Here is a 72,089-nt window from a genome sequence, read left to right on the forward strand (position 1 = left end):
CGCTCTTCCTGTTCTGTCCCCATCCCTGCCCACCACACATAAAAATACACACCTTAGTTTTTATGTGGAAGGGAGGAAACTAATGTTTATTGACCACTGACCACATGCGAAGTTGTATTAAAAGCCTTTCATGTGTTCCTTCATTTAGAGAAACGAATCAGGCAAGGGGCTGTTTTGGAAGATGAAGGTATTAGGAAAAGGGAGAGTAACATAGACTTCAATGTAGCAGTCAGAATGATGGAAGAGGATGCCTCTGATGGGACTGGATCACTCCCTAGCTACTGGGAGGGATGGAGAGAGAAGACACATTTTGCTCCCGAAGCCTCTCTTTTCAGGAGCTCCCACCTGGTACACATCCCACGGTGTAGTAATGATGTCTACTCTTTATTGACTGCACTATGCTGGGATTTATCAGGAACTTCACTGTAAAAGGGACAGAGTGTGACAGTGGGAAGAGTAGGAGCTTCAGAGTCAGTCCAGTGAAACTTCTTCACTCTGGTTTTGCATGTGACTAGCTGTGTGACATTAGGCAAGCATCTTAAACTCTTGAAGCCTTAACGTCCTTATCTGTAAAATGGATACAATAATAGCTACCTCGTAGGTTTCTATGACACTATTTACAAAATACCTAGCACCCAGAAATGCTCAATAAGCCTTCCTTTTCTATCTTCTTATGCACAACCTGTTGGACCTGAAGAATTTGAAAGTCCCAGACATGATGAACACAGAGAAAGTACTTTTCTTTGTAACATCGTATAGTATAAAAATTTTGTTCCTTCAAATGTCAACTCTTGCGGATGTCATAGTGTTAGCTGTTCAACATATCCTTGGAAGATTAACATTGTTTACAGATGCTTCAAGTTGCAAATTAAAAAAAAAAATCCAGATAGAGAAATTGTCACACAATTCCTAAAGTTCAGAACTCCCTTGTTTCTATTCTCTCACATGTCACTAGACTGATTTTTCTTCAATGCAGAAAATGAGGCATTTTGTACAGACTGAAATAACTATTCTTTCTCAGTTTCAGCAAGAAGTTCAGCATTTATCATTTGTTCAACAAAGTCGTATTCACTTTTTCCAACTGAGAAATATTTAAAGGATTTCATTATATGTGGGGAAATTTTCATCAATCAGAGATTTAGTAGCTACCAAAAAAGGCCTCCACAATTAATCTTTTATAACATGAATGTGACTTGTAATCTCTACACTAAGAATAAAAATTACTAAATATAAGGGGGAAATGATTCATAAACTATTATATTTCTTGGCAAAGAAAAACTGCTTTATGATTTTTAAGATGTTTGAAAATTGAAATGAAACTTACATGTTTGAAATTATTGCCAGATGCAACACAATTCGAACACAATTCACTAGCTGCATCACATGCACTGTGATTTAGTAAAAGATATTCAATAATTCTATGTTCCATAGAAATCTCACAAGCACAAGTATTTCATTCACAAAATGCATGGTTTGGCAAGTTTCCAGGGCAGGAATTTGCTGGAGGGGAGGTAAATTTATTGATTAAAATAAATCAAATGACGGACATTTCCTCCAGAAAACCGGCAAAATAATAATAGTCAGAGACTGAAAGCCTTACAACCAAAACCAGAAGAAAAGTCTGAGCTATTTACATTTATTACAGGAATCCAACAATATCATAGAGCAAACAATCAGATATTTGAGAATTCTCAAATTAACATTGAGAAAATTTTAAAATACATATTTTTAGGGTAGGGCTTTCCAAAAAACTATGATGTGAAATCTGGTGTTTGTTAAGGCTTTGGAGTACTTATAACTATATTCTCCCTCTGGCCTTTGCATGTTTATATGCACTAAACAATGAGTATTCTTTGATGGAACATATGTAGAAACAGTCCAGATAGTTCTTAAACAGGCCAGCAATATTTCCTTCCTACCCCACATCTCAGTTCCCTCTTGGTGCTCTCTTTCCTCATTTTGGTTACACCTCCACCATCAGCATTTGTTATGGACAGGATGTTTATGTACCCCTAAAATTCATATTTTGAAATCCTAACCCCCAGGTGGCTGTATTTAAAGATGGGGTCTTTAAGGAATTGATTAAGGTTAAATGAGGTCATAAGGGTAGGGCCCTGATCCAATAGGATTAGTATCCTCTTAAGAAAAAACACCAGATAGCCCTTTCTCTCTCTCTCTCCCTCTTCTTACACAAGTGCACAGCAATATGGCTGCTGCCTACAAGCCTAGAGGCCTCAGAATGAAACCTGCAGACTAAGATGGCAATTAAGAGGCTCAATGTAATAGCCACAATAGCATTTTCATACACATCCTTTCTTTAACTGCTTAACTTTGTGCAGATTTGGATTCAGGGAAAACACCATTGAGATGCTGGACACACTTGGTCAGGAGAGTTTCATACAGATCCTTAAATCACTCAGCCCTGCTTCTATTCTAGAATCAGAGAATGTGAGTGTGAAAAAGGACCTCAGTGACCTAACCCTGTCAACCTAACCCTGGTTTTGCTATGATTCTGGGGTCATAGAAAACTGCTCCATACACTGGGCACACCTCCTGGGAGACAGATGGGGGTGAAGTGGTGGATAGTTAAGTAATACACTTAAACATCTGTTTATACTAAATCATGATGTATTATTGAGTGCAATACACATTTTTTAAACACATTTTTAGAATGCATCAAAGAAAGGCATTATTGATAAAACTGACAATAACAACAAAGAGCTGAAAGATTGAAAATTACTGTGGGACAGACAACGCCTTAAAGAGTTTATGTATATTTTGTTAAATAATTGTGGAAAATAGGGTTGTATTCTTATTATTACAAAACGCTATTTCAGAAAACGGAAGCATTTCTAAAATAGCCCTCCTCTCATCACGGTCATATTATTCTGTTTCATTTTCCTCATAGAGATTTTATTTTTTTTCCTTGCTTATTTTTTATGTTCCCTGAAGCCCATTCTCAGAGCCTAAACCAGTGGCTGCTACGGAAAAGGAACTCAATGAGCTTTTGGCGAAGGCCACACAGCTGGTCACTGAAGCAGACGCCACCATCACCAGATGGTAAGCACCCCGAGAGCAGGAGTCCGGACCATTTTGTTCTAAACAGAGGCTGGCAGGGTGCCTGCTCCATAAATATGTCCAGAAAGAAAGAAGGAAAAAAACAAACAAACAAACAAACAAACAAACAAAAAAACCAAAAAACAAGTAAGGAAGGGGACGAGGGGGAAAGGATGGATGAATGGAAAGGTTCCCAGAAGGGTCTAGAGAGCTTCTGCAAGGATTCTCCCTTCTTGGGGGAATGAACTCAGTTCAAGGTCTAAGTGAGCACTTTCCTTAACAGGGGCACCGGGGTACGACAGGGGATGGAGAAAGAACAAAGTCTTAAAAAACGTCTAGAAGAAAGGGGGAAACGGCGAAAGAAAAGCAGGAAGAAAAGAAATAGAGACGGATCACCCCCTTTAAATCAATTTGAAAACAGAGCTAAGCGCGGCCGGTTGCCATGGCGACCACAGGCCAGAACAGCCCCACCCCATTGGCTGAGATGCCGGAGCCAATGAGAAAGCGCGATGTTGGCGGGTCTTAAAATGGCTGCCGAGCGGCCGGCTCCCGACGGGTAAGTAGGGCTGGTTGCGGGGCTGGTTGCGGGGCTGGTTGCGGGGCTGGTTGCGGGGCTGGTTCCTGGCCGGCCCGGGCTCAGGCGTGACAGAGCTGGGAAGGCCGGGTGCGGGGAGCGAGGGAGCCGGCGTGGGCGGCCTCACAGCCTCTCGGCCGAGCCCGCAGCGCCTTCGGTCGGGCCCGCGGGAGTGTCGGCGGAGCTGGCGTCCTCTTTGCTCGGACAGGGCGTCGCAGAGCCTTCCCCAGCCTCTTGGTGGGCGAGGGGTTCTCCGTCTCACCCCAGCCAGACTGACAGGGGTTGAGGAGGCTTTCGAGCCGGGAAACAGACTCCTGTTTACAGTTGCTGTACCCGGAAAAGAGCTGCAATTGATGGGAGTGTCAGCAAGCTCGACATCCTACATCAGAACCTGCGGCGCTTAGTTCCGTGCCGGGAGGGGATTCTTCCCGTTTGGGGATCGGAGTGTGACCCTGCTTCCAGAGAGCCTGCGGAGTGCCGGGTTGTGCACCCAAGCAGGAAAACGTGTACCTTTCTAGAGCCACGCTCCTGCAGTCTTGAACCCTGTAAGTATTCTCACCGCGGCGTACTATTGAAAATGAGCCTCCAAATGTTATTGGCTACCTGTGACGCTTTCCATGCAGGGTCTTGAGTCTGGGGAAGTGTTTTCTAGCCCTTGACTAAACAAAACACTCTCTTTAATTAAAACACATGCATACGTGCAAAATCCTGCCAAATTGCTGATTTATGTGGGTAAACGGATTGGTAACTTAAATCCGAAGTCAGGCCTGTGATTTAGTTGTCCTTTCTCTACCTTTTTGAGAAAAGGGAGCACATTTATTTTATAAAAGTGAATAGGACATTTACACTAATGTTGATGATAACAAACTTAAAAGTATTTAAGTTAAATAACTAATTCCCAGCCATAGAAACTGATTATTGTGTGAATTATTTAACACGGTCTTCAGATTGATGGATGGTGGTTTATGATTGTCATACAAGTAAGATTAAATTCAGGTCAGACAAGGTTCAGATTTCTGTGATTATTTCTAATTGAATACAAAATTTAGGAAGTCAGACAGCTTCATTTAGTAAAAATGGAATCGAAATTTTGGAATATTAGAGGCAGGGGACATTTACCCGCTAAACCGCTCAGATTAGGTTTTGGATGTAAACAGTTGCCTGGACTTCTAGAAAATGTGACATTATTACCTAAGTATAAATACCCGAGAACCTCTGAAAGTGAGTTTGATGTATGCAATTTAGTATAGTATTTTACATAGCTTTCTGCCCTTAAAAAAAAAAAAAGAGAAAAAAATTCTATTGAGTCAAATTTTAAACAGAATTGCAGGTTGGAGACATTCTTCAGACCCACTATCAAATCTTTGTCTCCAGGAATATATTAATACTTAAACTCTGCCCTCCAAAAGTTATAATTTGAAGCTATAGAGTTCTGTTTTTGTAATTTAAGTGGCTCACAATGCATTAGGTGAGTCAATTCCCTCATCTGTAAAGGGAGTTTAGATAATATTGCCTAGTGGAAGGGTGGTTTGAGGATTAAGGGTAAAACAGTGCCTGTCACATTGTATGTCACATACAGCTATGACCCGCTTTGTTTTTCTTTCTGGTTTTGTTTTTTTTTTGTCATAATTGGAATTTCCTTCCCTTTCTCTTGAGCATCTTTTAGGTGTCCTCTCTGAAATTCAGTCTTGCTGAAAACTAGCAATCATGGCTGTGGTGGCGAGGTTAGGAGAGAAACTTTATCTTCTGGGGTATTGGGGTTTAATCAGTGTTGTGTCTGAGAGGGTGGAGTGTTACAGCAGAGAATGAGGTGATTCTGGGCATTTGAGCACATATAATATTGAGATCCATAAAGAAAAATTTTAGAGCCGCAAGACATCTCAGCTATCTGGTCAAACCCTTCATGTTATAGCGTAAGATTGATGCAGTGGTTTACCCACAATTAGGTTGTTCAGGACTAGAAACCTATCTTTTGACTTTCAAAACAGTGTTTTTTTGTTTGTTTGTTTTCCTACTATACCATCTGGTTCCCAATCCTTCCACAACCTAGAACCCCTTTTATTATAATTTGATACCTTCATGGATGCTGTATTTTGAAAGATTGTGTCTACTAAACTATATTCATTAGCTTTTGTTTTTGTTTTTGAATGAAAATCAAGTCTATAGCAACCAGTTAGAGCCTCTGATGAATGACTATGTGGTGAAGAAGAATGTTTCATTGATTTAAGTCTCCTGACTTAAAGGTGGACGGTATTGTTTGAGGGCAAATAAAATATATTGGGCTTTTTGAATATTGAAATTAGCTTAGAGACCTCCATTACTGTCCTCATAAAACTTTTGAAAACCCTTAGATGAGGGACTGCTGAGCTGTGTCATGTTCTAGATGCCTTGCCCAGGTGTGCTGAGTGGTGACTGTGTGTGGTTTCCAAGGGCAGAAAAAAACCCAGCCATTCAGACTAAAATGATACAGAAATATTTTTTGTTCATTGTAAATTGTATCAGCCCTGTACTAAAGAAGTGCTCTGTGTAGTATACACAGAATTTTATTTTGTAGAATAATAGTGGAATGGAAAAAAAACTTCACTCCAGAGGCAGAGAGTATATGAAATGAAGAAGCTGACATTCAAAACCATAGAGAAAAAAGAGATTCTGAATTACGCTTTCTTCAGGGCTAAAATGATTAAATTAAAAAATTTGACTTACAGGCTAAAGACATGAAAGCTTACATATTAATATGTACTGTAGACTTGGCTATAATCTACACTAAAAACTTAAGTTTCTTGTTCTCAGGTATAGCACGTCTCTTGAGAGTTGCTGAGTAATTTTTGCATTTGAAGGGTAATTTGAAGTGATCTGCTTTAAAATGAATACACTCTGAAAAGCAAAGAATTAGAGACATTTCAAAGAACTAGAGAATCATAATCCAGAGCAACCAAAACAGAAGTAGCAGGAGGCCTAACATAGGACCAGTTGGTACCGTAGTACAGTTGGAAATGCACGAAGGACATGTACATGCTGTGAACAGAAAGGCAGTGTTGTCAAATGTAAGCCCAAAGCAAGTCACAGAGCAGCCACTGCATATTGGCTTATAGGTGATTTATAGGTGAGCTGCTGCTCAGGTGGGCAGGTTCACTTTGCAGGGTCCTCAGTGGCCACCAAATTGCCCTAGTGTTTGTGTGTGTGTGTGTGTGCGCGTGCGTATGTTATGGTCACAGGAGACTGGCATATCACTTTAAAGATGTTTAGGAGTTAAGTTCAGAAACACACCTGATTTCAACTTTGCCTTGTTTTATGGGTTTGGACATAGAGTCCACTTTTTAAAAGTTGGTTTAGTTTTTTTCTCCCTGTGGGTGCACACAAGAAATGATAATACCATCCAGTGACATCCTGAGGATAGTTCTTAATGCCACATCAGCAAGAACTAAAAATAGATAATTTTGAGAGGCACATCCCCTTTGAGCACCCACAGCTGAAGTCTAGGCTGAATGGTACTTGGCTCCTAATGGACAGAAGCTTGCCGTTTGTGTAACATGTTGGTTCTATGAGGTTAGGCATTTTTGCCTGTTGTGTATACTGCTGTATGTCTTGAAGAGGGCCAGGCACACAGGGGGCATGTCAAAGATGCAATGGACAGGGGAAAGAAACAGTGGGTTCAAACATAGAACCCCAATTATGCTAAGAAAGCTAACTCTGAAATTTGTTACTGTCCCTAAGTCCTGAAATGGAGGGTGAGACTAAGGTGTGTTATATGCCAGTGGCAGAGTCATGATGAAACTTACTATCACTCCCCCGACCCCCGCTTCTTAGAACAGTATTTTTTTACTAGCTCAACATCTGTTTTTCAATATTGGCATATTTTATACGATGTCCTTTGTGCTCGCAGAGTATCGCGAGATTACCTCCATTCCTACTTTTTAAATCCTCAGGCCAGATTTAGGGATGTGTCCAGGTTTTATGGGGCTTGGAGTTTATGTAATTTGAAAGAAAGAAATACAGATTCTAAATAGACAATTAGGTATAGCACTTTGAAAGGACCTGTGCAAAAAAAAGCCTTGAAGCTTAGGTTCCATTATCTTTCTGGTAATTTGCTTCTGATTTTATTGTTCCATTCAGAAACAATCAACATTTTTATAGAAACTTCATGTCAGACTGTGGAAATCGGGGAAGTAAATGATTTGTATCAGTTGCTAAGTGAATGAACCTCAAACACTAGAAACCTCAAAACGACCTTTTGAATGCTGCCACCCATAATAGAAATGATAAAAATGCAGTACGTGGCTGCAGAAATAATAGGCAAGAAAAACTTGGTGTTGATTGGGTCTGCAGAACCTCCTAAACACTGTTGAGTGTTTTGGTGGCTTATCTCATTGCATCCTCAGAATAACCCTGTGTGCAGTGTAATTATCCCAGTATTACAGATGTAAAAACTGAGGGTCAGAGGTGTTAAAGTGCTTCCCTCATAGCACTAGAATATAGTGGGGTCAGAATTACAATTGGAGCAGTTAGATGTCAGAGCCCTTCCTCTTAAAAAGCCAAGAGAGTGTTTTGGTGAGGATGTTTCAGAGAGCTAGCAGCCGATAAGCTGGACCAAAACTGTGAAGAGTAAGCGCCAGTTTCTTTCGACCTGGGAGGACGGTCTTAAAAGTTGTCAGGAATCTTTTTCAGAGTGATGCGGAATCCGGCGGAGACAATGCCGGTGGCTTTCTTACTAGGTTAACACAATAGGGGGCAGAAAACTCAGCAAGAAAGACTTCCAGCCTTCCATTTTATTCCTTCAAGTTGGTAGTAAATCATGCACAGTACAACCACCTTCTCTATCCTAGGCATCTTTTGAATCATAATTACAACCTCAATTTTTAAAAGTCATTTTTATTAGACTTAACAATAGTTAATGGTTCTCTCTACCAGTGGGCTGTATAACTAACAACAAAAATTATCCTGAACTTTAACTTGTTTCCCAAATACAATATTGTTATATTAAAAAGCTGTACATTTAAATTAAATTGTTAGGATTACACTGCATTTAGTATTATGTTAGCAAGCAGTATAGAATGTAAAACTAGGACGTCCTTATTATCACCATACTTTTCTCAAACTGCTTGCACAGCTTAAAAATTTTCTTTTGAATAATTGTCTATTCCTTAGACAATTAGTTAAGTCCCCTAAAGTTTTATACATTCAAATACAGGTGGAACATTCAATTTTATTTTCTTCTGTGATTGTTATGTCTTGAAATATAGTATAATAATTATTAAATTACCTGCAGCCTAAAATTGTTAGGCTCTTAATATTCTTGAGCAATGAATGCTTTTACTGAATTTCTTTTTTGGGGACAAAATTATCCATATATTAGAGAATCAACATATATTAGAGAATCAAGGTTCTGTTGCCTTGAAGTCGTTCATCTGTAAGTGTGTCTTATAACAAACTTGTTTAAACTGCTTTACACTTTTTAAAAAATTTATACACGCAAAAGATTTAAGTTATTTTAATATGGAGGGTACATTCTACTTTATACCAATAAAAAAAAATTTAGACTGTTCCCAAACCATTGGTATAAATTACTAGATTCCTGGGGTATCTTTTAATGGCTTTAAACTTCTTTCCATGTCTACTTTATATGTCTTAATTCATCTTTTTCCCTTTAGAAGAAAAGATGTGGAGTGGGCTGCTACCTCCTGGCCTAAATGAAAGTGATGTTGAGTTGGATTCTGATGATGAAGCCGCAGCAGAGAGCTCTGGCCATAACTTACAGGAAGATAGAGAAGATGGGACCGTTACAGAAACGGAGACCTCAGATACCCCTACCGATGGACCGAAAGCTGAAGCAGAGGCAAATGTGAATGCATATGAAGAGTGTCCCTCTGGAATTCCCCTAAATATGTGGAATGTAGGTTTTCTCTGATGTGTTCTTATTTATTCATTTTTCTTTTTCAAATGGAGGTTCTGGGAATTGAACCAAGTACCGAGTGCATGCTCAGTATGTGCTCCACCAGCTGAGCTATACCCCTACCCCCTGGTGTGTTCTTATTAACGCCTGCACTTGTGTGTGTGTGTGCCTAGTCCTGTGTGTGTGTGTCTCTGCCATGGGCAGAATGTTTGTGATTTGGGGAGGTGATAGGTAGGGAGGATTGACTCACAATACCTTTATTACTCTGTGGGTCTGTGGCGCTCAGATACTTCCTTTCATTTTTGTTTTGTTTTTTATAGAAAAAAGAGGAAGGAAAAAAAAACTTAGTAGGATTAGCTACTTGGCCTAACATAATACAAGAAGAGTTTCTGTCTTAATCTCTTTGTTGTCTATATGAGTTATTGAATTTTACTCTTATATTATGAGATTGACTTATTTAGAAATAAATGAAGCTAAAAACTCAGGTTGTGAGTCTCAGACAATAGGGTATTTCAAGAAGAACTGAACTACTTTAATTAAATTTTTATTTTTATAAATATTAGAATATAATTTTTATTACATTGTGTTATTTTTTGAATGTATGCTTTGTTTCAAAACATATATACTTCTCTTTTTCTTTTTCTTTTTTTTTTTTTTTTTACTTTTATATAGAAATTTCAAGAATTGCATAAAAAACGTTCTGAACAGAAAATCTCAACCTCGGGATCCAGAAGGAAAAAAAGAAAACGCTCCAGAAAAGGTGTTTTGTTTTAATTCAGGTTAATTGTCATTATTGCTAATGTTAAGTTGCGACCAGTTGAGCTCAACAGTTTTTAATAAATGGAATTTTGAAATACCCAAATACTTAGGTATTGACAATTTGTGGTTTTCTTTTCAGGTAAATTGAATGAAGAAGAATCTCGTAGGTAAGTGGAATTTAAAATCTCTTTCTGTTTTAGACAGTGTTGTAGAACTTGTACAAATAGGTGAACTTCTTACCTCTGAAATTTGAAACTAGTTGTTATGATGCAATTGTAGTAACCAATTAAAAACAAAAACAGTAAAAGTAAAAATAAGTACTTTTTGTGTAAAACGTAAGTTATTATCTGTCTTCCTTCAGTGAACAGTCCTCAAGTGAAACCCAGTTGAAGGAGCTTACTCAGTATTTTGGAGTCAATGATAGGTTTGACCCCCCTGTGAAAAAGAAAAAAATCGAAAAGGTAAGGTCTTGTTTTGGTTGTTTTAAAATTCTTTTATTATTATTTTTTAAATTGAAGTACAGTCAGTTACAGTGTGTCAATTTCTGGTGCACAGCACAATGTTCCAGCCGTATATATGTATATATATATGTGTATATATGTATATATATGTGCACACACACATTTGATTTCATACTCTTTTTCATTAAAGGTTATTACAAGATATTGAATATACTTCCATGTGCTATATAGAATAGATTTGTTTTTTATCTGTTTTTAAAATGTATAGTAGTTAATATCTGGAAGATCTTTTTTGCATCTTATATTAGCCAGTAGGAAGTGTTTGTAGTTAGCCTTGCCTAAGATATATCTCCTCATTAGTTTGTTTGGTGAAAAAGTTAATGTGTGCAAGATGCTACGTAAACTAATAGATATAGTTACAAATCATTAAGAAAATTGTTAAGAAGCAAATGAACAAGGAAGGTACTGTGAAGAAATTAAAATGGAGGCCCCGCTTTAGCTGGGAAGGCCTCCCTTAGAAGATGCCATCTCACAGGGACCTGAAGGATAGGAGGGAGCTGTCTATCTAAAGAATGCCAGTGTAGAGGTAATAACCGTCGTGGGCCATTTGAGTAACTGTAAGAATGTCAGCCCGGCTGGAATGGAGTCAGCGAGGAGGAGGGTGTGTGGCCTAAGGTCAGATTGGAGAGGCAGGCAGGCAGCAAGGGACCAAACTTTGTAGGACCTTAAAAGGACACAGTAAGGAACTGGGTTTTAGTCACAATGCAGTTGAGTCATTCAAGAGTCTTAAGGGAGTGACATGATCTAAGTTATGTTTTAAAAGATTGCATCTTATGTGGAGAATGGACCTTGGGGCAGCAAAAGTAGAGGAGAAGAGAACAGTTAAGAGCAGAGACTCTTCTAGGCCTGAGATGATGGTGGCTTGAACGAGAATGGTGCTGCTGAGGGTATAAAGCGGATGGATCTGAGGCATGCTGCAGGAGTGGAATCTCCAGTATTTGCCTCTGGATTGCTTGTGAGGTGGCGGGGAGGTGTGGGAGCATGAGGAGGGGAGGGAGCCATTCACAGTTTACCTTAAGCAGCAGTGTGAATAGTCACAGACGGGAAAGCTTTGGAGAAGCAAAGATTTGGAGTGGGCCTGTGCAAAGTTCGTTCAGGGGCACGGGCAGTAGCAGGCAGGAATAAACAGACTTGGTAAAATGAGGCCGGGGCTTGGATTGGAGTCTGAGCTTGAGATGTATGTTTGGGAGTTGTCAGTCTGTAGATGAAGTGAATGAATACTTAGTAGCAGCTTGAATAAATGAGTCACTTAGAGATACACAAAGGGGAATATTGACAGAATTCAAGGGCATGAAGCCTGAGCTCTGGGTGTAGGGACAGAGGCACAGAGGCCTGCTGGTTGAAGCCCAAGAATACTGTATCCTGCATGTGTGACAGGATCATTGCTGTACACTACTGAGTGCGTAGGAATCGTTACCATTTTCTGATTAATTGTTCTTGTGAAAAACCTCCGATTTTAAACCCATCGTTGGGTGGTATTGTGTCATTGAGGGCACATGCATTAAAGAGCTGCCACAACAGAATTTTGCGTGTGAACCTTTGGATTCCAATTTTGCCAAGAATTCTTGTCACCTAGTCCCTAGAACACTGGAGAATTGGAACCAGGATCACTCTCTGCTGCAACTGATTACAGCTGCTGAGCAATCTCCTTTTTACAGATGTTCAAGCAGGTGCAGAAATGCTCAGTTTCTTACAAAGGAAGATCCCTGGTAGAGGTTGAAACTAAAACCCGGGCTTTATTACACCATTCTCAGTCCCCAGCTTCACTGCCACAGGGGCTGGTGAGCATTTTAAAATGGGAGCACCGTGCTCTTGCCCCTTGTGAACCTGGTGGGCTGGGAGGAGGCTCTTGCGAGAAGGATGCTCTTGACTGCAGCACACCTGTTCTGAAGCCTGAGGGAGGAGGCTCATGCTGACAGCAGGGGTCCACAGGCCATCTCTGGCCTGCTTTGGAGTTCCAACCGCTGGCTAGATTATTCTTCTGAGGAAAGGAATGGTTAAATATTGGTTCTCATAGGAAATATTTTTTACAGTTTTACCTGTGAATTAAGTGGTCTTTGATTTTCAATTATTGATAATATTTGTAATGTTTTCTCATAACTATGTTGGCTTTGGAATGTCTAAATTATTTCCTAGGGAAGTTAAAGCCGTGAAATTCAATTTTTAGCCTTTCCAAAAGGTAGAAATGTAGGGAGTATTTTTTTACAGTCTATTTATTTTAGAACATTATTATTACCCTACATATGTGAAATTGTACCTTCCTGATCCTGGCAAGATATGGCTAACCTATCATTATCTAAGATGTGGAATTTGTGAAGGATACTAGGATTCCTTGTGCAGGATCTTTTAAAGAACTGTTTTAGGAACTAGTGTTCTGTTTCACATTGTACATTTGATGTACTCTAGAAAAAAATTTTAAGTCAACACCTTTTAAAAAAAGAGGGAAGACCACTATAAATGCTTTTGTAATCACCCATTGATCTGTTTTATGAGTTTGAATTTCCTTAACGGTAGGCATTCCTCTCAATGAATGACATTTGACTTAGAAAGTCATGGCATCCTCTAAACAAGACAGGCTTGTGTCTGCTCAGGATGTTCCCAACATTTACTATTCTGTAAGTAAGTGTACGCACAAGAGGAAAGGAAGGATTTGGTGACACACCAGATTATTTCATATTCTCTTGGTAGTTCAGCACAATTGCAGCCAGCAGGTTCACACTCGTTCTTTGGTTTGGGACACTGTTTTACATACACCTCTGCTGCTGTCATGTTGAAAATTTCTACTGTGAATCCGACAGAGTAAACAGACATTGAAGAATGTCCACATTGGAGGCACCAAGGTAAAAGCTAAGAATAAGTTGAAGTCCAGCAGATAATAGCTACTGCTCAAGAAATCTAGAAAGGATCCTGAAAATCCGTGATGCAGTTTGGACAAAACTAGCATGGATTTCTGGTCTGTTATTTTATTTCTCTGGAGCAGAGGCTGATCTGTTACCAAACCTCAGGGACACTTTTTTAGTCCATATTTACTCAATCACTCAAATCTCAAGATCGGTAAAACAGAACAAACTTCTTAATCTTGTGTGTATCATGTGGTCCTTTTCCTTTTTTGTTCTTTTTCTTTTTTTTTTCTTTCTTCTCCCCCCATCCACACCCCTGCCTTGGAACACAGCCAAGCTAAAACTGTTGCTCAAAACAAGGATGTGTGTTTCCAGCACTGCTGTCACCTGCTTCCCTGACAATGCAGAGAGGCTTATATTTTTAAAATGTAATCTTCCTCATATCTAAAGCTGTTTTAAAGTGTTCTTTGTATTAAATACAGCTCTAATTGTGTTTCTGGCAGCAGTTCTGGGACTTACCAATAATTCTGTAATCATAATTATTTTGAATCTGTGTGGGAATTTTTCTGGAATAAATTTTACTCATTAATTTCATTATAAATGTTTCAGGTGTTCTTTAGTTGAATCAATTTGATTAGTCAGCAGTCACTTTTGGAAGTAGTTTTATGTGTACTTAATGGATACTTCCTGGCAAGAAAAACCAGAGATTCTTCTAATAATTTTTAGAGTAATCGTACAATGTCTTTGATAATCTTTTTTTAGTTATTTATGAGAAGAAACTGCTGTTGTAAAGTGTGGCTTTTTTCAAACTTATTTTTTTAGCAGAATACATTTTCTTACTAGAATCTTACATGGAGCACCAATACACAGACCACAGGCTGGCTGCCTTGAGTGGGAGGGAGCAGGGTGGGTGGTGGGGGGAGAGTTGTAGAGGTGCCCCAATGTTCCCCTGGTATCAGTTTGCAAAGCTTCCTCTCTTGATCCTTATGTGATCCCCAATACTAGTCTCATAATACAGGTGAAGGACTGAAACCCAGCATGACTTAGCTAAGAAAACAGAGCAGGTGAAAAGTAAAATGAGATTTTAACCCAAGCCATTTTGGTCCCAAATCTAGATTTTTCTGAGGTAATAGCCCAACTTAGTTTTTACTTACCTGATTCAAATAATTTAAGTTGGCGTGATTTATATGTAAAGATCACAACACTTAATGCTTAATTCTTTTTTTCTTCCTCCTTTATGGAGAAATTACCTATTTTTTTTCCCCTGCGGTCCAATGTAAGACTTTTAAAAAGCTTTAAAACTCAAATCTTATTTCATGAGATAACTTACTGACTCAACATTGAATTCTGGGGTCATATACTTGGGTCTGAGCCCTTGACAAATGATATGGGGTCTGTAGTTAAATAGAGCTGAACCTTCTCTTTGTCTTAATGTTATCCTGATAAGTTTAATAATATGAGTAATTTATTTACTGAATGACTAATGACGTTCTAAGAACTTTACTAGGCATGTTACTTGTTTTTTTTTTTTTCCAACCTTTACCATAACCTAGCAAAGAATGTGGCAGTATTTTCATTTTACAGGTGAGATAGCCGTAGCCTGTAGAGGTTTGGGATCTCACTCAGGTTCTTGACCAGTCAGTAGAGGAGCTGGAATTTGAACCCAGGTCTGACCTCAACAACCATGTTCTTTTGTAAACTGTTATTAACTTTTGGTCTTAAAGTGATGGAAGTGTTTTACTTAAGGATATTTTTTTAAATACTAATGTAAACATTTTGAAAGTATTTGGAATGTTAATATCTTTTCATGGAAGCAGAGAGTTTGGATGTGCATATGGGTGAGAGGAAGATTATAGAAAAGGCATACCTACTCTTGCTTATTCTCTTTCCTTCCTTCCTTCCCCTGCCTCAGCCTCCTATGAAGCAGGAAGAAGAGTTAGAATCTGCTGAAAAGGAAGGAGGTAGGGCTGAGGGTATATGAGAAAATGGAAAAGACATGGAACAACTTCTTAAAGGAATATGGGAACTTTCAAGGGCAGAATTGAGAGCCCACCCAGCTGAGTTTGAAAACAGCGTTTAGTAAAGCTGATGAATTGAGTCATTCAGTTTTCTCTGACTTTGCTGGGACACCTGGATGTTAAAAGCGGTGGAAACGAATGGCTGGGAACAGCCAAAACGAGATGTGATGCTGGAGGAAGCTGAAGGTACTGCTTAGGTCCATGCTTCTCAAACTTTAGCCTGTTTAGGATCACTGGGTTGCTGGGTCCCACTCCCAGAGTTTCTGATTCAGTTTCGCATCTCTAACAAGTTCCCAGGTAGTGCAGGTGCTACTGGTCCAGACCCAGACTTTGAGAACTTTTAGCCTAGAGTCTAATTTGAAAAGATTAATCATGGGTTGCAGGCAAGAGAGGGAGGATAGAGGAATCCAGAAAGGGGCTGAAAGGACTGTAAGAATAAATATGGTGGTGCTGGAGCAGGGTATTCCACGTGAAGACAGGGCAGGATCACTGGCTTCGAAGACTTGGGGTAAGTGGAAGGGGCAGAATCTTGTGTTTAGAGAGAATTCTAGATTGTAAAGCTGTTACATGGCCTAAAGCAAGCCTATTCAAGGTATTGGTCTCCCAAGAGATAAAAGACTTGTACCTGAATGTGACGCAGTGTACTGCTTCCTTCTTTGAGACGGTCTTGTCCTCTTCCCTTACTCCTCCTCCCCTGAGAGAAGGCAGCTAGACAAACCTGTGCATGTACTTGATTTGCATTCTGGCATGAGCTCAGTTTGTAGACTGACTTCATTTGCAGACCTGAGCTTTTACACAGAGCACAGACATGGACAGTCCCTGCCTAGAGTATAGATTCTGGATGGGTGTTAGAGGTTGCTGAAGATGTAGGATGTTGGGAGAGTGGGTCCAGGGTGTTGACTGGACCATCAGGAGAAGAATTCTGCAGAAATACAAGACACATTTCTGGAAATGGGTGGATGATGACAGGACCAGTATGGGAAAAGGACAGAAGAGCAGTGCGGCCTGGGTCAGAGCCTCTGGGGGGCTGTTGAGTGATCATCTCAGTTACAGTTGGGGGCAAGGAAAAGTAGCCTAGTCATCCTCTCAGGCCCTTGGGTGGGACGAGGGATGTGAGAAGGAACAGTCTTCTCCACACAGACATCAGGGACAGCCTCTTTGTTTCTGTAATCTTTTTAGGCAAATTACGTGTGGGCATTTTTAAAGTCTTGTTTCAACAAGGGCTACATGGGAGCAAAATTTATCTCAGTTGACTATATTATCAATCAGTACAATGATGGAAGAGACATTCCCGGGGCTGCTTTTATTAGGTTAAGGAGGGCTAAGTTGGTCAATGTGGAAGATACACTGGATAAGCCATTGTTAGGATAAAAGAAGCATGTAACAGACTATTTTTTAAAAATTTTTATTGCCTGTAAAAGCTATTTCCACAAACTAAAACTCAGTTTAAGTTTAGTAAGCATCTTTCCATAGTGTGTGATGTATCCTACCTGGTCTGTTTGGTGATCGTCAAGTTGTTGTAAGGATTTAGTGAGCTTCCTTACAGTACTAAGCCCAGGATGAACTGCGTAATGAGCATACCGTAATGTCTCCCTTTCATCATTAACATTGTATCATTATGAAGGGAAAGCCTAGTCCTTAGAGTCACAAAAATCTGGGTTTGGGTCTCTTTTTTATTAGTTCAAGAACGGATCTGACCTTGAATAAACCATTTAATTTCTCTGGCCGCCTTCTCATCAGTAAATGACAGTGGTACCAACCACCAGGTGCGGTCATCGTGAGAATTAAGTGGTCTAAGTATGTAATGTGTTCGGTGTGGTCCCTGATGTAGTCTTTGCTAGCAAATGTTTGCCTTTCTTTCCTGCCTCTAACTTTTAGGTTTCTCTTGTTTTAGTCTGGCCTTGAAAAGAGCATAGACCAAGCTGTGGACGAGTGGAACATTGAGAAGGCTGAGGAACTCAGCAACCAGCTGGCTACTCGAGAGGTGAGTCAGTCAAACTGATGACACATTTGTGTTTCCAGATTTTCTAAAATGTACATTCTTTTTATGATCACAAGTAAGTTCAGTATTCAGATATTTGATACAAGATTTTCCTTCTTGTCCATTTTCTTCTCTCTTATTCTGCCATTTATTTCAGAATGCTGGGTTTTATTTTTGTCTTTAATGTCATTAAATTATCCTGGTGTGAATCTTATGATGGAAATAATCCATGACTGGTATTCAACCCTGGATTTCCTCTGGTTCAGAGAGCTTTTTGCCAGTTATGATTAAAAGGCTAACTTTCTTTTTCCATTTGTATCTTTAACTCAGTTCAGCTCTCCCTGAGGGCAGCCGTGTGTTCTAATGTCAGATCTCTCAGGGTTTTCCTAACCCTTGCTCCCCAGAGTGCTTTCTTACTGCATATTCTAAGCAACTCCCTCAGCCCTAAAGAGTTTTCAGCCCTTTTTTAGCCTGTAGTCTATAATATATAACTAATAGGTATATTGAATATTCTTTTCCCAAGTGCACAAGGCATCCGGAAGATTCTCACATGCACCTTCTGGGAGGGATATTCCTTCAGTTGAGAATCACTGCCAGGTGTCACTAGGCAGAGTCACACATAAAGAGCTCACGGTGGCGTATGTTTTACTGTTGTTGTTTTGTAATTCCTTTTTGTCCTATTTTTTAGAAGGAAAGCTCTCTCATAGCTTTCATTTTTAGTGTATCCCTACCTTCTCCGCCTTATTCTTAAACTGAAACTCCTCCATGATGTTTAGTTACATAGAAGACATCAGTCATCTGTGTAAGCTGTTGGCTGGGAGCACTATTCTTTCTTACTCAACTGCAGGTGAACATTTTTTTCTAAACAGATTAGTGATGAAATTGGTATTTCAGTAAATTCTTCTGTGGAAGCCCCAGTCCACTCTTCCACCCTCAGACGTCAGAAAATCGACCGCTGATGGCTGGTGGCGTGTTTGTTTTCTCTTTTTGGCTGTTGGCCATAAGTATCTTGTGGGGTTTATATTTTTATGTGGGGGAGAAAACAAGTTCAGAAGTGAGGCTTAGGAATTCACAAATTATCCTTTTCTCCCCTTAAGCCTTTTGAAACAATTGTCACATTAAATACTGCTGTTTATAATGGGTATGTTTATGTATGTGCGTTTATTAATGGCTTATCTAAAGGAAGTTATGAAGCTATGAGCTTGAGTTTGGGATGTAGGCAAGAAACAACATAAATGACAGTTATGTGGCCTTTCAAAAAGTGAGATTTTAAAAAACTTTCTAATGTTGGCTTTTTTGGGCGGAGGAGAGTGGTGTTGAGATTCACTTTTCCCTTCCAAGCTTATGATGTTCTTGTGTTTTCAATTTGACAGTTTGCTCTATTTCATCTTTAAAGTAGCCTATTTTGATTTCACTAATACAGCATTCCTCAAGTATAATAGCATTTTATTACTCTTTCCAAATAGGAAGATCCAGGTACTACATTTTAATAAGGTGAATTTGGTAGTGTTGAATGGTTCCACAAACTCAGTAGGATTTCAGTGTTAGCTTTTGGTTATTATAGTAGCTTCTTCAGGTTGAGAGGTGTCTGGGCCCTTATCCCTACGAGTCAGTTATGTGCGAAAGATCATCTTTAAAATTCTATTCAACAAACTCAGCATGTACTACATTGTGTTAGTAAGTGGGCATTTTTGGCACTTGGGACTTACTTTTCCAGGAAGTGCTGTTAGACGTGGTGGTCAAGTTTCTTGGCCAGCTGGCAGGTACACATAGTGTAGTAAATTGTGCCAGTGGTATATGTGCTCTTTAGATTTTGAGGAGTTGACCATGAAATATCAGAGCATGGTGAGGCATGCTTGTGGGACCGAGAGAGGCTTCCGGGGGTCGATACGGCTGCAAGGATGGGGAAACGTAGGCGCAGTTGGACATGATGACGGGGGAGTGAGAGTGGGTCAGGGTGCTTTCAGGGGCTGAAAGGAACAGAAGGCAGCAACAGTGATCACCACTCTAGGTCACACCTAAACAGGGAGTGTGGAAGCTTTTGGTGGCCTTCTCTGAATATCCACCTCATTTGGGTCAGAAGCAAACATTTTTAGAGAACTGATTCTTGAGTACTCCACTTAAATGCATGTTGTGCCATATGTTTGAGCACGTGTCTTGAATCCCTTTAAAAATTGTGGGTATTATTATTTTCTCTCCAGCAAACGTTGGTAGCACCAGCACATGGCTGGTCTCTGAGTTGACTAGATAGTTCCAAGAAAGCTAAAGATAGACATGTAATAAAACCAGCAGGGCCTTAGGGCATAGCTGCCTGATTGTTTTCAGAAACACTTCTGGCTTCTGTGTCTTCACTATTCTTTCAAGGATCATAGGAGTCCACAAACTGATGTCCTGTTGTCATTGCTTTGTCCAGAAGACCTAAGAGTTGTGTATTCTGTGATCTCTTCCAAATAACAGGGTGGCTGTGACTCAGCCAGAGGCCCTAGGTCAATAAGTTTCCTCAGATCTTTGCCTTGTACTGCAAGCCCTGGTCTGTGGCATGAAAATGTGGGCTCCACATGATCCACCAGTGGCCGGCTGTTTTTCCTTCTGTCTTTTTTCTATTTATTAGCACTGCCTCCCCCCCCCCCACCCCAGAGGCCAGGGGAATTCAGAAAGAAGCATTTGCTTTACTGTGGGCTCTGTGTTCCTTTTAGGTAAAGTTAGTAATGCTAAAATTTTAAGAGTTGAACATACTTGACAAAAAAAAATTTTTTATTTTGAAATAATTTCAGACTTCCAGAAAATTGTAAAATTTGTAAAAAGATTTTCTATTTCTCCCAGATATTTGGAATGTTAACAGGTAACATTTACTTTGCCATTCTTTCTAGTTTATATACCTTATTTAGATTTGCCAAGTGTCTCACTGATTTCCCTTATAGCAAAAGAAAAATTTCTTTTTCCTGGTCCTAGTGCATTTTGCTGTCATGCCTTTTTAGTCTTCTTTAACCTGGAATGTTTCTTCAGTCTTCGTTCTCAGGATCTTAGTATTTTTGAGGAGTAGGGGCCAGTTATTTTGTAGGATGTCCCTCAATTTTGGTTTCTCTGATGCTTCCTCATGATTAGATTCAGGTTATGCATTTTTTCACAGGAATGATGCTGTGTCCTTCTCCGTGCAGCCTATCAGGCGGCATGTGGTACCTTTTTGTTCAATTTATTGATGATATTCCTTTGATTATTTGATTAAGGTGGTGTCTTCACGTTTCTCCTCTACACTATTACTGTTCTTCCCTGTGTGATCAATAAATATCTCATGGAGAGATGGGAAAGGATTTGAGACTGTGTAAATGCTCTTCTTCTCATTTTTCTTTACCCACTAGTTCTAGCATTCATTGCTGATTGTTTTTCTGCTTGAGACAGTTGTTATTATAATAACTGGTTGCCAAATGACTTTAGGTCTTTAAAACACATTATTTGGTTGTACTTCCCATCTTTACCTGGCAAACCAGATCTAAAATTTGCCTTAAATGAGATACTGGATTATAGGATCTTTTATGTATCTATGTTAAGTCTCTCAGTAAACCTGGACAGTTGGGATTGGATATGGTTTTCCTCAGTGATGCGCTGGGAGGGATGGGTCGCTGTGGCCATGTGTCCACCAGTGGCTGCGTGTTGGCTCCCCACCTCGTCTGCCTCACCAGTGGTCACTCGTGAGCTTTCCCTTCCCTTCCCTTCCCTGCCATGTGGACTGCTTGTCGGAGCCAACGGAGTGGTGCCTCGAGGCCTCCGAAATGTGTGTTTCCTTTGAGGATATTAAGTTTCTGTATTTTGTTTGGTCGTGCTGCTATTTTAGAAATGGGAATTGTATAATACTGACTAGGTATTTTCCATCGTAAGAGTTGTTATTTCCTGTCACATGTTATGACAAATGAGATGGCTTTAGAAACATATAGTGTTTTCAGCACTTATAAGGATAGTAAACATTTTTCTCAAGTGTTCTTTTTACTTCCATACAGATATAACACTTTGTTCTAGTAAAATAAATTTATTTAGCGTGGGGTTAAAGAATTCTGATTAAAGGGAAAAACAATAATTTGGGCCTTATTCTTTTCCTTGTATAAGTGGAAAAACATCTGGAAAGTTTTTGCTGTTCAGACACAGACATTGGAGAGATACTGATGCCATGTTAATTAACCACCCATGAAGAATAACTAAAGTAATCAAGATGGAATTCTTGAATAAATAGTTTAGTTTGAGGTTTAATTTTTAAATTTTTATTCCTTGGTGCTAATCACCATGGATATGAAAGATGGATTTTGAGAAGTAAGTAATTGTGATTTGGGGCAGAAACCCTTTATGAGTTAAAGGTATATGTGCATGGTAGGTGTCCTTTAGGAAATCAGGTATATTGGTTTTTCATCAGTACTGTGTTCTTTTTTCAAGAAGCAGTGACTGGGACCTGCTGATAAAGCCTTTGTTCAGAGGCACAGATCCCAGAGTTCTTAAAGCCTTTTCCAACCATAATAAGTGAAACTAATTTTTGATGTTTAACATTTATAAGCCTGTGAAACCAATAGGGCAGCATCAGTATTGAGAAAAATGAAGCCAAAAGTAGAACCATGTCTGAGAATGGGCCTTGAAAACCATTCCTCGAAACAGAACACAAAGCAAACCAAACCGGTTTGCAAAGAAAGGCTGTCAGTGTACCGTCATTATGACACAGCAAGCATTTATTTTTCCAGAATTGTATTCCCTTAAATTAACGACATTAAAGATGTATATTACCTGGTTTGGGGGCATGGCTCACGTTCATGTGTTGGAAACCTAGATTGTGCTGTCATGTTTAGTTTTGCCATGTAGTAAGGTGGGTGCTTTGGGACTGTCCCTCCTGTTGATTAAATCTGTCTTTGTTGTTAACAGTCTTGGAGGAGAGACAAAGTGGAAGAATGTACTTGGGTTTGTGTCATACTGATGAAACTGTTCTAATTTGCAAAAAAAGGGTTTTTTTCTTAAAAAATACTATTTATGTGTATATCCATATGCCTACACACACATGTTTGAGCATGTTTGTGGCTTGTTAACCTCAGGCCTGAGTTGGATTCCATTCATTGAGAGTGAACCTTGAAAATGCCATCCTTTGGTACTTGTCTTTTTCTGACACACTATCTTTGTTACGATACCAATTTGTAGAAAACAGTAGAAACAAGTGTTTTAAAATGAAGTGCTAAAGCATGGATTTAATAAAGTAGGCAGCACTTCGGTTGAATCTCACATTTTGGAAAGAGAATTTTTCTCTAGGCATCTTCATGTTAGCCTGCTGTAGATAAAGACCAACTCGGTTTGGCAACAGACAGTGAGTTTCTGCTATTGAATGAGTCATACCTGCATTAACTAGATGGATTGCTTTCAGTTCTAGCTATACAATGTCAGGGCAGAAATGGGGGGGGGGGTTGCCTGTGAATTTTGTTTAAGCTTTGTATAACTCATGCCCTTAAAGATGACTTTTTCTATAAGTGACTCAAATAGGATGATCTTTGGCAGCACCAAGTAAACTTAATTCCTTGAAAGCATCAGTACACACTTCATGTTGTAACGTTATAACCATTTTGTGTAACTTAGAAAGAATAGTCAAGTTGGGGTTTTTTTGTTTGTTTTTTTTACAATTTGCAAGGTATTAATATTTACAACTGAGATATATTGGTTATAATCTGCTACTATCTTTGTAAAGGACAAACCCCTTCAATTTGGAGTAATGACATATAAAATGTTTCACATTTTAAACTCTTTTGTTCCAACTTATGAATGGAGGCCTGAAGCAATGACTTTAGCTTTTAGTGCTGTTGAGCATAGTATTTATTTAGAGTCTAACCAAGGTATCACAAGTCTAAGTGATAAAAAATTGTATCTCACTTTGATAATATTCTTTTTATAGATATAGATAATTACATTGGCAGTATGTATTAAGCTGAGAATTTAATTTTATTAAATTCATTAAATAGATGACTTAGATTTTTGGATTCCAAAACATAGGTAAAGTTAATAATGTTGAAATATTAATAATTTGTTAATATTTAAATAACAAAGGTAGGAATGGCCTTTAAAAAAAGAAAACTAATGTTTAAATTGAGTGAGTTGTATTCTTTCCTAGTTAAATAAATTAAATACTCTCTAAATTTGGGCAGTAGTAATCTGTTGCCTAAGTTCTATTTTTAGAGCAATTTCCTAGAAAATCTGCAGGTGTTCTTATTGAAGAGGCTTGTATATATTTGAGAAGATAGTTTCTGTTTTTTATGTTAAAGTCTAAGAAGTGGTGGCCCTTTCTCAGAAACATTTCAGGTGCTGTGGCACTAGCCCTAGCACTCAGAGTTTTTCCGGTACCGTTCCCTGAGAGAGTTATGGCTGCAATTCACCCTTTTCACTTCGGTTATTGATTTTATGTTGATGTACATACTGTGTCGTCTTGATGGAATAAGAGGTTCAGTTCTCCACCAACACCAAAACCCTCTTAAATAGTACAATTTTGACAGGTTTACTAACGTCAAAGTACCTGAAGTATTCTCATATCCAGAGTTCAGAATTGAAACATTTGTTTAAATTTTTGAGATAGAAATACTGACAAACTTGGTAAGTTTGAAGTTACTTCTCATCAGTGCTATTTTCAAAGCTCATATATTTTAGGAAAAATGTTTGCATCACATACAAAGGTGAATTGAAAGACATTATAGTGAAGCAAATCTTGTGGTTCAAAGTATTTATAATCTAGAGGGCAAAATTAGTTTCTTCCCATTTTTGTAACATTTCTTGTAGAAATATTGTAACAACTGTGATTCCAAAGGTAAAACAATTTGTTCAGATATGAAGCTGAATGTATACTCCAATTAGCTATCATAAGAATTTATCGTTAGAACCTGTGACCCTAAAAGGGATGGCAGGTGCTTTCTATTTTCTTAATTATTGTGATTCTAGCCACTGAAGATAGGGTAAACAAAGTAAAAAATACATTAAATAGCACTCATTTATACAGATGAAGAATTTAAAATTGAGTATCTCCATTTCAACATTTTATTTTTACGGAAAGGAAAGTTCCTTTGTTGCTAGTACCAGGGATGTATATGAAGAATACATTATTTCATACAGTCACCTACTGCCTGCAGACTCTGGCAAAATTTATTTTATGTCCCTCTGAAACTTTACTACCCTGCCTTCCATCCCTTATGTTTTCTCTGTGTTTTCCTCTTCCCAGTTAGACAGCAGTGTCAGACCACTTTCTTTGTGGTGTATTTCACTGATGAGCATTGGGGAGGATGTAGGACACTGGGGAGAGAGCGCCCCCGCTGAATGGGCTCCCCTGTGGGCAGAGGGATCAGCCCCTGGGGAAGCTGGGCGCCTGCCCGGGAGGGCGGGCCGGGTGTGCGCCCCTGGCCAGGACCATCCAGAGCCGACTCACTGTCATGCACTTTGCTCATTTCTCAGGGTTTTTTTAATTTGATTTTTCCTCTGTGTGTCATTTTGTAGTCTGTGCATAGTCCGGGGGCTTTTAAATGGTGATTTTAATTCTTTGAAGCCTTGTTCTCCTTAGTTCTTGAAAGTAATTCAGTTCTTTCATATAGATAAACAGTTGGCGCAACGTATGGGAAATAAGCTCTGCCTGTCCAGGTGAGGGAAGGTCTAGTTGAATTCCTTTACACGGAGCTTAAAATATGTTCATTCCCACAAAAAAATGGTGTACAGCCTTGAAGGTGGAGCATTTTAATATGAGGAAAACAAAAATGGTGCTGGGTGATGGGTTTTTCTCTCAGGCTTTTAGGTGTGTTTTTTAGATCGCATTGCATTGAGGACATTTTCTTTTAACCTCTGGGGAGTGATTGGGTGATCACCTAGAATGGTGTTCCTTATGGTCTCTTTTAATTCTGTTTATCTGTGCTTTAACAAACCTTAAAAAAAGATTTCAGATGTTACAAGTCTAATTAAAGAGACAGACAAAGCACAGTTTATACTGTAGATTTTTTCTGCAGTTCAATTAATCAGCATGTTTTCTCTTTTAATTAAAACCATTTTAGTAAATTAAAGCCCACAGCAAAACACATATATAATTTGTTTGTAATTAGCTCTTAATTGGTGGTAGTTGAAGCTTAGCACCCTTGGTTTCTTTCTTCATGATTGCCATTTTATTAGCAGCCAGTCATTAATTAATCTTTTTCTAATTAGCTTATAAAACTGTTGATGGCACATTATTGTAAATGTGATTTTAAGTTCAAAGCTTGTTAATAAGCTTTCTTACTTAGAAGAACAGAGATAAAGAAATTGCTGAAAACAGTACTACAGTTCTTTAAAAAAAACTGTCTTTCTTATGGGGACTGTGTAAAGCATCTAACAGCTTATGGTTAATTTTTTAATGCTTTTTTCCCCTTATGAATGGAATAAGTTGCTTGAATGTAAATGTCTATATCCAGGAGTAATTTCAGCAGTATAACATCTTTTCTCCTTCCTTTGGAATACTGTAATCTACATATAATTTGAAGCCTTAATAGTCATCATTAAAACAGGTGTTATATAAACTATTTCACTATGAAATCAAAGTTGAGGATATCACATCTCATGGACCAAATACATTTTTTAAAAAATAAATTGCAAGGTGAATTATATATGTGTATATATACACATACAAATGATATATACAGTATGTCTATACAAATATATCTTATAATGTATTTTAAAAACAGGATTTGTTATGTTATGCTTTGAAATAAAAACTCATTTGGCTTTAACTGATACGAAGTTGTGGGTATAAAAATAAATAATAGGTGTTTGTACAGTTGTACACACACATGGATACACGTATATGTACACACGCATACAAGCCTCTGCGTGCACATTTTAAAATGACAGTGAAATTAGGCTGTTTCCTCTAAGAGAGAGAACATGACTTGATTTAAAGCCCAAGTTTACATGACTGGATATAGAATAGCTTATTTGCTGTCATCAGAGCTTCAGCATTGCAGGTATGACCCTGCAGAGGAAGGTACCAATCCGCATGTAGACATCCTGAATTTACCGTCCCACATGCCACATTAACGTGTGGTTTGAGTGAAAAACATTAGCCACATCGTATTCTTTATTGAAATATACTACCGATTTCGTAAAACTCCTTAACTGCATGGTGTTCTGAGCTGTTTATCAATATGCATGCAAAGTTTTGAAAGTTGTAAAAAATAAAGCATCATCAGTCATTGGAAGTTCTTTTTCTTATTTGCTCTTTGAACTTTGCATGTTATTTCAACTTTGGCTATTTCTCTGCTTGTTTTTAAGAAGGCATTTTATGATGCCATGCAAGAGACACTAGAAAGGGATAGCTGACAAGGAAAAAATTAAAAATTGGATAAAAAGTAAATGAATAATGTCATATTACCAAAAAGATGAGAGGCTAATTTGTGCCGACTTTTTGCTAATTTTGTTCAAGCCTCAAAATGAGGAGCTGTCACCCGTTCTGTGTAGCACTGATGACAGTGCCAATGATCCATGAAATAAGCTGCCGCTGGCTTTGTTCTGATAAGAATGAACAAATCTGCACAATGTTCAGCTCCCAGAATCTCATTTTCATACTTGCATGCAGGCGAAAAGAAATAAGCTGTTTGCAGGCTTGATTAATCAGACATTGGAGGGGTTTTTGTCTCTTTGATCTCTTTCGTCTCCTAGGTAACTTGCTTGACATTAATGTTGAGCTTGAGTAAAGACAATCAGGAATTGTCGACCAAACTGATATAAAAATTAAAGACCTTAACACTTTAAGTACTCCAGTAATGGTTCCGCTTTACTTCAGAAAACATCTGTTTTCATTTAATTAAAGAACAAAAGAGAATGGCATAAATATTTTTCATAGAGACCTATTATTCCATAAAGAGTTAAAGTATGATAATTGGTATTTTTAAATAAATGCCTTGCAAGTGTTCAAAAGGGAGGAAAACTTCATAACTCTGTTGCAAGCTAGTAATTTTGAGATGAGTGAAATATTTTTTGAAATGGATGGGAAGTTTACAGTTATGCTGGATTAAGCTATTTGAATCAGATGCTTCAGACGATTATCAGCAAACTTTAGAATGGCAAGGGTTAGCAAAAACTAACTTTATTTTGAAAGTTTGTCTTTTAAAAATCTCTGCTATGTTACAAGATGTGCCATTATATCTATTTTACAACCCAATATGATTTACACAGGCTAAACGTGTAAAATTGAAAGGAATTAAAAAAATGTCGCCGTGCATTTGCTTGAGGTTATGCAGACGCTTTTACAAATCTTCCAAGTGGCTGTAAAGATGAATGCCTCAAGGGTCCAGCCAGGGCCCTGCTTTTCCAACCAGCTAAAGCCCTTATCTTAAATCCAAGCAAAGTACCATTAATCTTTTTGAAAGACCTTTTATGGCTTTTAATATATCCCAAATTAGAACATTTTACACCCTTGGTTCCTGAAATATGGTGATAAAAAGCCTTTAGAGCTTAATTTTCCTTACCGCTTGCTCTGACCAATTTGCAGTTCTTTGTGATAATGTTTAGACACCTTAATTAAAATGCAGCAAAATATTGGATGTTCTATATGCTGATACTTTGGCTTCACATACAAGGAATTCTGTATATATTTTTATTCCTGTAAGAAAATTTCTCCCCACATTGTGTTGCTGTAGTTATCTGATGACCTGAAACAGATTTTTAGTGTAAAAACCATTGATCAAGCTTTTGGAATGTTTACATGGGGCATAAAGATACATTTTTCTTTTTACGACGCAAAGGAGCGATTCTTGTGGGCCTATATTGTCTGTAATACTGAAACATAGCACGGTATTCTTTTATCTTCTGGAAGTTGGGTTAGTCATCTTGCCTGGGAGAATGTTTCTCAACGGCCTCTTCTATAGGCGATCTTATGATTCTTTCATATTTCCAAATATTGCTCTTTTTACTTTTGCCACAGGAATAAGTGAAACACATTTCATTTTAAGCATGTGAAGGACACAAAATTGATATGCCTTCTCATCATCATTACAAACTTAAAGATTCTTTCTGTAAAATGCATAGACCAGGCTTGTTTAATGTTTGTCAGTTAAAGAACATTCCATTTAATCTAACCCCAGGCAAAATACAGCTAGAAAATGCACCTTCCATACAAACAGGTCTCTTTGAAAGTATTGCCTGTGTGTGTGCAGTCTTTCATTGTATTTACTTAGTCTACAAAGTGATGGAGCCCTCTCATGTAAATGCGTGTCTCTTACATTATACTGGATTCTTTTTGACAAGTTTATACTATGTCTTATGGCACGTGTGCTCTAAATCTTTACTGTGATATCAATGGTGCTGGATTTTGCCTTCATACTGCTAGAAAATGAAAAGCTTTTACGTTATATTCTAAGATTATGTGACCGTGTTGAGATGAGGAGTCCTGTTTAAATCAAATGACCTCGTGTCCAGATACATTGAGATGCTATTCAGTTTGTCTATCCCAAATCCAAAAAACCCATATTGGGAAATTTCAGTAAGCTAAAAATGTAAGTAAGCTACATCTTCATTTACAGCAGTTTCAGGAAATAATTTTATAATGTGGTTGATGGTACATGGCAAATATAGTTCGGGTCATTTTTGTTTCATACTCAAAATACAGGTTCAATTTAAATATGTCTTCAACTGAGTGGGACTTTTGTTAGGGGGCAGTCTTGGAAAACTACATCATATCAAATTTGCATTTGATGTCTGACATGTGGGAGTATGATCAGATTGACTATAAATAGAGAGCTCTGTGTTTTACCTTTTAGAGCTGGGGGACAGAGAGGAGACTAAATATCCTACATGAACGTGGAAAGACCCAGCGTACGTCTTAGACACAGGCAGCAGACTGCATGTTATGACAGTAGACAGTCCCTTCGGTGCACTGACTGTGCCCGCAGTGTGCCACCTCACAGCTAGCTGGAGTTGTGTGAGTCGTTCCGACCAGAGGGCTGTGAGCAGAAGTGCCGTGTGTCACTTCTGGATTACAGCGTTGAAGAGCCCGCAGGAGACCCTCCAGCTCTCTCTTCCTCTACCACAGTGACCTCTAAAGCCACACGTTGAGATGCTGGCACCACACAATGGAGAGCCCCTCCCAGTCCACAGCTGACTTTAAGTGAAACAAGGAGTGAAAGTTCAGCCAGTGAGGTTTGGGGATTTGTTGCTGCAGTTTTGGCGAGCCTTACCAGGCAGGTGCTATCTTGTTTTTTTAACATTTGTGACAAATGGATGGCTTTTTAGTCAATAGGAGATCCATCTTAGTGATAAATTATGCCACAGCATTCGTCCAGAGTTTCATTTTTCTCCTTAGATGGTGAGGCTACAGACCTTTGATTCTTATCCTTTTTTTAGTTGACTTAGATGATCTTTTCTATGATAAGGAACTGGGAATGAAAAGGGAGCTAAGGGGACAAGGTCAGGAAGGGAGCAGTCAGATGTGGCTGGCAACCCCTTCTCCCCAGCCCCCTAGTTTGAAAATAAGCCCTGTTTTGTTCAAAGCTGTATCTCCAGTGTCTACAACAGTGCCTGGCAGAATACTGCATCTGTGCCTACATGATATTTGTTGAATGAATGTTGTCCTTGTGAAAAAAGTTGATGATAGCTGTAGTGCTGCCGGTGTTGGCTTGCGTGTTGGGAAGACTGAGGCTGGTCTACTTTTCCAGGTGGGCTCGTGATCACAGTCAGTCACCCTTCCTTCAGTGGCTTTCCTTCTGGTGTTGACCAGTTTGTCAGGTTGCTTCCATTTACTTGCATTCTTTGTGTGTATTCTTTCCTGGACTGAAAAACCAGATTTACTTTTGTTCTTATTTGTAAACCCCAGTTGGTGCTTGATGACTGCTTGTTTGTTTTATCCTCACTGTTCTCCAAGAGAGGCTGAAAGGAGCGTCAGACATGCCTAACCCCACTTTCCTAAGTCAGCTTCTCTCCTTACACACGGGCCTTTAGCTGCCTGCCTGCCTCCTTATTGACAGGCAGGTCCTAAAGCGCGGGCTGTGATGCTTTGACTTGAGAGTGGCTTCCGGGTCCTTTCTACCTGCCCGCGAGTGTGCTGTCTGCTGAAATGCTCTGGGCTGAGTGCAGAGATGGAAAAGGAAACACCAGAAAGAGATTTTTAGCCTTTGTTGTTTAGCCTGGGTTCTGAGCAGATACTTTTGAGCCATCCGGGTGGCAGGAGTTTTTAAGATCAGAGCCCACTGAAACTAGATCACCGTGCCTGTCCTGGAGACAATTCCTGGGCAACAGCTCTGCGGCCAGAGATCTGTGCGGTGCACAGCGTGAAAACCATAGGTTGTGGCCTAGAAGCTGAAGGGCTGAGAAATACAGAAACAAAGACTGTCTTAGGGGTGACTTAGAGAAGACTGTGGAGGGTGGGGCTGAGAGGAGGCTGTTTTGCTTGGACCTTCCAGGACTGGGGTGGGTGGGCGGAAGGAGGAGCGTGAATGGAGGGCCTCCCAGAGGGAACACTTAGGTTCTGTGGTCCTGGTGCCCCACCTTTTTGCCTCTTAGAACTCCTTACATTCTTTTTTCTGTCAGTGAGTGAGAAGCTATTGCCCATCACACAAAGTGTGTTTATGAGGTAGTAATTAGCTTTCCCATGTTTTATTAATCACATCTATGACTGCCAATCAGAGCTCCTGATCAGCATGAGATAACCAGTGTAACCATACCGAGTTGCTGTAATTCTCGCCCAGAGCAAAGAAACATGATGTCTCTGTCAGTCTGCGCAGCCTTATCAGGGGTGAATTCCTGTCTGGCCACTGAAATGCTGAAATAGCTTCAAGATCTTCATCCACAGCCCTTGTGGACCCTCGAGGGGCCTTAGCGTGGGAAGGATCTCTGTCTGGGAGACTGGTGCACCTGGGGTGAGGAGATGAGGGGAGTAGGGGCTACAGCTTTGCATTAGTTGTATTTTGGTGGTTCAAGGGGGCCTGAGCCTAAGAATTTCTGTTCTCAGCGTGTCCAAAGCAATGTAAACATCACTTTCTTACCCACAAGCTCTCGAGTGTTTGTATCATTGTAGTTTTTGTGTCAGCTGGAATATTTATTTTCATTTTTTTCCTTTTTCTCCTTTGTAATTCTTAGCTTGGTGTAAAAATTGCCAAAGCGATTGCCTGCCACAACTTTGTAAAAGCCAAAAAGGATGCTGAAAATTCACAAGTTGCTCGAAAAAAGAAGAAACTTGCCTGGGGGTAAATTAAAGATTTTTATTAGTAATTCTACTAACTTCATAGGAATTACCGAACTCCCGTGATATGTTTTGTGAATCCAGTTTGTGTGTGAATTGTTATTCATTTTATTCTTTGTATCTTGGCTGAATGTTTATCAGATCATAGTGGGGGGAGGCATTTCTTCATCCTGTTTGATGTTTATTTTGTAATTGATGGAGTATGTGAAAGCTTTTTAAGTTTACTTTACTTTGACACTTAGTAAACATGTTACTTCAGGAAAGTATTTAGAAATAAGTTGAGATTTTCTTTGTTTTAGGTTTGAAGCAAAGAAGAGGTGGGAAACCAAAAGTAACATGGGATATATGTGACTTGCCAGCCATCAAGACCTTTGAGGCTTCACTAGAGTCTTCAATTGCTCGATTTACTGCGAAGATTCTCCTGCTTATGTTAACTATGTCAGGAAATCGATAAAAGTAGGAAAAATAAGCATAAAATTTGGGAGTTGATTATCAAATCTTTTCAGTCTTTTTCTAGAGTTCATCCCATTGAAGTGAATGAAATGGAGCATTCTCTTATTTGTACAAGAAATCTAAGCACACATATGGGGAAGAAAGGATAGGGTTTTATTTATTTATTTACATAGACCTCCAGTGTAAAATCAGTTTTATCTTTCACCCATTTGGCGTTGCATAGCCAACGAGCTCCTTTCTTGTCTGGACTCATGGTCACTGCACTTACTCTGGTGCTGGGTGTTTAAGGTTGGCATTCGTTTATAATGGATTAGTTACAAGTGCAAGAAGGTCTCAACTGATACTGTCTCTACAGATGACTTTAATTATCTTAGTGTTATAAAAGTAATTATTGGTTCTTTATTGGGAGCAAAAGAGTTGATATTTCACAGTCACATAATAAAAGCACTTGGTGAATTTTGGGGTACCTTCAGATTAAATAACACAATTTTTAGAAAAGGACAGAATGTAGTGTTTGGAGGTTGATTTAAATTAAGCTCTGCCTGGAAATGTCTTCCTCAATATCTCTCTTCTCAGCCATGTCATTCTTTAAATTATGAGATGGTTCTTAGAAGAGAAGTTGGTGTAATTGTTTTAGATAGTTATGACTCAAGACACAGTGATTTTGAACCGTCTAAGAACATGGTGTGATTGTGTTTTACTCCTCTTCCCCATCACTCCTTTAAAGACTGAATGAATGAATGAGGGTAAAAGGGAGAGTGGGGCCATGGGAAGTGGTTTCTATTAGAAGTGTGCTTCCTTGCCCTAGTCAGAAGGGGCTTGGAGAAATCCGGTGACAAGCTGGTGAACAAGACCGCAGCCGGACGTTCTGACTTTCTGGCAGGTCGTTGACGTTCTGGCACCTCCCTCTTGGAGCTCAGTAGAGGTGAAGAACTAACGGCTTATTGTGGTTTCCATCAGTTCCCTTCCTCAGCCTTCGCCACCGCCTTCCTCTAGGTGATAATATGGGTTCAGGAACATGGAAAGTGAGTCATGATTATAATTACATTATTAGTAGTATTTTTTGTTATTTTTAGACTTACAAATAGTAACCAAATTTTACTAATTTATGGTGGCATATTGAATTTTTTTTCTATGTTCTGGAATAAGTGAGCAACTAGTTGCTGTTTAAGAGAACAGAAATCCTATTTTGCTCCCACTTAGGTGACAAAAGCCGTATAGAGAAAGCAAGGTTTTAGGAGATGGTATATGTACTTAAAGAATTCATCATGAAAAGATGTTCAGGTCAAATATTGGAAAACCTTACATTTTATGATTTAATATTTCCTGTTGGGTTTTGTTGATATAATCATAACATGGTTTACCTACAACATCTTATTTCCAGCTCCTAATAGGTGAATACAAACTGAGAGTATAGGAAATGTTTCCTCTGAAAAGGCCCTGATGGGGGAACGAGCCACTGCACGACGCAGCGGTTTTGTCTGGAGCGTGAGGACTGTCCCCTTTGAGCAGGCGGGTGGTGTGAGTACTCCCGCGGCCTGAGACGGGCGTCGCCCTGCGGTCTCTGGCCGGTTCGTCTTCTCCCGTGTGTGTCTGCTTCCTTGGGGCATTCAGTGAGCCCTGCAGGCAACGTTTCCCACTCTGCTCATGCTGAGGCCTGGCAGAGTGGCTTCCTTTAGGGTCTGATTTGGGAGCCCCTGGCCCAGAGACCAGCTGTCAAAGCCCATCTTCTGCCTGCTCCATGGCTGGCAGTTGCCCACTCCGCCCTGCCCAGGGTCTCACATCCATCTCAGGATGGGAGCATTTTCCCTGAGTGGAAGGCTCTCTGGTGGAATCGGGCAGCAGGGGACTCATTTGATAAGAGGAGCCATGTCATGTAAGTCCCCACCGTTCGGGGGCCTGGCTTGTGAAAGGCTCCAGAACAGCCCATAAGAGGAGGGAGTGGGAGGGGAAGAGGATTTAATGGGGAGGAAGGGCCTGGATGTCTGGGGTTAGCCCTGCTGGCACGTCATTTGGGACCACTTTATTTTTAATCTGCTTTAATTCGAATTAGACATTTTACTCATTAAAGCATTAAAATGGGGACATTATTCTTAGAATACCCAGGTTGCCCCTAAAGTGTAGTCATTTGCCCTCTCCATCTGGTCACAGCAAAATAAGGATTCTTTTTGGATCGTAATAACTTCAGTTCCTGAAGCTTTAACATGTGCATTTACTACCAGCAGAATGCCTGAATTAGATTAGTAATGTAAATGTCAGTTATTGTTAACTGAGATTAATATGTTTTGGGCCATGGGTATGGCATTAATGTAACTGATTTACTGTTTAAGTACTTCAGGCTAAAACACCTTACTAAAGAATAGTAATTTTGAGCTTTACAGCACTGGTTCTGAGAAGTAAAGTTGATAGTGCATTCTTCTTTGGGAGCCCTCAGGATGTTTCTCATTTTCAGCAGAACATTCTATTTCTTTCACCAGAAGGAGAGTTTGAATATATAATCTCAGGTTTGCTATAATTAGTTCTGATGACAGAGTTAAATACCTTGGCCAAAACTATAAATCAGTAGTTAAACAGGTTTCTGCAACTGATCATGAATCTCAAACTCCATATTTTAAACATGCTTATTTTTTTAGAGAGACAGCTCAGGGAGGGGCAGGCCAAGGACAGGAATGAAATGTTATCTGGACTTTGAGTAACAGCTTGAAACCTCACCTTTAAAGTCTACCGGTTATCCTGATACCTTTTGTCTAAAATGTTATCTTGTAAATATTTTAATAACTTAGCTTATTCTTTACTCTGATGAGACAAGTTTGAATTTCATTCTTAAAATATGAAGGTTAATTTTCAGAAGTCCAAATTTTCATTTGTTAGGTAAAGATATCACATTTTTAGAAATGTATGTCCTGCTAAACTATAAAAAATGTTATATGAGATTGATATTTAAGTAAGATGCCAATTGTGTGTAATTTTTTAAGAGGTAAAGTTTGAGGAGACGAGGTAATAGAACATTAATGTCAGGCCCCATTTTCAAAAATTAGCTTAGTGAAACTTGGTAGTCAAATTCAGAACCAACTGAAATAATTCAAGTTTTTCCATGTTGGCAGAAGTTGCTTTTATTTTTAGTATCTGGCAGAGCAGCAAATGCTTTGCATGTCAATTTAGTGTTTTTTCAGGCCAACTGTTTATTCATTGGCTTAAAATTTACACTCTGCTAAAGTCTTAGCCTTGACTTTCATGAAACAAATAGTAATATTTGGACAAAATATGTACATGAAAATCTTTTTCCAAGACCAAATGTAGATTGGTATTTGTAGCATCAGTGCCTACTAACATGGTAATGGATCGGAAAATACTTCGAAAAGTCTAAGTCATAAACACAAGGCAATACATTTTAAGGAGTTAATTTTTGTTATAAAATAATCAGAACATCATTCTAAGTTTTCAGATTTAAATTAGTGGGAGACTTTCTGCTAAAAAGTAGAGTATATACACTAAATTTCAGTGAACTGTCAAAAGATTACTTTTTATATATACATACATATATATATGTGTGTGTGTGTGTGTGTGTGTGTGTATATTCTTGACCTTGGTAGCATTCTGAGACAGGAGGCCCATTTTCTATTTTTGAGGTTCGGGTGCTCTGTAGATTTTGATAAAATGAATAGAACTGCATTCTTCAGTCTTTATTATTTTATCCACCCTCCACACAACTCACCTTAAAAGACACACACGCACTCCCTCTCAGTGTTGTAGCTGTAACCAGAGTTTCTCATGGTAAAATGAAGCGTGTTGCTTCTTCAGGAGTATCCTCTCCTACTCACTTGTGAATATTCTGGAGATGTGTGTTCATTTTGCTAGAGTTTCTTCAAATACAGCAGTGTTGTCAGAGGAGCTTCCTGCCGCACTAGCTTTTGTGACCTTGATCCCTATAACACAGCTGTAGGCCTTTGGTGGGACTAGCCATTAAATGCCGTGCGGTACACTGGGTTTTCAGATGTGCTTCTGAAATCAAGAATTAGCTGAGGGATAATTATCTTTTTCTTAGTGTTAGTAACCCGTTTTTAGATTCAAGTGAAAAAAGCGTAAGAGTTTCCTAAGTGGGATAGCATTTTTTAAAAAAAATTGAATTTAGGTGCCTGCCTTTTATACCCAGGCCAGGTTTCTGTAGGAAGCACAGAATAAAGGCACTGGACGGGGAAAGGAGGGAAGTACCCAGGAGGAGCCTCGGCTCCTGGATGCCCCTGCCCACGTTCCTCCTGTGTGCTCACCGCCGTCGTTTAGAAGCCCCGGCCCACACCTCTCCAGGGCCATGGGCTGCCTCTTGCTGAGTTGCCGCAGGGGGCCTGCTGGGTGACAGGTATGGAATGAGGTAATCTTTTCCCACCTCTAATTTCTGAAAGGTGTGTCTGTCCAGTTATTACTTGTTCATTGAACTGAAAGGTTTGGAAACCAGCAGCTGTGGCACAAGCTGTAATTACTGATGTCTGTTTCATACTCATCTGTAAGTTCTGGCATTCGATCAAGAAGTTAACATATCACTTCATCTGTGGGCTGACTGTGCCTCAGCTATAAACGTTTTATTCCTTGATGGATGGTGTACTACAATTGTGACTGCCCAGAATCAAAAGTGTTCTCATTTGTAAAGTGGCTGATGCTGGAAGGAGTAATTGTGAATGTCACAAAGAGCAGTGAAACATGCAGCCTGGCATTTCTTTGAATTCCTCCCACAATATCTGAGAAACGTTTCCTGAGCACCTACTGTGTGTTAGATGCTAAGCCAGCTCTTGCTGATGCGAAGATGAATGAGCACAGTCTGATGGGAAACATGTGAAGCATGCTTTGGACACCTGGAGTTTTAGGTGGGCTGTTAATACATAGAAGCAATCTGTGTGTAATAAATAACCTAGACTTAAAGGCTAAGTTGCACGGTTACACGTTCTCTCCAGGATGTGGGGTTTCCTAGCTGGGCAGCTCGCTGCGGTGGCTAACTAGCTCAGCGCTCACCTCGCAGTGAGTGGGGTTGGCCCCGACTTTCACCCTGTTCTTAGGCTCACACAGAGCTGAGGGTCACTGATGGGCTGAGACTCAGAGAAGAACGCAGCTGTTGTGCACAATACTCCGTAATTTTAAGCTTAAGGTTTTTCTTAGGCTGTATCATCATGTCCTTTATGTTATAATGGCTGTGCCACAGTGCCTGTCCATGTTAGGATAATGTTAACTACTGCCAGAAATATGCCCCCAAACCGCAATGACTCAAACACAATACAAGTTTGTTTCCTGCTTATGGGACAAGGAGGATGTTCCTGTCGACGGGGCTCTGCTCCATGCAGTCATTCAGAGGCTCAGGACAGCCACTCTCTCACTTTCTCTTCCTGCTTACCCTGGGGGTCCCCATCCCGGTCAACCGGAAGGGAAAAAGCATGGAAGAGCACTCAGGGGAGGTTATGGACCGGGCCTGGGAGTGAATTCATTACTTCTGCTCACTTTGTACCGGCTAGAACCTAACTGCAAGAGAGGCTAGGAAGTGTAGACTGTCTCCCAGGAAGAAGAGGAAATACGTCTTAGTAAACAGCTAGCAGTGTCTGCCTCGTTGCCTCAATCGCACGTGATCTTGACTTGTAGTAGCTCAGTGGTACTGAGGCGTGAGGTTGAATAGCACAACCCGCTGTTCGTGACTTGACGTAAGCATTTTACTTAGATTTGTTGACAGCGCTGATCAAAATAGCCGCTCATGTTACCAGTGGCATGCGTGGCAGAGGGCCCAGACCTCTTCCAGGATGTATGGTAAGTGCTGAAGTAGAATCGCATGTTCTGCAGGCTCAGATGAGAATGTCGTTGCCACCCGTGGAGAGATGGTCAAGGTCGTGGTAGAGGCAATGCTTAGTTTAAGTCATAAAGGGTAAGTGAGGCTTCATTCAGGAAACCAGTTGAAGCAAGATCATTCCAGGCAGAGGGAACAGCATGCCACGTGGAGGTCCAGGAAGGGGTTTAGCAATGGGGTGAGTCACATGGGAGGATGGCGGCTGAGTGGCAGAACGGGGGTGCTGGAGAGGGTGGCTGGAATCCATTTGCACACAGCTTATGAGATGTGCCAAGGAGTTCGGACCCAGGTCTCTGGTGAGTGAGGACACATTGACTCACATTAAGCAAAAAATGTGCAAATTCACACATGAGAAATGTTGGGTTGGGAGGCAAACCTGAAGATAGGTAAGTTAGGGTATTTCAATAGCCTGGGCAAAAACTGATGAGAACCCAAAACACAGCTGTGGGGACTGAGGAGCGAGCATGAAAGCTGAAGGTGCTCAGGGGAGACTTGACGAGACTTGCTGACTCGTTTGGATGGGAGAAGGGAGGGGTGCGGGCGGGTGGGGTGCCTGTAGACGGTGATGTGGGATGAGATAGAGAGCCAGTGATGTGGTCATGTTTAGTCGTGGGAAGTCGGACATTTAGTGATGAGTCATATCTATCACCTGAGTAGGTGATGCTTTGACACACAGTGTCAAGGTACCTGTGCCATATCCTGGGAGGTCAGGAAAGAAGGTGGTTGCAGAGGACAGATTGAGGAAAGACGCTTATTTAAAAGGTGGAGCATCAACAGCACCAAACACGGCTGAGCCATCAACCAGGATGATGTGGGGGCGGCTGTTAGAGGTGGCCTCCTGATGGTCTCGGCCACATCAGAGACTCGGGTCACCATCACGGTAGATGGTGCCTCAGATGAGATTTCTTAGAAGCAGTGTCTCAGGTGTCCTCTGAAAGTGATGTACAAAGGTGTGCATTTCTGGAAAAACCTGTGAGGGAGAGAGGAAGGGAGAGTCAAGCCTGGGCTCTCTGAACCCCCTCGAGGCCAAGGAGCAGCGTCTCATGCCCTTATTCTGGTCAGTCTGCGGCTGTGGGCCTTCCCTGGGGGTAGGGGTGGGGCACCCCTTCTCTGGGCAAGGTGGCCTCCCTCTCTCAAAAGCGGGGCAGCCGCGCCTTGTTAGCAGCTGAAGCAGCGGCGGGGGGATGGGTAGGCCCACCCCGCAAAGGGCAGACGCGGGGAGTGCGGGGGTGTGCGGGCACAGGCACGGTCCTGACCGTGGTGGTTGGGCCCCGCGCTAGCCTGGGGAGACTGTTCGGACAAACAGAAGGGTTTAAATAATCCGAGCCTTGCCTGGTGTCTTGATTAAATGAGAAGTAGGTATGCCTGATAGTCCTAGGTGGAGGCCTGCTGGATTTGAAATCCTGAGTGTGACTGTCAATTCCAATAATAAGTGATATCTTCTAACAGCTCTCCCTGAGACAGGAGGAAAACTGAGCTGCTTAAAGACTTAAGAAACCCATGAGTGTCGACAGCTGCGAGCACAGCAGGTGCTGTACGAGGGTTTGGACACCGGAAAAGGGTAGAAACTGAAACCACCTACTACTGTAAGACATGTGCTTAAGTGTGTAGACGCAAGTGTATATGTGTGTCCTGGTACATACAGAGAGAGGGGAGTCCCTCCCAAAGCGAGTTCCATGGGACCTTGACACATTAAGAAAAACAGGTTCTGTGGTCAAATACATTTGGGAAACATGGCACATTCTTGCCCGTGTGACCTTGGCAGTGTACATCATCAGCACATCAAGGGCTCTGAGAAGTCAGTGAGCCCCTGGCGGTGTTTATCGCAGTGCTTCTCAAATTCATTTAACAATATGATCTTTTTTTTTCACCTGTCATTTACTAACAACTCGCATATTTAGTCACATTCCTCTAGAAACAAATCTAACTCTGCAGCATCTGTGGAGTAGTAACATTTTAGACCTTCTAACAATTCTCTTGCTCCAGGGAACCATGCTGGGAAGGGCCTCTGTGCGTTCCCCCTTCCCTGCTTGTGCTGAGCCCCCCCTCTCCCCGTCTAGCTGAATCCATCCTTTATTTGAGCCTCATCTTAAGTCCTCATACTCCCACGTTTTCCTTGATATTTCCCCCCAGGGCAAGGAAACCACATCCTCTGAACCCTTATCTTATATAGATTTCTGAGTGCAGCCCAGACGTACTGAATCTCTGAGCATGTGGTTTAGACCTGTTTTGTCTTGTTTTAAGGTCTCCGGTGATTCTAATGCAGCTAGACTGCACAGGATCACAGGCCAGCATTTGATGTGGATGAAGGATGGATGGATGGATGGTTGGATTGATGAGTGACTATATACATACTGGGTCCTTCCAGTTAAACCATTTGAAGTCTTGTCTTGAGGTCCTTATTAAATATTCATGACTGAGAACATATGGCTTGGAAGTATTGTTCTACTGAAACAACTTGTAAACGATAAGAATTCAGTGTTGTATATGTATATGTATATTCAACACTGAATTAAGAGACACCTTAATTCTACGTACATCATATGAAAGTCTAGCCGGTTGAAAACCTAAACTGTTTTCATTACACTTTCCATGCAGTGCTCTTGGAAGCCTCCCTCTGAGGACGCTGATACACACTGTGTTTGTTTTATAGATGAGGGAACTGGACGGCGGGAGGTTGAAGGGAGAACCTAAGGCTGTACCTCTAGCACGAAAGAGCTGCGATCAGGGCCCAGGCCAGGCCCTTGCTCGTTCTCCCTGTTCCAGTGACTCTTAAGGTGCCACCCATATACTGTGTCACACAGAAGAATCACTTGTTAAAAATGTAAACTCCAGGGTCCCCTCTGGGGGTGGGGCCTGGGATTCTGCGTTTTAATAAGCTCCTCTGTGATGAATGCACAGTAAGGCTGAAGTAGCACCTCCTTCCTACACGGAGAAGCTGGAACGGGGAAGACAGAAACAAGCCAACGAAACTTGCCCGTCTTGCCACAAAACGTAGGGAGGGAGGTGTACCTCAGTGTAAATACTGGGGCTGATTCCATTAATACAAGTGCTCGTATTCCCAAACAGGCTGGCTCTGCTCATAAACCACTTTCATTTTCAAAAAAAGGAAAAAGAAAAGAGAAAGGTTCTGTGTCAGAGAGCTCAGTTGGAATCTTCGCTTGGTACTTGCTTCCTTGCCAGCAGTGCTCAGAAATAAGAAAGAAAAAAAATCAAAAGTCCCTGTGCATAAAAATTCCATTCCTCATGCGCAGTGGGCTTAATTGAAGTCTTCAGATGTTTCTCTGCACCTTGGAAGGCGTTTTTTACGAAATTCATATATTACTAGATGGGGCTCCAACAATTCTCGGGGTCAAAGGCTTTGTAAATGGCATCGCTGCGTCAGGAGCACGCTGCCTCCTCAGGACTCCTGTCCTGGTTCCTTTACCTCCAGTCTCATGGCGGGAAGGGCTGCTCAAGGATGGCACTAGAGGGTTTTCCAAAGTTAAGGTCAGATGACAGAATCCGGAAGAAATGGACTTGCCTGCATTTTCTCTCCCAATTCTTTCAATAAATAGGTGTTGAGGGCTTGTTATGTGCCAGGTACGATTGTAAGGGCCGAGGATGTGGCCGTGAGCAACACAGAAAAGTCCTGAACTTCATGGAGCCCAGATTCTAGTGGGAAAGACAGATCATAAACAAACTATACAGCATGACAGTGGTTCCCAAAGTGGGGTCCCAGACCAGCAGCATCTGGGAAATGGAGAAATGCAAGTTCTTAAGTTCCAGACCAGACCCGAATCAGAAATTGGAAGGATAACAATGACGTACACTCAAGTTTGAGAACCACTGTGCTGTCTTATGGTGAGAAGTGATGGAGGAAAAAGGAGAGAGTCCAGAGCAGGTGTTGCTGATACCAGCAAGTGTTAAAATAGTGAAGTAGCTACACTCTGGTTTCTGGAGCAACCCAGATTCAAATCCTCGCACTACCGCTGTGAATTGTGTCACCTCAAGCAGGTTACTTAATCTCTCTGTATCTTGGCTCTCCTTCTGAAAAATGGAATTAATAATAGTACCTATCTGATAGGGTTGTGAGGATGAAAAGAATTGATGAATATGAAAGTGTTCAGATCCAGACACATAGCAAATATCGTTCCTGTGCGGAGACAGTTCTCTGGGATCTCTTGCATTAGTGACATCTTGCAAGCAAGGTGCGAACTACCCTTTTGTTCCAAACTATCTTTGCTAGGATGTTTGTATATAAGCAGCCTTGGAGGAGTGACATAGTGTCTCCCTCTGGGGGCACAGAGCAGCCATGTTTACTGTCCAGTTAAATAAATAAAACGTCTTCCTCTGGAGCTGAGCTGGCCGTGCTGACTCCCATTATAAAGGTTCGTTCCCCAAGGAGAGTTCCTCTTCTTAAATGAAAGCCATGCAATGAGCAGGTGCCACCTGGCCCTCTTCGTGTCACTGTCAGAATCATATCCCCCACCAGCATCCCTGAAACAGTGGCAGGCTAACTTGCTAACTTTAAGTAGGATGATATCTCAGCCCCTTGACAGCTCTTGAGGATACTGTGTGAGTGTTTGTTATCAGTGTGTGTTAGTATCACTGTTGGTATGTGCCAGTTTTCTGGAAGAAACAGAAATATAACTGGTGGCTTCAGCCTTCAGAGAGTTTTCTAACGACCCAAAGAGGTTAAATATTTATATAAAGATGACACGAAAGACAGTAAAACAGGTTTGAATCTAGGCTGTGGACTCTCACTCAATATAGAAACATAATCTTATAAGCCTCAGTATCTTATTTGTCAAGCGTGTTAATAATAATGCTTACCTCGTGATGTTCTTGTGGACATTAAGATAATGCATGTAGAAAGTTTAGCCCAAGGCCTGGCATGCAGTAAGTGCTCAGTTACCATTAGCTTGTATTAGTTTTGTGTGTAGAATATGGCCAGAGCATTTTCTGTCCTCTTCCCCACATCTTTAGGGAAGTAAGACCCAATATTGTACTGTATTCCAGGCAGAAGCTGCTTTTCAACTACCCAAACCCCAACCCAGTATATTTTTGGATTCTACCCAAAGAACTTCCCAAGTGAAGCTCCTGTAGGTGGGGTGGATAAAGGACTGGATTTAGAGTCAGAAAACTCTCAGTTCATAAATACTTTGAGGTTTTTATATGATAATAATAATTTGAAGTTTATATGGGTGTTTGTAAAGATTTTATTACTGTGCATAAAACTTTAGCTCATAGTGGTGGAGGCTATAGCTCAGTGTTAGAGCACGTGCCTAACGTGTGAGGTCTTGGGTTCAGTCCCCAGTACCTCCACTAAACAAACAAACAAACAAACCCAATTATCTCCCCCCAGAAAACAAGAACCTCTAGCACATAGTATGTGTTCAACCAATGTTATTCAGTCCCCTTGGCTGTAACAGTGTAATTTAATGGACCATTCTTTTTTCATGACTGTATCCCTAGGACTTTTCACAATGACTGGGTACACAGTAGGTATTCAATAAAAAAAATTTATTTGAATGAATGAGCCAAAGTACTTAGTGATTAGTTAATTAATTCCTGTTTTCCTTTCCTTTGGAGACATTTCTGCTCTAAAATGTCCTCCATATATTTTTCTGAAACCAAAAGATTCTTGACAAAGATCCTCATTTCCTTATCTTCCTCTCTGCCATTGGCTTTTTTGTTTGTTTTTGTTTTTTTTTAATTGAAGTATAGTCAATTTACAATGTTGTGTCAATTTCTGGTATACAGCATAATGTTTCAGTCATACATATATATATACATATATTCATTTTCATATTTTTTCATTATAGGTTACTACAAGATACTGAATATAGTTCCCAGTGCTATACAGTATAAAGTTGTTTTATCTATTTTTTATATGGTAATTAATATCTGCAAATCTTGAACTCCCAATATATCCCTTCCTACTCCTTCCCCCTGCCTGGTAACCATAAGTTTGTTTTCTATGCCTGTGGGTCTGTTTCTGTTTTGTAAATAAGCTCATTTATGTCTTTTTTTGAGATTCCACATATAAGTGATAATCATATTCTATTGGCTTTTAAACTTCTGGAGACCATGGATGGACCCTCTCTCTGAAAAGATATGCATATGGACATACGCACTGCATTTTTGGCATGATTTCAGTGGTTCTTGGATCCCCTAAAACCTTCCCATCTAGAGGACCCTGCTTAAATGCTTCTGTTCTAGAGTAGCCAGCCCACTAAGATAAGACGGCCAAGACATCACATCCCATTTATCAGTCCCAAATCAGCAATCTGTCATGGATGGTCTATAACACAGTGGCTATTTCCTCCCTCTAGTCAAGGCCACACAAGACCTACTTCCAATCTACTTGTGATTTAGGGGAGCAAAGTTTAAAGCAATTCAGATATTTTGGTTTCCTTAAAATAGACTTGTGGTTTTTGAATAAGCTAATGGCAATGTTATTTGTAAAGATAATTTCTTTCAATCTTACTGACCATGCTTATCATCCTGAAAAGTTTTAATGTACTTTCTGTATTTCTCATCCCCTTCCGTTCTCTAGCTGTGAGAATACCCAGTGGTCAAAGAATTACCAAGCTTCCCTGGGTCCTAAAAAACTGAGCAGTAGAGACCCTTCTGGAAGCAGAAAGGAGAAAACAGGAGAAGGCTTTCTAAAACTAAATCATGTCAAGTGCCTTGTTTGACCTCAAAAATACTTAACCAGGATTGGTACTTGACAGGGAAACTCAAAGGGAGAAATGGGGGATGTATGAAAATACTTAAGTAGAGCTACCCAAGGGGAGAAGACCTGAAAAGTTCAGCCGTAGATTTTCTGGGGAGATGAAAGTGTAGGCACTAGTGCATTCAAGAAGTAGGCAGGGAGTTTTCCCCATTTGGAAGGTAGAAAAAAGAATGATCTGCTGCCCAAGACAAAGAAGAAAATGATTTGGGCCCAGAGGGAACTGTCACTCAATCGTACGCTGTCCAGGGGGCTATAGGAGGATTATTGCCGCCATTTTGGCTTCTCTGAGTGAAGCAGCAAAACAATGTCTAGTAGTTGCTAGGCAACCATTAGCTCATCGCTGCCCTTTTCCATTAAACATTATCTGACTTCTTAGATTGTTTTAATTTATTTTTTTAAACAGGGAAGGTAATGCAGCAGAGAATTATCAGTGTGACCTAACAATAAAAACGCATTTGAGGTAAAGGTTTTTGCAAAGGTTAGGTCACTCTTGGGTAGGATGTTAAACATAATGACAGTTGACTGAAACCTCTTCCCTCAAACATTTCATCACTTGACCTCATGTTTCCTGATGCCAAAAATAACACTGGAGACATAATGATAATCTCTGAACTTTGTAAAAGTTAAGGTCAGAGATTTTTACATTGGTCCAGTTTGAATAATCCTCAGTGCTCTGCTGTGACCTACCCCAAGCTAGTGTTTGTCCTAAAGCAAGATTCTCCATCAGCAAAGAAGGGTGAGATGGAGTTCTGGCTCTGATCAGCTTTGTAGATAGCTAAAAGCGTATTATTCACAGTATCTGAGCAGAGGCACATGGAAATCCCACCTGTTTATGTAAGAAAGACTTTCTGGAACTTAAAAATGTAAAGTACCCGAAAGGAGAAAACATGAGTCTTTATTCAGAAAGCCATGAGCTTTCCCCAAGTTTTGGAGATACTTTATGACTTTTACAACAAGAGGATGAGGAGGTAGCCACAAAAGAGTATAAAATCAGGATTAGGAAAGAGTCATTGGCTGTTATGCATGATGCACAAGGGGTCTTTTTTAAAATTCTAGTGGGTTCACTGGCTCAGCGGACCTGTCAAGGAAGGGATTCAGGGAAAGAAGATGGGCTGATTCCATGGTCTGGGGCTCAAACACTAATAGTCACACGTGTAAAGTTTGCTCTGTCACCCCCTTACACACCCAAGGTAAAGGAGGTGGGAGTGGGTGTACGGCCTGGGAGAGTGAAACATGCCAATGGCTAGGTTCCAAGCCTGGTTCTCCTGCTCACAAAGCGTATGACCTTGGGCAGCTTCCTGTGTTATTTACCTGTAAATGAGGGTAATAATACCGACTTCACTGGGGCTGTTAGGAGAATTAAACAATATAATAGATGGTAAGTGGCAGTCACCATTATCATCATCATTATTATTATTGCTACTTCATTGTTGCTGTTAACACCACCTCCACTACCAGTACTGTTTCTCTACAGTAGAGAAACACTGCTTCACGTTGCCCCTTTCACATGTCTGTTACTCCTCCAGGCTGCATTTAGTGTTCTAAATGCAAGTTCGTCTGGACTGGAAGTGTGTGTGTGTGTGTGTGTATACACATACATCTCCACACTTTAAGAGGACTCTTTAATAGGAAGGGACTCCAGGCAAGGCCATAGCCACCAGATAATCTGGCTTGTGGAGTAACTGACACCTTTGGGTAGTTGGACCTACATCGTGATACGTGCCAGGCTGTGGGGCCCTGGCATGACAGGTGTTGGTCTGGTTGCCAGTGCACATCCTCACACATGCTAAGATACAGCCACCATCGTTTGACTGTGTGACTGACATGGTGCTAAGCACTTCAAATGCATTATCTTATTTAATTGTACCACTCTGTGACGTAGATCCTAGTATCCTTCTCTGCGTAAGTTCAGAGAAGTTACAGAACTTACCCAAGACCAAACCCATGGTAAATGGCAAAGCCAAGGCCCCATGCTCTGCTAATGCTGTATTAACATAATGGCCATAGTCTTGATGAGGTGATGAGAAAAGAAGGCCTGTGCAAGGCATACATCCATGTGAAATTTAAGTCCCAATCTTTTTCTGATAGACCTAGTAGGTACAAAACTAAAGAGGCCCCACCCAGTGCAAATAATGGCAGCTGCCAGCAAAGCACAAATATACCCTGGATTCTCATACAATCAACAGGCACCTCTTTGTTCAGATAATTAGCTCAGGAGTTATTTACATGAGATGTGCATTTAAGTTCTGTGCTTGGCTGAAGGTAGAGAAGAGGTAGAGAGGCAAAAGACTCAGCCAATGCAGCACTGAAGGAGAAGAAGAAAGCTGGAGGACTGATGCTACCCAACTTTAAGATTTACTGTAAAGATATAGTAGTCAAGACAATGTGATATTGATGAAAGAACAGACAGATGGAGTAGTAGAACAGAATAGAGAGCCCAGAAATAGACCCACATACATATGGTCAACTGATCTTAGGCATAGGAGCAAAGGCAATGCAATGGAGTGAAGGTAGCTTCTTGACAAATGGCGCTGGGACAACTGGACATCCACCTACCAAAAAAAAAAGAATCTAGATACTCTTCACAAAAATTAACCCAAAACGGATCTTAGACCTAAATTAAGATGCAAAGCTATAAAACTCCTAGAGGGTAACATAGGAGAAAGCCTGGGTGATTTTGGGTATGATGATGCCTTTTTAAATACAACACCAAAGTCATGATCCATTGAAGAAATAATTGGTAAGCTGGACTTTATTAAAATTAAAAACCTCTGCTCTGTGAAAGACAGTATCAAAAGAATAAGAAGACAAGCCACAGGCTAGGAGATATTATTTGCAAAAGACACATCTGATAAAGGTCTATTATCCAGAATATACAAAGAACACTTAAAACTCAACAATAAGAAAACAAGAAACACAAATTAAAAAGGAGCTAAACACCTTAACAGTTATTTTACCAAATAAGATACACATGTGAAAAATAAGCATATGAAAAGATCTTGTCATCGGGGAAACGCAAATTAAAACAATGGTGAGAATACCACCACATACCTATGAGAGTGGCCAAAATCCAGAACACTGACACCACCATATGCTGGTGGAGATGTGGAGCAACTGGAACTCTCATTTACTACTGGTGGGAATGCAAAAGGGTACAACCACTTTGGAAGACAGGTTGGCAGTTTCTTACAAAACTAAACACACTCTTACCATATGATCCAGTAGTTGCACTCCTCGGTATTTACCCAAAAACGTGGAAAACTTCTGTCCTTACAAAAACCTGCACACGGATGTTTATAACAGCTTTATTCATAATTGCCAAAACTTGGATGCACCCAAGGTGTCCTTCAGTAGTTGAATGGATAAATAAACTGTGGTACCTCCAGACAATGGAATACTATTTAGTGCTAAGAAGACATGAGCTATCAAGCCATGAAAAAACTTGGAAAAAATCTTAAATGCAAATTCCTAAGTGAAAGAAGCGAATCTGTAAAGGCTACATACTGTATGATTCCAACTATTCGATGCTCTGGAAAAGGCCAAACTGTGGAGACAGTGAAAAGATCGGGGAAGGGGCGAAATGAACAGATAGAGCACAGAGGATTTGGGGAGCAGTGAACACATGCTGTATGATATTATGATGGATATATGTCATTATACATTTGAATGTACACTGCTGAGACTGAGCCCTAAAGTAAACTGTAAATTTGGGTGATTAGGATGTGACAGTATAGGTTCCTCCTTGGTGATAAATATACCACTGTGGTGAGTGATGCTGATAATGGAGGAGGCTATTTCTGTGTGGGGGCAGGTATGTGGGACAGCACTGTACCTTCCTCTCAGTATTGTTGTAAACCTAAAGCTGCCCTAAAAAATTGTCCTTACAGAAAGGGAAAGAAAGAAAGGGAAGGAAGAAAGGAGAAAGAAGGAAGGAAGGAAGGAAAGAAAGAAAAAAGAAAAGGAAAGGAAAAGGAAAGAAGGAATTTAGGTTTTCCTCTTGTAGTCAGTTCTGTCTGGCAGCTGACAGTCCAGTGCAGAAGAAAGATGCCATCAAAGTCACCCAAATAGATAAAAGGAAACTGGGATAAATGATATAAAGGAGTGTGTGATTCCAGGAGGGGCCATGATAAGTGGACATGACCAGTTCCAGGGGGGTCAGGGAGACCTCCCCGAGGACAGGAGAGGGGAGCTTAGCTCTGAAAAGGTAGAGAGTGTGGAAGAGTGCTCAGCACAGGGGAACAGCCCATGCAAGGCCCTCTGATAAGAGGGAGCTGGCACACTCAGAGGCTGAGAGAGGGTTGGGGGTGGATAAGAGACAGCCAGGAGAGGAGGTCAGGGGTGGAGCAGGAGGTCAGGAGTAGAACAAGCCTGGCCCAACCACACAGTGTGTTGAAGACCCAAGTGCTTCTGCCAGCGCTAACTTTGTCAAGCCCACTCGCCGTGAAGGCTCAGAGACCATGGCGGCTGCCAGCTGCAGCGGGCCCACAACTGGACCCACCCTGCCCCTGCTCACGCACCAGCCCCCTCCACCACGATCTCAGCCTCCTGGAGCATCGCTGGACGCCCTCTGCCTTTCTCTACACCTGTCACCTGTTCTTAGCAGCTTCGCTTAGTCATCACCTTTGTTTCCCATTATGGTTCAAAAGGTTTTACTCAGTGCTTTTATATCCACTGTGATCCCCTGCTGTCCCAAATGGGACCATGGTTCTGGGAGAGGCTACAGTGGGTGGGAAAACTGTGCTCAGGAATGCAGCAACTGGACCTCCGGCCATCCAGGGAAGTTTCCCCTTTCTGTCTCAGAATGACCAGGCTCTTCATTGCCTCGCTGCCCTCTCCCTGCACTCTGTGGCAGGAATATGGTTCCTTGTCTGTTGGTGCCATGCAGACAGGCAAAACTTTAGGAGAACGTCGACTGAGCTCCGGGAAACACCATGCCAAAAAACAACCCCATTGTCATCACTTACAGGTTTTTATTATCACCAATTATTTAAAAGGATGTACTCTAGGAAACTCCTGACTAATTATTTTATAAGCACGGTTCAGTTGATGACCCATTAGCAAAATGATTTTAGAATAATGTGATATTTGTCAGCAGATATAAAAACCATCAGTTTGGTCACTCTAGTAAACCACCCAGATCATGGGTATCTATCGAGTCATTTCATTAGAAATGGGGCTTTTTTCTAGTTTCAATTTTTAATCAACAAGTCATTGCTATGAAAAAAAAAATCTAAACACAAATCCCCCTCATTTTTTTGTTTATTAGAACTTTGAAATTGGCACATTATCATCATAGTCTCATTAAATAATATTTTGTTAGGAAAGGATAAAGCATTTCTGATCAGGAGAATTTTAGGGGAATAATAGCCCATATTTTTGAATGGCAATAAATACATCTTGCAACCAGAGAATTCGGCATTGAAGATCAGTATTTAAGGGGTTTCTGAAACTGGCAAAAGTCTGGAGCTGCCAGTTGCCAACCTGCTTCCCAGAACATCTCAGCTTATGAGCTGTGATTTCAAAGACAGTATTTTAGGTCTTTCCTTTCAGCCTGGTCAGATTATCCAGACTCTACCATTCTCTCCTTAGAGGTTGAAGGTGTGCCTACCAGCATTCTGGGACCTAAATGAGTAAATAGGTTGGAATCTCAACTTGCAGGGTGTGTATCTTCCCTTCTTACCCTGGTTTGATATGTTTTCCCTCCCTCTACCATCTTCAGTATCTCAGTCCAAAGACATTCTGTTTGTCTTCTCCAGAGAGAGGGTGGGAAAGGATATCAGTTTAAAAGCCAAATGCTTAGGAACAGATTTTCAGTCCCTTTTCCTTACATAGCCAACCTCCTTTGGACCTCTGCATCTGGAGGTAGCTGGGGCTATTAAAATTCCTTATCCTTTGTGCAATGAGTTGGTCTTGGCTTTCCCCGCTGGCCCCTAAGGATTCAATCATCTCATGTTTACTCCATCTTTTCCAGCTTTTATTACCTTTGTTGCTAATGATTCCTTTTCCATTTATTGTCCCTGTAAATATGTGCTTTTAAAAAATGATTTTACTATTATTTAGTGGAAGGAATGAAAGTAGATAATTTCTGTTCACCATTTTTGTCCAGAAGTCTCAGTTTTTAAAACCAACTTCACGAAGTGTGATGTATGTTCAATCAACTGCATCCGTTTAAAATGTGCGGTTCCTTAGTTTTAAGAGAAGCGTGTATCTATAAAACCTCTTCCACCATTAAGCTACAAAACATTTCCATCACCCCCAAAATACTCCTTGTGCCCCATTGGCGGTCCCGACCTCCCTCCTGTGTGCCAAGCAACCACTGATTTGCTTTTTAGCACTATAGATTAGTCTGCATTGTCTATCATTTTATATAAATGGAATTATACACTATTTACTCTTTTTTGGTCTGGCTGTTTCACTCAGCATAATGATTTTGATCTTCATCCGTGTTGTTGCATATACGGTAGTTCACTCCCGTCTTTCACTAAGTGGTCTTCCATTGTGACGGTTTATCACGACTTGTTGATCCATTTTTCTGTTGAAGGGTATGGTTTCTAGTTTGGGGCTTTTGTGACTAAAACTGCTATGAAGATTTGTGACAAGGCTTTGCATGGAATCTTTCATTCATTTTTTTAATTTAACTATTTCAATAGCCTCTTACTCAGTCTTGCTGTCCCCAACCTTTCCCTGTGCCAACAGTCTACACATTGCTTCCAGAACATTCTTCCCAATGCACAGCTCTAGTCCTATCACAGCTTGATGATGTCTCATAGTCTATAAGTAGAAGAAAATATTCTTTATTATTAAGAACATCCACCTATCTTTCTACATCACTTATAATCCACATTTCCTCTGGCCACACCAAACCCACTCTCACCCGGAAGCACCCTTCATGCTCCTGGACCCCTAGACCTTCCCTCTGTTCTTATGGGAGAGGCTCCCCCATCATTGTACATGGGATGCTCTGCAGTTCTTACAGGTATGAGGACGGGCCATTGCCTCCATGAAATTCAATCTGGCTGCCTATGCCTGCTTTCATTCTGCACCCCCCACCTCTGATGTCCCTCTCATGGACTCACAGTGCTTTGCGTGGAGGTGGCATTCTACCTGCTGTGTAAACAAGTGAGTGCATTTATAATTCTGTGTATGGGACATAGTCGGCAGGATGTGGTGTCTCCTGCATCACTGGGAGATGAAATAGAACAGATGAGTTATCCAGGTAACTTAAGTGTAGTTAGTGTGGAGAATAAACATTTTATGGAAATATTTCTAAAATGAGTTACAAACACCTCTGCCTTCTGAACCAGATTTAACTGAACATGAGCCCTTGTAACGGGTCAAAGTAATCACTATAATCATCATTTACAGGTTTGTATTGTGGTGCAGGGATGTCCACGGGGCAGCTGTGTGTAGAGCTTTCACACCTTCACTGAATGTCCCCACACGGTTGGACTTTTGTACTTTGATTTCGTTTCTCCATTAGACTGTCTTTTCTTACCGTACTGTGTCTAGATGCTGCCTTATGTTACCCATAATTACCAGTGTGATGGCCTGCACGGTAAGAAATGGGTTCTGTTCAACTGCATAGACTTCTCAGTTCTTAAAGATGGCGGTCACGTGGGTGAGATAAAATCGTCCCAGGCACAATCTAGAGAATGGCTCAGCAGTGAGAGCTCTTTGTTGGTTTGTGTGCATTATGTTCCAAACAAAAGAAAGGAGTGAACTGATGGAGATGACCTGCTGGTTGACTGCAGAGCTGAGACTAGAACCCAAGCTCCCCAACTCGCACCCCAGGATTCACTCTTCCTGCACAATTTATGTAAAGAAAGTAGAGATACACAATTCTACTCGGGTTCATACCTACATTTTGGGTGACTGGGTTTCTGGAAACAACCATCAGATAAGTGTAATTTGACCATGTAGATACCCACCAGTGTGGATCTCCCTGTCTTCCAATGCTCTTTTTTGAGACAGTGAGATTGAGAACGTTACAGCAGCTGGCCAAGGGGGAAAGGGGCCATTCCTCAGTCTGCACGTGTCCCTAAAGGGAACAAGCTGCTGAGTGTGCCAGAGGTTAAGCCACCAATTCGTGTGGGCTCAGCCCCGAGAGCTCCCCGTCGGTCCCTCTACATCAGTGTCCAGCTCTGGCCACGTCTTCTGGCAAAGAGGTAACAATTCCAACGAGGCTGAACCTTGTAAAGAGCTGTGCCTTCTGTGAAGACATTAGTTGCCTGTCCAATGTCCATTGCTGTGTTTTTACTTATATAACCTGATCTTTATTATTAATTGAAGTATAGTTGGTTTACAATGTTTTGTTAATTTCTGGCATACAGCATAGTGATTCAGTTATATGAATCTTTTCATATTCTTTTTTGTTATAGGCTATTACAAGGTATTATATATAGTTCCCTGTGCTATACAGTAGGACCTTGCTGTTTATTTTATACATAGTAGTTAGTCTCTACAAATCCTGAACTCCCAATTTATCCCTCCACTCCCCCTACCTTCCCGACTCCCCCCCCAACCACAAGTTTGTTTTCTATGTCTGTGAGTCTGTTTCTATTTTGTAAATAAGTTCGTTTGTCTCATTTTTATAAGCTGATTTTAAATACATCATCTCCCAGCCTTCATTGCAACTAGGTGGCCACATGAGACATTTCTGGCCAATGAATGGACAGGGCAAAACCTCGTCTGAAGGAAATGTACCAGTGTCTGCAGTTTACTTTGAAGTACCTCAAGATAGAATGCAAGAACGGAGTGATGATGGGAAAGGTAGCCCCAAGGTCTAGGTTTCCGCATACATAAAATGAGGGCTCAGAGGAGAGCAGAGGTCAGCCAGTGACAGCCTCGCCCATGGACCAAATTTGACCAACCAGTCAGCTGTTTCTGTAAACAGTTACATGAGCAGAGTCATGCCCATTTGTTTACATAGTGTCTACAGTAGTTTTCAGCTACAACAGCAGAGCTGAGAGGTTGCAGCAGGGACTGGGTGGCCCACAAGATGTGAAGTGTTATACTGTCTGGCCTCCTACAGAAAAGTTTGCCGACTCCTGGAAAAGATAACCTTGAATTTTCCTCCAGGATTTCCTGAGCAGTTAGAGCATACAGTTTGCACTGAAGAACTCGGGGCAGAAAGCCTGTGTGTCCCAAGCAGTGAGGGCCTTTCTTTAGGACAAGGGGGAGTGGAGACCAAATCCTTGGAATACAGAGCATAGGCTGAGCTCTGTGCTTTGGGGAAACTGCTTTTATTCTGTCAGAAAGTTCTGCTCGTTTCCGTAATGAAGACCATTAGGGAGTTGCTCATTGGACCTGTTGGGGAGCACGTATTTGCAATTAAAAACAATGAGGCTTCCAGGAAGTCAGAGTCAACAAATGTGCTCAGGCTTGTAAGAGCTGATCCACATGCAGATGGAAGGGTCTAATTGGTGTGGTTGGACCAGCTTGAAAACCATCAACACTGCGTGGTTTTTCCCTGCGAGACTCCAAGAGAAAGAATCAGTAGGTTGGAACTGGGCTGGTTCCATGAAAGGCTGTGACAATGGCAGGCTTGAGCAGTTCCTGGGAGGACTGGGTGAAGCCCTGGGCATGGAGAGACAGGGGTGGAGCTAGGCTGGGCTGCTCTTCGCTCAGGTCGTCCCCTTGAGACCCTTCCTCCTCTCAGACTGAACCTCTGCAGTCTTTTCTCTTGAATCCTTAAAGGCAGACCCCAAGTCAAGAGATCTCTTGTTTATCTTTGAGCCACTGTGGGCCATGGCATTATTCCTTACCCCTCCCTGCATTCATCCTTTCCTAGTGACTTGGTAGTTCTCGCAGCATCACCATGAGCAGGATGTCGGAATACAGTTCCATGCTCCTTGAATTTGAGCTTGGCCATGTGACTTGCTTTGCTTAGTGGTATGCAGGTTAAAGAGCAGTGTGCTAGCTCTGACCCTGAGCTTGTGCTTCCGCTTCTTGTTTGGTATCTGTTCCATCACTATAAGAACAGCATGCCCACATGAGGCAGGAGGTAAAAGGAGGATGAGAGCCATAGGGAGGCAACCACCCATCAGACCTGCCGTGAGAGCTGCCGAGACGCCTGAAGCAGAGCCCTCAGCTGAGCCCAGCCTAGACCAGCCAAATCCCAGAGACCCGGAGATATGAGCAATTATAAATCATTGATATTTTAAGCCACTGAGATTTGGGTGGTTTGTTACACTGCAGAACTTACTGATATCAGCCTCCCACAAGCTTTGAAAGAAAGGATCTACCAGAAAGCAAGAGAGCTGTTCATCTGAAGAGGTCAGGGCAAGTCCACCTACCATGTTTAGAAACATGGATAGAACCCTTCTTTTTCCTGGATAAGAAAGGAGTAGGAGGAGTAGGAGGAGGGGGAGGAAAGAAAGAGGGAGAGAGGAGAAGGAAGGAAGGAAAGAAGGAAGGGAGGGAGGAAGAGAGAATTTGGGGCAATTGAGGGAAAAAAGATGGGTCTATAGCTTAAAAAAAAAGGAGAGCATTGCCTGAAGATACAGAAAAAGATCATTATTTTGAAAAAGATTTACCTAAGGAAATAAAGTTTTTAGATAACTTCTGCTTGATACTTGTAATAAAACCCAAGAAAATACGCACTTTTGAGAAGAAGCATTTAAGTGTAAGATAAGCCAACGGTATTGACGACACGTACTCTCTGGGATCCCTTACTCTGGTTCACCTGCCAGCTGCCATGTTGTGAGGACACTCAAGTATAGCCCTATGGGGGGTCCAGGTGGAGAGGAACTGAGACCTCGGGCAAACAGCCAGCATTAATGTGCCAGCCATGTGAGTGAGCCACCTGGGACGCAGAGCCTCCAGCCTTCAGATGATGTCTGTTTGAAGAGATGAAAGGTGGAAGGTGCAACGGCTTTTACGATCTACCCTCCGAAGTCACACTCCATCATTTCCTCAACGTCCCAGTGGTTGCCCAGTCAGTCCTATTCCTTGTGGAAGGAACTATGCAAGAACACGAATGCCAGGAGACAAGAACCACTGGGGGCCGTCTTGGAGGCTGGCTTCTACACTCAGAGTGTGAGATGCTTGCCTAGTGGGAGACTTTTTTCAGTAAGCAGTAGGTGCTGATGTTTATCCTGCCTTGCTATGTTACAGACGCTGTTGAAAGTGCTTTACGTGTATTGCCTCATTTAATCTTCTCAACAACCCTATGAGGCGTGTGCTATCATCCTCACTTTACAGACCAGGAAACCAAGGCACTAAGAGTTTAAGTAATTTGCCCAAACATCATGCTCTTAGTATAAAGAGAAGTAGAATTGAAATTCAGGCAGCCTGGCTTCACACTGTATTATCCAGCCCCGCCATCACACTAAATTCTGCCACCTGCTTGTTTGCAGCTGTTTTGTGGGAGTGAGAGAGGAAATATTAAGAATGGTGGGGAGCTAAGGCAGGTGGGGCAGCTCGTTTGCTACTGTGCTAAGAATAGCAATTCCAGAATGCAGATCTACACAGTGACCCTTTCTGCACAACGTGCGGGTGACAGCTGGCTCCCTGTTTCCCGTCAAGGCATGGGGTCACCCTCAGAATGCCCTCTGATGGGGTGTGTATGCTACAGCCAGGCTACCTCAGCATCTTCACACCTCCCTAGAAAACAATACCATTAACTTCCCCTTCAAATAAACTTTCCAAGCCAGTCTATTAACAGTTACCTGTTCTCTGCCACCTGGGAGTGCAGACAGGTGGGGAGCTTCTGGCTCACCTGTTTGATGAGTGCTGGGAAGTAAATCACAAATGACAACCCAACCTGCTCAGAATGGCCTTCCCTGTAGTTTGACCCCAGGAGAATATGAACTTGCACCAGAAGAAAGCAACTGGATTTCCCAGGAACCACCTGGAACTGCTTCTTTGGCCCTTAAAGTGGAGCTGGGCTGGGGTAGACCAGCTGTAGATCAAGACACAGTTGAGGTTCTGCGCAAGGCCACCTGTAAGATCAGGCCATCTCCTCCTGGGGCCTCGGTCAGATTTTGATGTCTCAGAAGATGCAGCACCAGCCTTGGAGGGGGGAACCAACAGGGTCACAAAGAAATAGAGAGTGTGACTCGGAGCCGGGTGGCGGGTACGAGGGAACGCCAGCAGAGGACGGTGAGTGGGCGCACTGCCATTTTTGCTGCTTTAACTTCACATTCCTACTTCTCTTTCTGGCTCAGGAGATGATTGAACATGTGGCTCACAGCTGACTCTTGCAGGGATTGCAGATAAATGACGAGGAGAAAAATAGCACCTGGGCACTTTTATGCCGTTCCGTATGGATTGAGGATGGAGCCAGACGCTCTGCGCCACCTCCTGTATTTGTGGAAGGCTTCACTCGCATTCAGCAGGAAGAGAGAGGTAGGGAGGGACACTGGGGTCATGTGTTCAGGGACAGGAAACAGTATGTATGACCAAGTGGCCCTGGTGAACCAGTGAGTGTAAGTCTAGTCACTGGGGCCCACCTCCCCCTTCCAAACGTCCTTGGCTTGTGGTCCAACCAAGGGCTGCTTGAGGTCATAGTAACAGGAAACACTCATCAGCACTCACACGGAGCTGGGCACTTTTCTAAGTGCAGTGTGTACCAATCTCTTGTGGGAGGTATACGCTTACCCCCATGTCACAGATGAGAGAAGTGGGGCACAGAGAGAGTAAGTGATCTGCCCAAGTTTATGCAGGTGGAAATGGCAGAGCCACGAGTGCAGACCCAGGCAGTCTGGCTCCAGAGACCGTGTTCGTAACCACCATCCTCTATTGCTTTGCAAAGCAGGAGGATCTTTTGTTTGTTTTTTGCAGTGCTCTTTTTTTTAATTGAAGTCCATTTACAATGTTGTGTCAATTTCTGGTGTATAGCATAATGTTTGTCGTATGTATACATACAGATATTCCTTTTCATATTCTTTTTCATTGTAGATTACTACAAGATACTGAATATAGTTCCCTGTGCGATACAGTAGAAACTTGTTTATCTGTTTTATGTATAGTAGTTAGTATCTGCAAATCTTGAGCTCTGTTTATCCCTTCCCCCCTGCCCCGTCCCTGCTTGGTAACCATAAATTTATTTTCTATGTCTGTGAGTATGTTTCTGTTTTGTCAGTAAGTTCATTTGTCTCATTTTTTTAGATTCCACATATAAATGATAATATATGGTATTTTCCTTTCTCTTTCTGGCTTACTTCACTTAGTATGATAATCTCTAGGTCTATCCATGTTGCTGCAGATGACATTATTTTATTCTTTTTTATGGCTGAATAGTATTCCATTGAATACATGCCACAACTTTTTTATCCAGTCATCTGTTGATGGACATTTAGTTTGTTTCCATGCCTTAGTTTTTGTAAATAGAAAGCAGGAGGGTCCTTGAGGCCATCTGATCCAGCATTTCCCGACTGTCAGTCACTGCTAAACCACCCTTATTATCTTTGCAATATCTATGTCCCACCTCTAATGTTATTTACCTAACATTTTTCTCTTAATAAATCACTATGTTTAATTAAACACATTTATTTTCAAAAGAATCTTGATATGTCTCCTAAAGATGGAAAATCAGCTTCATTTGCCATAAATAGGAAAGAAATGTCCACATAAATTCAGTGAAAACAGTGCTAGTAAACGTTAGCTGGGTACTGCTGCCCACCTGAGTCCTGGAGGCCTCGGGTACCTGTGTTGACAGATGGAAAGAGAAGAGAAAAGAAGAGGTGGGGGTCCCGCTCACAGAGCTTGCGTCAGAGGGTGCTGTGTTTTTCTCAGAAAAACACCTGGTTTGCCCCTCCGCTCTGATTAGGCTGGTCCAGGACAGTCTTCTTACCACCGAGGAAGCCAAGGCTCAGAAAGGGGAACTGTCCTGCCCACGAGCATGTCGGTGGCCGAGCCCAGCCCAGCACTCATGACCCCTAACTCCCCAGCAATGCTGCCCACCTCGTACTCATTTCTAGAAACCTTTTCACCCATTCTGCACCCACCAAGTTCATTCATTCCTGAGTGAATTCTTGAAATTTACATTTTGACTGGAGCTCTGGCCCCTAAGCTGGTCCTCCAGTTCACATGTTTCTGGAGGAAGCCTCAGCTTCTGCCATCCCAGCTGTCACCATTCTGGAGGTAGCCCCAGGCCACGTGTGAACTTGGACTCAGGACCCCATGACCTCATGGGGTTTGCTTACCACTGTGGTGGGAGTCACTTAACTTCTTTCCATCTTTCAACCCATCTAGAAGCTGCAGCAAATGGAGCTTTCTCTTTGTGCTTCAGAGGGATGTTGCTAGAATCCAAGTGAGGTCATGGATTGGAAAACGCTCTGGTGAAAAATCCTGCTCTCAACAAGCACGCTCGTATTCACCCCAACACTCACTGATCTGGCATCCAGGAGTGATGAAAGAGAAAAGGCATTTGAACAGGCAAAACAGATATCTCCAAGTTGACTCACGCATTGGTGGGGCATCTCCTGATTGTGTTGGACAATGTGCCGGATGCTCTCAGGGTCTAAAAGAGCACAGATGGGATACCACGTGGCCCCGACCTGAAGAGACTCCCAGTGTAAAAGACAAACAGGCACCCAGTGTACTAAAGGGGTGGAATTCTTCAGGGTACAGACCCTCACCCCGGGCACCACCAGTCTTCTGTAGACCCAAGTGTAATAGGTTTGGTCATCTGTTTTCCTCAATCACATGACTTCAGAACTAAGAGATGAGAAAGAGGTCGAGGCTGTTTCTGGGACAAGGAAAAATTGACTTTCATGTAGAAGGAGGACTGACTTGGAGGAAAGAGATAAGAAAGCTAAGAGTCAGGGATTTATACAGTGAAGTGTCAGGTCACTTAGTGGAGGGGCACAAAACCTTATGTTGACCCTGAGGATTGTTGTTTTGTATAGTTGTGAATAACCAAATATTCGGAATCACCTCCTGAGTCAAGGGCTTTGTTTTTGCTGTTCCCTCTGCCTGGAATGTTCTTCCCCAGACCTCTGCTGGCCTGACTCTTCACTTGCTTCTGGTCTCTGCTCAGATGTCCCCAGCCTCCGTGGCACTCACCCTGACCACCATATTCTCAGTTATTTCCCATCCTGGCTCTTGGAACTCTTTCTCTATTTTTTTTCCCATAGTACTTACCACCTTTGGACATACTGCTTGTCATCTATCTATATCTGTCTGTCTTTCTGTCTGTCTGTCTGTTTATCTATCTATCTATCCTTACTTTATCTTCTGTTAATTATCTATCTATCTACCTATCAATCCATCTATCAGTTATTTTCTATCTCATATTATGGCTTTTGTTTGACTCCCATCTTTGGAATATAAGTCCCATGAGTGCCAGAGTGTTTGGATTTTTCCCTGATAGAGCTCGTGGCTGGAGCATGTATGAGGCACTCAATAAATTCTGTTGATTGACCTTGAACTCTGAGTCATTAAGGAAAGGTCAACTTGTAGCTAATATATTTTAAAAACAGAGCACTTGATGGCAGCTTTCACCCTCATCATCTGCCACATTGTAGCACATCCATGTGCACATTGTATTCATTCCTGGAGAGTGGATGCCGTCTTCCTCATCTTTACCTCCAGCACTGAGCCAAGGTAGGACAGAGGAGCCACAGCCCTTCTCCAGCCCCACCCCCTCTCATGGACTTCCCATGATGACATCCCCTGAAAGAGCTTATACAGACAAACAAGTTTACTGGTTCCTTTTTCTTTTTCTTTTTTTTTTTTCAGCCATTTGCCCAATTCTCTTCACAATTTCTGTTTTTCTTGCTATCATTTAAAAGTCATTTAGGAGATAGGTAACCAGGTCCCTATGATATGACTGACATAAAGAGAGAGAAAATACAGTAAGTACTGCAATTTACTTGTCCACACTCATCCACTTAAAGGAAAAAAAAATCATAAAAGACAAAAGTTTCAAATTAGCAATTAAAAAACATCCCGCTTAACTTAAGTACTTTTAGGCTCCCGTTGCCATAGCAACTTGAAGCCGATCTTGGTGGTCACTGTGCCCAATTCTATTGAGGCTAAAAATTACCTTAACCTTGTGCGTGTGCTTGGCCAGCACAGTAAAGTCTGGGTTACAGAAAATTAAAACTTTTTAAACCAGTGAAATTAGTTTTACTGGAGCAAAAGAAACCTCTCCAATCGAAGTGTTTTTCTTCTAAAAAAAAAAAAAAGGGGCATAATTTGTTGGACATTAAAATAACAAAAGGGCTTTGAGAAAGGATTATGGGTTTCTGATGTTTCACCACGAGAATAGATTTACTTTATATCCGACTGATGTTGTAATCTTGCATTCTGAGGTAATGTTTTAGCTCTTTCTCTTCCCATAAATAAAGATTTCAATGATAGCACTTCATTCCTTCTCTAGAGCATTCCTTTGGATTTTTTTCCTCTCAGACTTGTAAACCATTTCACCAGGATGGAGTACAAATTGGATGCAGGACTTCTGTCGGGGGGCAGGGAACTCATTACCAGAGGTTTTCATTGCTAGGAGCTTAAAATGGAAAATGTTTAAAGTCTGGAGAGTCTGAATGGAGATGCTTCGCATCAGATGCTTTTGCTAACCACGAGGAGGAGGAGAAATTCCGTTTTTGAAATGGAGAGTTCAAAGTTCTCTTCTTAAACCAAAAGGCGCCTGGCCCTGGGATTTCTCTGAGCCCGAGGCTGCAGATGAATACGCACTCAGGGTAAATCTGATTTCAGAAAGAAAGCCCCTGTTTATTGCCCCGGTCCGCTGATCATGTGTGCCCGCGCTCTTGCTGCAACCTACAACTCTCCCCGGGTAGCGTGGATTTAATTGGGGTGAAATCTATTTAAAAATTCACATATATATCCTTTCCCATGTAAAGCAACTGCAGAAACTACTCGGGACTTGAATATCTTTTGAAACCAAAACAACTGTATGTAAATACAGGGCCGTTATTTACCAACAAGAGGACAAAGCCCCGGGCACCCCTTCAGCTCCAGGCCACCGCGGGACACCTCTCCCCGGCAACTTCATACTTATTAGCGTGATTGCCAACTTTGGTTTGTCATTCACAAACTCACCCTGAGCCCGGCCTTTGAATGCAAAGAAGAAATGGTGTTTATGTTCCAGATTTTTTGCTTTCTTCTCAGGACTGAAGTAAATGATGAAGTATTTTCTGCCTCAGCAGAGCCAGCAGGGAGGAAATGCATGCTGTAATTACCTTAAACAAGCGGGCAATGCAGGGACTGCTTCTGGAGCTGCGTGGAAGGAGCCCCGGGAACAGTGGGGGACCCCGGGATGTTCCGTCTGCACTCAGCCTTCCTTGTATCTGCTCACTCAAGGACTGAAGGAGGGACCCAAGATGTGTACCTTCAAAAGTGGCCTGTACCCAACTTAGTGACAGAAATACTCTCCAGCCAGGAGAACACATACTATTAATTGGGTATTTGATTTTTTTCGAAAGATGAAAATTAATGAACATGTTTAAATGTTTTTAAAGGGAAATCATTGTATTTGAGCAACACAAAATGACACATGAAATTTTACTTAAAAAATCGATTTAAAGGGTTGTCACCATAAACACTTATGAGTCTGAAACAAAGATAGCTTCAGACAAAGATTTTGATCAGGACAAATCAGTCAGGCCATTATCAAAAGCACAGAGTATTCAATGTTCGACCTTAGCAATAATCTCCAGCTCTGGTACCTGGCTTGGGATCTGTCTGCAATATAGTCAGCTTTCTCCATCACTCAAAAAGAACCTATCAGCTATGTACACCGTTTTACTCTCAAAAGCGATTGTCACTGGGGTTTAGGCTTAAAAGAAGTATTTTTATTAAATAGTCTTCAGAACTTCTCTCCCAAATAATGACTCCTGATTGTCCTCATGGAGGCTGGAGGTTGGAGGTTGGGAGGGCGGTGCTCCCTCCCCTTCCCCCCACCCCTGGGGAGCCGGGTAGAGGGGTCTCCTGGCTCCCCTCCCTCTTTCCCCCTCTTGAGAGGGCCTGCGATTTATTTCTCCTAATTTCTGCTATACCAAGTGTGTGTGGTGTTCCTTCTACTACTAATTAATGTGAGAATAGAGAATCAAAGAGGGTACCCCTCCAAAGAGTTGTTGCTGAGGAGTGACAAATTAATCCCCTCGGACATGCCTGGAGGCAGGCAAGATAGCTTCTGTTTTGTTTTGTGAAATTCTGCAATTAGATGTGCAAAAGTTCCATTTTTAGTGAAGATTTTGTTGACAAATTTCATCTACTTCAGAAAACACACACACACACCATTTCTGGGGAACAATTCTGAGGAGAATATATTTTTGGACAACTGAAAAACTCCTGTGCCAAATTCTGCTTTTTGCCCCTCACCCTTTTCTGGCAGGGTACTTACTCCAGGCTTCAAAGTGGAGGGTGGGCTCAGAAACTCCTTGGGGTGGACACTGCTTTAAACACAGCACTTGGACATCTCTTCCCTCATTTCAGCCCTAAAATTACCCTGGGAGGTGTTATTTTTGCCCCCATTTTACAGATGAAGAAACTAAGGCTTAGGGCAGTAAAGTGATTTACTCAGGTCACACAGAGAGTCTAAGTGTCGGAAACAGGATTCAAACTCCAAATCCCAATCTCTTTCCTCCTGGTTCTCCTGAATTCCTGCAGATTTCAATGAAAAGAAAATGCAAATTGGACACGTAATCAAACTTCAAGCTTAATTTTAACCTTGATGAAAGGAAGTCTGTGTCTCTCTTGCAACTCAAAGATCGATATGTGAAATGGAAGATAATTACAGGTCATGATCTCAAATGAAATAGTTTTTCTTAATGCTCCAGAGTCCAGACATTGGTTTCTCATAAATCAATGCCCTTTAATCAGTTATGCGCTTGGTCACAGATAAACCCTGGAGGTGAGCCATCATCAGACAGGCTAAACATGCCGTCCACTGAAGTCCTTCTTCTCCCTCCATGCAAAGAAGGTGATTTACTTTTTGAAGTGTCACTGAAATCGGAACGTTTCCCCTTTCTCCCATTACATTTCATGCCAATTCCCCCTCCTTCCATCGCCAGTTCAGATATTGGTGCCCATAGCTCATAATTTGCTTTTTTGTTGTAGTTTTTTGGGTCAGTTCTTTATTTTTAACTGAAGTATAGTTGATTTGCAATGTTGTGTCAGTTTCTGGTGTACAGCATAGTGATTCAGTTTTTTATATATATATATATGCTTTTTCATATAGATTATTACAAGATATTGACTATAGTTCCCTGTGCTATATAGTAGGAGCTTGTTGTTTATCTATTTTATATACAGTAGTTAAGTATCTGCAAATCTCAAACTCCCAGTTTATCCCTTCCCACCCCCTTCCCCTCCTGGTAATTGTAAGTTTGTTTTCTATGTCCGTGAGTCTGTTTCTGTTTTGTCAATAAGTTCATTTGTTTCATTTTTTCAGATTCCACATATGTGATATCATATGGTATTTGTCTTTGTCTGACTTCACTTAGTATGATAATCTCTAGGTCCATCCATGTTGCTGCAAATGGCATTATCCCATTTTTATTTCAATGGCTGAGTCATAGTCCGTTGTACATATATACCATATCTTCTTTATCCGGTCATCTGTTGGTGGACACTTACTTAGGTTGCTTCCATGTCTTGGCTATTGTAAATAGTGCTATGAACGTTGGGGTACATATATCTTTTCAAATTAGAGTTTTCTCTGGATATATGTCCAGGAGTGGTATTGCTAGATCATATGGTAACTCTGTTTTTAGTTTTTAAAGGAATCTGCATTCTGTTTTCCGTACTGGCTGCACCAAACTACATTTCCACCAACAGTGTAGGAGAGTTTGGGGTCTGTTCTTTAAATCACTTGGCCAGACTGCATAAAATCACATCAAGATGTGCCTTCTCTTTTTGAACCTTCCTGGGGAAGGGACGGGAACTGACATTGACTGGGCTCCTGCCCAATGCCTGCACTGTGTGCTGAGTTACCACACTCAGTCCACCCAACAGCGCTGGTGGAACAAATCATGCATCCAGGAAGTTGAGAATCTCACATGCCGAGGGCACCGAATGAGTGAGTCGAGGACAGGTGTGCCCTTTCAGCCTCCCTACTGTCGCCCTTACAGCAGATCACACCTTGATGGAGAATGTCCTCACTAGAGCCCAGCTGTTACAATCCTGGAAGTCAGGCACTGTAGACAGCCACAAATCTCTTCCTCAAGGTGGGGTTTTGAAGGTGGGACGTCTGTGAAAAGGTGAATGATTTATCCAAGCTCTCACTACATTTATTTAGTGGTGGGTCTGGATTCAAATTGGGGTCCTTTTTATTCTTCATTCCAAGGTCTTTACATTCAAGGCTATATTTCTGTCAATATCATCTACATTCATTAAAGCTGGCAGGTTATAGAATAACAGGATTGTGGCTGAAGATGAGGACCAGCTCGCCTCTGAATCTGGTACCAGCATATGAGCAGAAAGGTGTTCACAGATTTTCCCTAATGCTGGTCGTTTTGTGTTAATTTCTCACTGCTCTGTGCCAGGGGTTCTTCTCACCCCAGGAGTCCTGGTGAACACGGACTGCGTTCCCACCTGCGACGCCTAAGATCTCCGTGACTGTTAGGGCTTTATGTATTTCTTCAAGTCCCATAATTAGGCTTACTGCTCTAGTCTTCATGTTTTTAGGGTTTGCGTTTGAGCAACACGAAGGACGAAGCTGACAGGATATTTAGCAAAGGACAGAACACTTTTCAGGGATGAAATGTTACAACCTCCACCAAGCCTGGACTTCAGAGGCCACTGGAAATAGGACCAGGGCATTTAAATTGTCCAATGGCTGCTCTCTGCCATGCAGTTCAGAGAGAGGACAGAAAATGCAAGAGGATGGGGTGGGGGCCTGGCAGTCCCAGGGACTGTGCTGGGGTGGGGGGCACTTATGCCCCAATCGGGCTCCCAGCTGGTTGTGGGTGCCAGCCAGGACAGAGCCCAAAAGATTGTGAGGTGACCCACAGTTCTGTTTTATGCCCCCCTTTGTGGCCCTTCTCAGAGCTCACTGGGGTCCCCATAACTGGTTCTGTGGCTCTACTCCAGCTCTGTGGCCTGGTCCTCTCGGGCTGTGCATATACCAAATATGACAGTTAAAAGCAAGAGCTCTGGAATCTGACAGACCCAGGTTTGAGTCCTAACCACTTCATTGCTGTGTCACCTTGGACAAGTCACCTAACCTTTCTGAACCTTAGCTTCCTCATCTATCAAATGGAGATAATATGCTTATTGGATAAGGATTATGTGTGATCATGTATATAAAGTAGTCAGTGCCTGGCACACAGAAAATGCTCAATAAATGGCAAATTATTATTTTTGTTAGCTGTGTATTTTGAATATGCAACTTAAAGAATACTAGGCTTAAAATTGTGAGAAGAGTTCTGCTACATTAGATGGTCCTTGAGAACATCGTGCTAAGTGAAAGAAACCAGACTCAAAAGACCACATATTGTATGATTCCATTAATAGGAGATGTCCAGGATGGGCAAGTCTATAGAGACAGAAAGTAGGTTAGAGGCTTCCAGGGGCTGGGGGGAGAGGTGAGGGGGGATGACCACTTAATGGGTATAGAGGTTCCTTTCGGGGTGATGAAAATGTTCTGGAACTGGATCACGGTCATGGTTGCATGACATTGTTAGTGTACTAACTACCACTCAATTGTATTTAAAATGGTAAATTTTATGTTATGCGTATTTTGCTGCAGTTTTAAAAATTATGTAAAGCACACCCACTTCACACATGTCTTTATCCAACTGAGGTCACAGAGGCAGGATCAATCCCTGTACTCACCCTACAGATTAATTTATCAAAATCAGAAACCTTCACATTTTAAATAGAGCTTTATAATCTGCTCACATTAAACCACATTCCCCACCATACTGTGAAGTAAGCAGCAAGTAACATTGCCCCCATTTTACAGATGAGGAGCTTGAGGATCAGTGAAAGTAGGACCAGTTGTGGTTGTGACACGTGCTGTTTTACAGCGATGACATGATTTTCTGAGTTCACCGAGCTAATGGGTGTCAGAGTCTTGACTCAAAGCCTCATCTTCTGGTTCCTGGGTCAGTGTCACATTTCTTCACAATCCATTTTTTATTACACATACTACCTTATTTTTTACGTTAATCGTTTATAATGATACTGTATTAATGTTTACTCCTGGCTGACTCACAGGGAAGGCAGATTTCATCTTTGTGGAGACTTTGCATTTGGACCAGTGGCTTCCTTTATCTCACTGAAAATTACTGCCTTCACTAGGGGCCATTATCACATCAAAATGGTGTTTGTTGAGCCAGGAAAAGTGATACATTATGCTTGCATTTATTCTTTGGTCCCTGAAGACTAATTGTTGGTTTGTGTTTTTAAACACCCTTTTCAAGTGCTAAGAGCCCCTAATGAGTTAAATTAACAATCCATTAGGGTTAAGAATAGTGGTGTCACATGGGTACAGTGTTCCAATTACAGTGCTGGACACCAGGATGAGACAGTGGATGCAAACACTGCTAACCCCTCTATTTCTGATGCAATTTGTCACAGAACAAAGTGTTTCCTCTACATTGTTACTCAATCCATACATCAGTCCTTTGACATGGGGAACTAAAGCTGTCATTTCACAGGTGAGGACACTGAGGCTTAGAGAAGTGGAGTGGTGCCTGTTCAGAGCTGGGAAGGGGCATTCAGATGTGGGCGGTGGCACCCCAGGGCCCACCCCAGAGAGCACCCATGTGCTGCTGATGTTAACACATTTGGTTGGGTTTCGGACATGCATGGGACCTGTTGGTTTCCTATTATAAGCTGCCCAGAGCCCACCTGAATACTGGCTCGAAGGTGGTGTCCCACAATTCCACTTGAAGATCCGACTTACCAGCAGAGGCCAATCTCTTCATGCAACTAAATGACCCAAAGGAGACCAAAGTAAGCACCATAGGAAGCTGTTAAAAGAGATGTTTGGGGGGTACCTCTAAACCCTGCTGAGGTGCTCAGCTGATTTCTGAGTGGATGGAAACCCAGCCCAACTCCACAGTGATAAAGCAGCAGCCACGTTCGAAACATCTGGAGACATCCTCCGGGTGGAGCTGTTCCCAGGCGGCCCAGGGCACCACGGTTTGAGGTTAAGGTTGTTAATTATCACCATCATTTCAGCTTACTTGGTACTGGGTGCCTAACGCTCCATGTATGTGTCATATTGAATCATCTCAACTGTTGTATGGGGTTAGTACTATTATTTTCCTGTCTTGCAGAAGAAGATATTGAAGCTTAGAGTTGTTGAGTGGCTCTCCTGAAGGTACAGTAGCCACTCCTCGAGTACCTCCTGCCGCACTTGCCTGAGATGTCTGACCTGGCCCCCTCCACTGGGTGGTTCTAGCATCGTTGCCTGTCCTCGTGATCGGCTTGGTTGAGCTCCAGATGTGCCAGGTTTATCACACCGTACTGAGCCAAGGCAAAGGCTGAAAGTCTGGGGGTTCAGTTCACCAACATGGGCTACATCAACCACACCCAGCCCTCATAGTTTAGGGCACTGGGGAAGACGGGCCAGGAACAGCTCAACATTCTGAGGGAGGTGTGTTTCATAGTGTTTAGCAAAATAAATCATATGGCCCTGGCTGAAGTTTTCTGACCAGAGTCTAGCTGCCCAGATTCAACCTCAACATCACCTATATGCCCTTCTGAGTAGTTCACCACTAATGGGGGCTGCCTGGTGCAAGGGGAGTTTGTCTGCTTCTAAACTTGTAATAATTGCCATTACCTCTCAATTACTTAACAAATAGACAAGCACAGGGCCATGTCATTTCCAAAGAACCTCCCGAGAGTAGAGTCAGAGATCTCCAAGTGTTACCCAGAATTAGCTGGGAGAGGGCAGGCAATCAGATCTTTTAATATATACCCAGGGAAAGTGCATTTAATATGGACTCATAACTCAGGCAGTGCCATAACAAGTCCTTGTTCTTCCACTTTAAGCATTGACCTGGGAAACACCCTGCTCCTTCTTTTGTTGCTAAGAGAGAGCCTAGGCAATGGAAGGGGATTCAATCAGGGTCCTTCTGTTACTAGCACTGGTGGTGGGTGGGCTACCCTGCTCTCAAACTTAGTAGGCCCACCTCCAGGTCGGAGACCAAGTAGCCATTCAGCAAAGATGAAAAAAAAAAAAAAGCAGTAAGTGAAGTAGTGATGGAAAAAGAAGTTAAATTGTTTGGTATTGTGTAGACAAAACAAAAACAAACACAAACAAAGAAAATAACAAAAAACTGGATTGTAAAACATCTCCCTCCTCTTTTTGGAATTATAGTAGCTCCTTTCTGTTTTGAGTTTGCCAGTAAGCAGGTATTGCTAAAACTGTATGAAAAAGATGATTTGGGCAAGTTAAACACAGCCCAGTTTTTGGCAAAATATACTATTTCCTGAGGCAGTGTTTAGTATCTTAAACGAGCTTTGTTTCCTATGAGAAAGTAAGACCAAATAAGACTTTTAGTTTTATATCCAAGATTTGATTTAGATTTAATGTAGGATTGCAACTTTGAAAGGAGCTTTGGTCTTTCTGCTGGCATGAAAACTAAAATTAAATTTGGATTTAACTAAAAATCCCCAATGCATAATGAGGATTAAATGTTAGAGATCTGACTGCCCAAGAAACTTTTGATTTCGTTTTGATTGGCATCTCCGAAGACACGGCAGAAAGCACCCTTTCAACTTACAGGAGCGTGGCGACTTCAGGTATTCTGCTCGCTAGCTTCGCCTCGGTCTTTACACCCAGTGAATCGCTGTGCACTTCTTGTAGAATCAAGGACCAAGGAAGTGATGGGGAGAGGAGATTACCCTTTCAGAACCCCAGTTCCCACTAAACCAAAGGTAAGCTCTTTGTAACTATTGATCAGGAAATAAATCCTCTTTAGTTTTCCACAGATGCAGGAAAACCTCTTCTCTCTCTCCTTTTTTTCTTTTTTTTTTGGTTGGGGGTGGGGTAACGGTTTGTTTGTTTGTTTATTTTGATGGAGGTGCTGGAGATTGAACCCAGGACCTCGTGTGTGCCAAGCACTGATCTACCACTGAGCTATACCCTCCTCCCCTTTGCCTTTTTTTTTTTTTTTTAATCTCTTCCTGCAAATACATAGTGTATATGAACCTAGAATTTCTTCTCACAGACCTGCCAATTTGGAACTTTTCTGACCTTAACTGCTGAATTTTTTTGCTTCCTCAAAACAGGAAGTGACAATACCTCAGCTGGTGAGTTAAACTTTCCCGTCTGAAATATGTTCCAAACCATGTGCCATTTTCAATTCACTCATTAAGAAAAGTAGTGATATGTTGTGTGTGATCTTAGTCAAGTCATTGTCGCCTCTAATATCTCACATTCAGTGTCTTAAAATAATGCTTTTAATTATATTCAAGGAGTAAAGACATCAAACTTCAGATTTTTCTATTACAAATGAGAGATTATGATTCTAAGGAATCCACTGATATTTTTGAGGATATATAAATTTTTCTTATTTGTGCTCTTCTTGGAAATATTCAACTTTCCTCAACTCACAAGACTTTGCCCACGGGTGCTAGTGACCAACCACTGCAGAGGTGGTCGATGGGGAGTGATGACTAGTGCATATATGTGTATGTCTTTTAAGTAGAAAATCCATGTGCCATTGGTAATGAATTGAAGGTTAAGTGACAATTTTTCTTTACAACCACTCTTGTCATATAGTCTGTGAACTGAAAACTGGATTAACCTTTAATTACCCTCTACGATCTCTCAACCCCAAGACAACATTACCACTCCTACCAGTAGTATTTGCATATACAATTTAATGAGAGAAACATCTGTTTGCATATTTGGTATCATTAATAGTATGCAGATGAATAGATATTCACAATGTGATAGGCATTCGTGCTAACGTCTCATTTTCTTTCTTCATTCCTAGTCTTTCTTCCTCCACCCACTGATTCAGCTGGACTTGTATTAATTAGAATTAAAGGCTGTCTAGAGCCAACCGCCTCGTGCAGAATGCACAAATGCAGTGGAATCTGAATGCCTGCAAAACCACATTTTATTCAACTGGGGAAAACACTGCTGGGTTCTATAAAACGTACACTTTATAGATGTGTGTGTGTGCGTGTGCGTGTGATTTAAACAAAACTATGTGTTCTCCTCTTTAATCCAAATTTTGAAGAAATCCTTTGTACGTCTATTTTTGGAAACATGTGCTTTCACACACAGCTTCCGTCTCTGATGACTGTATTAAATGCTTCCTATATGGAGTTTGATGATTTTAGCACTGACAGAGCCCTTGGAGGCCAAGCCAATCAAACCTTCATCTTCTAGCCAGGCTAAGTGACTTGCCTGCAGTCACCTTGCCTGCAGAGTGGCTTGTGATGGAGCTGGGTCTGGGGTGGGGAGGAGAGGGGGTGAGAGGTCTGAGCCTCTGGACTCTGAGCCTAGCACTTTGTTGACTGGATGGTGCTGTCCCTCTGTATGAGTGAAGTTTCAAGACACAACAGCCAGTAAACCCATTTCATACAGGTTCTCAGAAATTCTGTGGTTATTAGTTGAGGCCACTTTAAAGGTATACACATATGCATTATGAATATAAAACACATGCTACAGATACAATCTTTATCAATAAATGTTACAGTTTGTGTACATGTGTTCTGATTCTTGCACATGCAAAGCTTCCATTTTTGCATTGATCCAAAGATAATGGAAGATTCCTTAAAGATTTTCAGGGCTTTAATTTCACGGTACATTTTTCAGTACTTCTTTCAGTATGGAAAAAAAAAAACAACTGCTGCTTCTTTATGCTTTTTAAAGTAAAAAACTCTCAGTTCTAACTTAATTTCACCCCCTTCTGATTAGAAGCTTTGAGCCAGGCACCATCACCTTCAGTATTTCCAGCTTCCCAGCATATGCCATGGAAATTATTTGATCGAGTTACTCCCCATGACTGTATTGTCTCATCAGAATGAAGAAAATTCTTGGCTTTCATTAGTGAATCCATCCTCATTAATTCAAACTAAACGGTGGTGGTGGGGAAGGGAAAGCCAGATTAACTAGTGAATACTTTGAACCATAGAAATTTTTTTTATGGGAATGTACTATTCTTACGTCCATGGATGTGCTGTAATTAAAGCTGGGCTGTGACTCCAAAGGTCTTTAGGATACATGATTAAATCAGCTGGTTTGTGATTTCATATCCATTATTTGTAGGCAAAGGTGAATTATAAAACTATTGTAAGTGACTTGTTTCCTGAACACTCTCAAAGTTCTCCTTATAACTCGTCTGCTTGTTAGACACTACTCATTTACACTATCTGTAAAATAA

At 41.4% G+C, this 72,089-nt stretch overlaps 1 protein-coding gene across 4 annotated transcripts; it reads left to right on the top strand.

The window, feature by feature from the left end:
* The first annotated feature begins 3,539 nt into the window (after positions 1–3,539).
* Positions 3,540–32,740, top strand: FAM204A (family with sequence similarity 204 member A). Of its 4 annotated transcripts, XM_045506520.2 has the most exons (9): positions 3,540–3,613; positions 3,956–4,176; positions 9,280–9,521; positions 10,194–10,281; positions 10,420–10,447; positions 10,642–10,741; positions 17,554–17,643; positions 31,729–31,835; positions 32,131–32,740. In XM_045506520.2, the coding sequence occupies exons 3-9, from the start codon at positions 9,288–9,290 to the stop codon at positions 32,180–32,182; spliced, it is 699 nt and encodes a 232-aa protein (XP_045362476.1). In that variant the 5' UTR covers positions 3,540–3,613; positions 3,956–4,176; positions 9,280–9,287; the 3' UTR covers positions 32,183–32,740. The 4 variants fall into 4 exon arrangements, with proteins under 4 accessions (XP_045362476.1, XP_010968163.1, XP_045362478.1 ...); XM_010969861.3 differs by lacking the exon at positions 3,956–4,176 and having other exon boundaries at positions 3,561–3,613; XM_045506522.2 differs by lacking the exon at positions 3,540–3,613 and having other exon boundaries at positions 3,636–4,176; positions 9,283–9,521.
* The last annotated feature ends 39,349 nt before the right edge of the window (positions 32,741–72,089 follow it).

Source organism: Camelus bactrianus, chromosome 11 (genome assembly GCF_048773025.1).
Source record: "Camelus bactrianus isolate YW-2024 breed Bactrian camel chromosome 11, ASM4877302v1, whole genome shotgun sequence".
In the NCBI taxonomy this organism is placed as follows: Eukaryota; Metazoa; Chordata; class Mammalia; order Artiodactyla; family Camelidae; genus Camelus; species Camelus bactrianus.

Excerpts from the sequence above, each read along its gene's own strand:
- FAM204A (XM_045506520.2), top strand. The coding sequence starts at position 9,288 with ATGTGGAGTGGGCTGCTACCTCCTGGCCTAAATGAAAGTGATGTTGAG. Across the intron at positions 10,448-10,641 it reads AATGAAGAAGAATCTCGTAG|TGAACAGTCCTCAAGTGAAA; the intron begins GTAAGTGGAATT and ends GTCTTCCTTCAG. Across the intron at positions 31,836-32,130 it reads AAGAAGAAACTTGCCTGGGG|GTTTGAAGCAAAGAAGAGGT; the intron begins GTAAATTAAAGA and ends TCTTTGTTTTAG.